The sequence below is a fragment of the Bos grunniens genome, chromosome 14 (genome assembly GCF_055505025.1).
Source record: "Bos grunniens cultivar Pamir isolate PY7600 chromosome 14, Bosgru_T2T1.0, whole genome shotgun sequence".
Classification (NCBI taxonomy): Eukaryota; Metazoa; Chordata; class Mammalia; order Artiodactyla; family Bovidae; genus Bos; species Bos grunniens.
Window position 1 is genome coordinate 62,599,349 of NC_141178.1, and position 71,686 is coordinate 62,671,034.

Sequence of the window (71,686 nt, forward strand, 5' to 3'; positions counted from 1 at the left end):
TAAAACAGAGTCTCTAGTCCTCAGTCCCCAGGATCCACACTGGCCAGGGCCATGGAGAGGACACTCGCCTTGGGTTGCTTACTTTCTGAGGCTCTGGCCTCAGCTGAGACTGAAGGGTTAGTTTTCCCAGTGACCTTCCTTAGGGAGTTCAGTCAGTCTCCTATGCATCCATCAAGCCCTGCTCCTGACAACATTGAATTAGTGGTGACTGCCAAGCCATCTTTCCTTTGATGATATTGACCAGTGTAGAAATGACAGTGACTCTGAGGTGACACTAGCCACAGCCCAACACAACCCATGTCTGAGGACTGAAGGCCATTCCTTAATCTTGGGACTCACCCTTGACCATGCACGGTGACAGCTGGATGCGTGAAAGGAGTCCAGAGCATCCATCCCCAGACACAACCTTCAGCTCATTGTGGTCTGTCTTTCTCATTTTAAATGTTCTCAGCCCTGAGGCCTCTTAAACACTTCTCAGGCTCAGTTAAGCTTCCTGGCCTATTATTATCTGAAGCATCTTTCTTCTCCCTTAACTACTTGGATATCTCTGGTGACAGGCTGTTACTCCAGGGACAGATGTCATGTGTAGCTGGTCAGGAATGCAACAGAATCGGGGAGGATTTAATGACAAAAGAGCAGAAGTCATTGGGACCAGAGGAGCTAACATCACAGGGGAAGGTGGGTCACACCTCACACAGCCCTGGGGGGTCCCAGTGGGTCACCTGCAGGCCCACCCCTAGAGAGGGCCAGCCCTGGCAACAGGCTGAAGCTTTACTAACCATCAACTTTGTCCTGTTTAGGCTGAGACCCATCAAAGACAGCCCATCCATTAAACTGCCCACTTGGTGCTATTAATAAATGAGAGGAAAGCATTTCCGTCCAAAGTGGCTTTGTTAGCCTACAATTGTTTGCAGATTAATTCTGAAAACTCTCTGCTTGTATTTCAATTATCTTCCTGTAACCCCCAGCCAAATTTGCTGATCACTTTTGTTTTGACCGGTCACTTTCTGGATCAAAGAGAAACCTCGAGCTTTCCTCATTGAACGTAGTCTCTTGGGATGGCATCCTTGCTGGTGACGGGCTTGAAGTCACTGGCCTGACAGCACATCCGCTCTCAGACACCAGCCTTAATGCTCAGTGCACTTTCCTACCTGCTTCCCTGTCCAGCGGTGTCTGGACTTACTCTCTGGATCCCAGGCTTCACTTACACCAGCTGAGGAAGCGTTATATGCAGACCAAGCTGCACGCCCTGTACAGGACTGTTGACTGGACTCCCCTTCCCCAGGGATCAGAGCCTCGTCCCTGCCCTGGGGTTCTGCTGGGTCCCCTGGCCTCCCGGCTCCCCAGGGATGCAGATAGTATCTGGCAGAGCAGACGTGCGGCCGTAAGAACCCGGAGGAGACAGCTTTGCTCCCAGTACACCCCGATGCTGAGCTCTATCCTGGAGTCTTCACAGCAGATTTTAAACCCCTGACAACAAATTTATAATGGAAAAACTGCCAGACCACAGAGACGCTGCTGTGATATTTATAAGCACCTTTCTCTCTCCTAACACCCGTGCTCATTGCATGGGCCTCCCTTCTCTGTGTAAACACAGCAGACGGCCTGCTTCTCTCCCAGATGGTGGTTGCCCTCCTCCATCTGCAGAAGAAAGCAGGCCCCAGGAGGCAGTGGGCTCCCCGCACCACCCCCCAGCTCCGGCCCAGACGGCACAGCCTTCTTCCCTTCTGGCTGTGAGGTCAGCCAACCTGCACATCCCTGAGTGTTTCCTTAATTATTTCTTTCAAGGATGCACCTCAGGGGGTGGGGGTGACCAGGGACTGCAGACAACCTGTGAACCACGGGGTCTGACAGAATCTGACCATCGGGCTGGGCTTAAATAAACAGGGGAGAGGCCATGCACATCAGTGAAAGGACCCTCCGAGGCTGACAGCTTATCTGGCCCAACACAAGTGTGTTTCCGAGGAGATGGACCACATAATAGAGATGAGGAGTGACAAGGATTTCCTGAGTCTTCCTGCCTGGCCACCAAATCCCCCGGAGCTGGGACCTGGGAGGTGGCAGGGCAGTCTGCAGGTAAGAAGGAGACGGAGGAAAGGAAACGCCTCCTCCTCCGGGCAGGCGTCCAAGGAACCAGCTCCTCCTCCTGACTCAAGTCACAGGGGGTCACATCTGCAGGTTTGGAGCAGGCAGGCTGAGTCAGGAGCAGCCATGGCCTGGCAGCCCCCCTAACATGGGGTCAGCTTATGCCCAGCCTCTTGGTCTGAGATTTTCATCCAGAAATGGGCCAGGGGTCAGAAGCAAAGACTTGGATGGTCAAGGAAGGAGGGGGGACATTCCCGTCCAGGTGAGACAGTCAGCTACCGCGTCAGAGCCAGAGACACAGCCCCGGGGAGGTCACAGCGGGACCCACAGTCCAGCAACTGCATTCATGCAGGAGCCGGGTCACTTGACCAGACCAGTCCTGTCCCTGGGCCCTGAATCGGCTAATGCAAGCGTGTGTTTTGCAGCTGGTCTATATCCGAGGACTTGATTTCAGATAACCCTGCAAAACAGGAAGCAAAGGCTATAATTTTATAGAACTATTTGGCCATCAACCCATGAAGAATAACAATCCTAAGATTTTTAAGTGGAAGGAAAAAGACTCAGAATTTAATGTTAGAAGTTTTACGTATCTTTTCCCTGTAGTTCATCAGTCTTCACTGGGGCAGACATGAGGGAAGAGGAAAGATCAAAAGTTGCCCAAGCAAATAAGTAACTAAAAAACCCCTCAGACCCCCACCCCCAAGACAAAGGTGACATGGTGAGAAGTCAGTTTACTTCCCTCTGTAACACATCTTCCTTGAAGGAAAACAGAAAGGCTCATTTGGCAAAGTCAAAGTGAAAGCTAGTATAATCGTTGAACATGAAAGAAAAAATTAGAATAGTGGAGGGAAGGTTGGTCCTTTCCCACAGCATCTGGGGCCAAGGGCAGAAGTGCCACGTGACAGGCTGCACCCTCTACACGTGGGGAGGTGGGCTCGGAGGCAGGACCACCCATCCAGCCTGCAGGCCCAGCTCCCCTTCCCTGACACTGCCCAGCCCCCCGAAGATAGCCAAGAACACTGCACATAAAATCCCCCTTATTTCAACACAAACTGAATCTGAACACGTCTCAGCAGCTCTGTCTGTCCTGGAGCAAAACCAGCCATCCAGGGAGCGCCTGACCCCACCCGAGCTCGTGGACGTCGGCTGAGGCCCCCGGAGCCGCCGGCTGTCCTGTCCAGCCACTAAGACGTGCTCTTGGGCCTGGCATGAAGGTGTTGCACGAGAGAAAGAGCCAGAAAACAGCCCTCGTAGACAGATGGCTCAGCACGCCGACTGTACTCTGCACCCCTCCAATTTCTGCCATCATTAATCACCTTCGAAGGTTGTTTCTGAGAGCAGATAGGGGCAGGGCGGGGGGGCGGGCATAACCCCTGGCCCTGACAGTCCTGACCCTCAGAAAACTCCCTCTTCTGTCAAAAGGTTAGAGGTCAAAGGTCAGAGATAGTTGAGATGGACGCTGACTGTGAGCCCAGCCCCGGCAGTCACTCCCACATCCTGAGACGGAACCTGGGCTGGGTCTCGGCAGAAACCCAGGGAGGGCGTCTGGAAGTGCATCTTCTGTGTATCCACAACCTTCGTTTAAGAAGAAACACACCAGGACCACGTGTGGCCCTCCATGCTATGTTGTAGACATGACCATGGACTCGGGGGCACAGCGATGAGGTCCCAGCAGCCCTTGGCCCCCCACCTGCCATATCTGCACCCCAGGGGCCCAAAGACTGGACAGGCAAGATGTCCCCACAACACAACCCCCAACCTCCCCCCTGCTATATGTCACTGCTTCCTTTTCTCAGAACTTCACATTCCCCTCAGTCCCAAATAACTCCATCACCATTTTCACATTTTCAGCTGAAATGTTTCACTCTGGAGAAATCTAAGTGTGAGGCCGGGGGTCACCAGGAGCTGGGCAGGCACCCCATGTGCTCCATGTGTCCTGTTTGTGACACGGGAACGTCCCTCATTCACGGCACAGTGGGCTGCTCTCCTGTCTTCTTGTCCTTAGAAAAACCATCCTTCTGGCCATCAGGGGACAGTGTCTGATGAAGAAACCAGGGGCTCTTCTCATCTGATGGGCAGCCAGCCCGGGACAGTAGGCCGGTCCCCTCTTCCCAGAACCTGACCCACTGTCAGGCAAGGAGCAAGAAAGTGGTTTAAATGTGCCCCACACTAAGGCTTCCGCCCTCCCCCCAGCATAGAACAGCCCCCGAACCAGGTGGGTCTCTACCACTGGACCCCTGTGCCCCCAAACAAAAGAGCAATGGGAAGTCACTGTGCTGATAATGTCCGCATCTAAGTTTTCTCCTTCAAAACACTGCGCATCTCCCAGGACAGTCTGTAGGGGACACTGTGACAGAGAAGCCGACACAAGTGACCTGGACACCGCGTGCAAAGGGGAAGGTCATGGTCACTGTTAAGTGGTGAAAGTTCATGGAAGCAGCAAGCCCCCCCCACCAACTCCTGGACTCAGGGCCTCCCAAAGCATGTGTTAGCTTTAACCAGAAAAGTTGTAATCTTCTAATGCAACTTGAAATCACTTTGTATAATGTTCTAGTATGGTTTTCCTCACACAGAACTGAAACCCCACGCGACCCTTGTAACAGCCAAGGACACGCCCCACAAGCCCATTATCAAAGGACAGCCATCCTCCCAGAGAACCTCATTTGGGTTTGGCGGTGCCTTTGATGTGAATGAAATGCAAACCCGAGGGCCCAGCTGTTGGGTGTTGCACAGACACCCCGGGGTCACCGGCTCCATGTAATCTCCTGCTGGAGTCTCGAGGATGTGAGTCAGCCCTTCTCTCTGATGTCACTTCCACGGCCATCAGCAGCAGCTAGAATGCAGATAAAGTTCTGTAAGCACAAACCTGGCAATGAGACACACTTTCAATTTTGCACGAAAAGACTCAGCTGTCAGACACAGCTGAAACCTCAAGATCAAAATTAAGCAACAACCTGTAGAATGCAAAGGAGCTTCTGTAGTGGTGCAGGTGGTAAAGAATCTGCCTGCCAGGCAGGAGACCCAGGTTTCATCCCTGGGTTGGGAAGATCCCTTGGAAAAGCGAATGGCTACCCACTCCAGTATTCTTGCCTGGAGAATCCCAAGGACAGAGGAGCCTGGCAGGCTACAGTCCATGGGGTCGCAAAGAGTCGGACACAACTCAAGCGACTCAGCACGTAGGATGCAAAAGAGAAAGGGACAATTGAACAAGATGTGGGGAAAGAGGAGGAACAGGGTGCATTTAGATGAAGTGAGTCCAACTTGCTTAGGGAGTCACACGGCACTCTGTTTCTAAGTGTGTGTTGAAAAGTACCCTACTTTTCAGTACCCTACTTGAGACATGATCGCTTTGTAGCTTTAAAATGTCTCTCTGAAACAGAACTTGCTAAAACATTCTGGACTAGCATTTGAAATTCAACTTCAGCCTTAACTACAGTAAATCTTATTGCAAAAAAATAATAATGACACTAGGTCAATGGGTTTTTTGGTTACTTAAATAGACTCCAAGTTTTAAACTGTTCACCAAATGTGATAAGAATTACCTTATCACCAAATGTGATAAAGTAAAGTGTAACAGGTTTATGAAATCCTTTCTAATCATACAACAAATGATTAGGTTCCAAATGTTCTTTTTTTTCAGTAGTTTGTCTACATGTCAGCCTGATTAGGTAGGGAAGCTCCCCACACGCTGACTCTTGTTTAATAGAAGTGGTTGGTGGGTCCCTGCTGGAGATGGATCACAGCAGTCCTGCGCCTTCTGTGGGTGTGGAGGGAGCGTTGTGTCTGAGTGTAAACATGAGAAGTTTCTGCAGGGAAGGGTATGTGCCGGTCTCCAGAGGTGCCCTGACTGAAGGAAGACTGAGAGCCCCTCGACCCTTGCAATGCCAGCACCTCAGTGCATCCTGGCTTATTCTGTCTATGTGCGTATTTATCCTTCAGCTAATGTTTGTTGAGTGTCTGTGTGGGATCCAGTGATGCGCCCCCATCCTCAGAGCTCTTGGGCTAATTTGGAGACAGGGCTGGCAAGAGAGGCCGGAGAAGAAGTTCAGCCACCAAGCCAGCAGGTAGGACTTTCTGTCACAGCCCAGGTGTCGGGAGGAGGTGGGGGCCATACCCGATCTGCTCCGATCTGTCACAGTTACTGTCCCGAGCTGCCCACAAGCCACCATCTTCAGGCTGGGCCAGCCCCAGACACAGTTCCGGGGTGCTTTCTGTCCTTGACTTTCTTAGTGATGAGATGGGCCATTCCTGCCCCAGACCAGGAGTCAGCCAAAGTCCCAGGAAGCTCTGGTCTCCTGTCAGGAAACAGTGTTTACAGATCACAGACAGGATGCCAGGGATTCAAAATTCAGTATTTTTAAAGTGATAAAAGAGACTCCAGTTTTACATGGGATGTTTAGTTTCCATAAGCACACTTATGGAACCACTTATCGATAACACCACTTATCGATAAAGGTGGTGTTCCTCGGGTGACAGGCAGAAGACGCTAAGCTCTGCACCGCACCCGAGCCCAGCAGCCTCACCCAGCCACCCGTGGCTTCTCTCCAGTCCAGGCAGAGCAAGCACGTGCTCCTCCAGACGAAGCAGGGAGACGCTCCTGGTGCTCCCTGCGCACTGCACCATGACTCACTGAGCTGAACAGGATCTCAAGGAGCCCTGGTGATCATGTGGAGCAACAAGACAGTCCTCACAAATGGAGAAGCTTCCTAGAAAATCATCAGTTCATAAATACACAGAGCTGTGGGCTTCCCTGGAGGCTCCATGGTAAAGAATCTGCCTGCCAGTGGAGGAGACACAGGTTCTACTCCACAGGTTCTACTCCTGGTCCAGGAAGATCCCACATGCTGCTAGGCAACTAAGCCCATGAACCCCAACCACTGAGCCTGTGCTCGAGAGCCCAGAACCACAACTACTGAAGCCCACACACCCTAGAGCGCATACTCCACAAGAGAAGCTACCGCAATGAGAAGCCCACAATAGACGGTAGCCCCCACTCTCTGCAACTAGAGAAAAGCCCCCACAGCATCAAAGACCCAGCCAAATAAATAAATAAAAATTATATGTATAAAAGACCACAGAACCATTTCAAGCACCATATATTTTGATGCAACAGCTTCACATACAAGAATCCATTCTGGGTAAGTAAGAAATAAAAAAGCTGTGAGTGTGTTTGTTTCAGCAAAAAAAAACATCAGAAACAGACAGGGGTTTGGAGAAGGGAGAACAAACGAGGCCCATGCAATGCGGTAGACTGAGTGTGGTCCCCTGACTCCGTCACCGTGGCCGGCAGCGTCCAGGGCTTGATCTGAGCCTCTCATGCCATCCACACTGCATCTTCACAACCACCGAGGACAAGGCCCCACGTCACAAGGACGGTGGGACACGGAGCAGCTGGGGGCAGGGTGGGGCCGCAAAGCAGAGTCCTGACCTGCCGGCTTCTTACCCCCCACCACGGATGGGATCCGGTGATCTGGGTGACTCTGTGCCAGGATGTGGTGGAGAAAGCACGTCTCCTATTCTGTGACTAGACACACACACACTTGTTCACACTTGGGCACGGCACTCGTGAAATACTCTTATATGCATGACCACAGTCAAAACTCCCCAGTGTAAATAATGTGCATTTTTCTCAAAATCATTAATGGAATTTGCACTTATTTTTGATGGTTCTTTCCTTAACCTTTCAATAGTATATGTTACTTTCACAGTCAAAAAAATAGCCATCACCAAAAACTGCTACACAAAGGAAGAGAAGTTGATCCATGATTTAATCTTGGTTTCTGGACCCAAGTCTGTCTGTATATTAAAGATTTTTAACTTTTAAGCAGAATGCAAATATTAGCGATTTTATTACTCGCTTTATGCTTTGATTTTAGGGGGTCTACTTGGCCATGGATGTTGTGAAAAGCTTCCTGACCCTCTTTTCTCTCTGGAGGACCTTGTTTCCTGCCTTTGGATATATTTTAAAAGTAGGTACGGAAACCATACATTATTTCAAAACAATGAATTTATTGTTGGGATCCCTGTATACTTATTTCTTTCTGAGAAAAGTTGGTTTATAAAACCAGTTGTTACAGGACTGCTTTATGGCAGCTCTTCTAAAATTCCCAATCATTTTTCCCTTTTAGTAATTTGGCACCAAATCTCAGCTGTTTGGAAGTTGTCTTGTTCCCTCAAACATATTTTGGAATGTGCAAACAGTCCAGATAATAAAATTGTGCCGATAACTTGAGCCACTAAAAAATAGAGCCCTTCATGACTGTCCCAGGTGTCAGCTCCATCATACACCTTTCTGGCGAAGCCTCCACACCTGAGCTTGGCTGAGCCACCAGCCCACTCCAAGGCTGGTCTGGACCCAACCTTCTCCCCAGCAGTGAGTGTGTTCGCAGGGTCTCCGTGACACTCAGCTCTCCTGAATCCGTGGCTGAATCCAGTGTTCAGGGCACCACCCTAGTATGGGCTGCAGTTGTGTCCCTATCGAGGTCTGACCCGCCTAGAGGTCAGCAGGCGACAGCAGGACTTGGAGAGCTGACGGCAGGAGGAAAGGACCCCAGAGAGCATGGGCCCACTCCCCTCAATGCCCCGCTTCCTCTGCTCTAGGTAGCCTGCTGCAGCCACTGTAGACACCAGCTCCTTCATCATCCTGTCCCCCCGGCCCCCTCAAGATGATCAGAGTAAACATTTTCTGACCCAGTTTCCAGAGCTGTTTGAAAGGTGGGGAGTGGGCAGGCACGCGTGCACACACCCATGCACACACATGCACACACGTGCACACAGACCCCACATCTCCTCCCACTGCAAACACCGAATCGCAGGGCTTAGACTCCGTCCGGCTCCTTTCCTTTAACACAACTCAGACTGTTGAGAGAGGGGAAATTTGAGTCAAAACAAATCAAACAGTTGTGCTGCAGGTCGTGAGGCTGTGTGATGAAGTCGGCAGCAAACAGCATGCGGGGACCGGCCGTCAGAGGGCATGGAGCAAACCCGCTTGTCTTTGAAAGTTTCCTTTAAAAAGAAATATTTGGGTTCCAGTATCGACCGGGAAGCGGCCACCTGCTGACCTTGACTCAGGAAGCCGATAACGCCCCACCACCTGCAGCCCCGGGCCTCCCACTCTGGCCAGCCCGCCTGCCAGTCTCCCGGCTCCATCCGTCCACACAAACTGCAGACTCCCCTACACCCTCTACCCCGAGGACACAGAGCAGCTCTCCTCCCTGCCTTAGCAGTCTACATGGCATGCTCGACTCTGCATAAGAGCACAGCAGCACAGCACTCCCTGCTTCCCGGGGTCTGTTCTTGACCTCCCGGCCCCACCCTGCACCCGCACCACCGCCGCTCAAGCAAATGTGAGGAGCAACTCAAACACAGAGGAACAGCTCTAGGCTCCTCTTGGCTCCAAGGCTGTGCCATTGTTTCTGGGAAGCGCCTCCCAGCTTGAACAACTGTCAGTGTAAGTCAGGATTACCCCGTAAGCATCCTTCTTGCGTGACTTTAAACTTTTCATGAATCCTGAAGGCTGAAAGAGCCCTGGAACTGCACTCCTTGCCCACAGTCTTACCATGACCAGCCTGCCATGAAGTGGGCAGTGGGCCTCACAGCTTCTCTTCCTGGCATTTCTGAAGAACTTTAGGTCTGCTTTGACCCCCCGAAACCATCAAGAAAGAGAGGAAGCTGAAAAGAGAGGGACATGAGCTTAGAGTCAATGTGATACCAGCATCTTGTCGGGACAGGAGGAGACCTGCTGAGCTGCTTCCTCAGGACCATGGCTCATGGGTCCCTCTGTCCCCAACCCCGTCTGGAGAACCCACCACCTCCCCCAAGAACGCACCTCCTGACAGCCACGCTGTGGTAGAGGGTCCCGCAAACATGACATCACCTTCTAAATATAATAACAGATGCGAGAGCCACATGCCTACAACATCAGAAAAGCAATTCAAATGCAAAACCGAAGGCTTGCCTTCCAAGTCTTTGTGCGGATTCTCTGTAAATGTGCTCCACATGTCGGCTGTTTACAGAGGAGAGGTCCCTGCTCTCAGGATCACACATGTGGCGGACACGCCAGCCCCACGAGGGAAAGCTGGGGAGCACTCACCCGGCGGGGCCCGGGTTCCCGCACAAGCTGCCCAGCGGGTCAGAGCAGGAGAGGCGGGGAACCGACTGAGCCCGAGGCTCCAGGGCCCACGGTCCCACCCGGGCAAGGGGCATCTGCGCCCAGTGATCACCTTCCCAGAGCCAGAGGACAGTGCAGGAGTCAGAACAGATGTGCAAACTCGCCGGCTTTGAGACTTTCCCATGTTCCCGTGTCGTCACCTCGTGTATACACACCTTCGTGTACACACACATGTCTACACATACATACACAGGCCTGTGCGCACACACACACACCATGGCCCGGGTGTGGTCCTAAGGATGACAGGCTGTCATCAAAGCTCTTGGGGTCTCTTTGTGTGGGAATTCATGGTGGGTCACGGGGCAGGGGATTGGGGAAGGGACACCTGGGATGACTGGCACCTGCCCACCTTGCTCTTCCCACCTCCCCGAGGAAGAGGTGCCAGCTTGCCCCTCCCCCACCACTTCCTACCTGCCCCAAGGTCCCCCACACTCCACCCCGGCTGCCTCATACCCCAACCATGCCGTGCTTTCCTCCCTGTCTTAGGCCCATCGGTCACTTGGCCTGGGCTCACTTCTTCTAGGACTGCTGGTCATCTTCCCCTCCTATCTACCCCTGTCAGGATAAGCAGTGGGCCAGTCACTGTTTCCGGAGAAGGCAATGGCACCCCACTCCAGTACTCTTGCCTGGAAAATCCCATGGATGGAGGAGCCTGGTAGGCTGCAGTCCATGGGGTCACTAAGAGTCAGACACGACTGAGCAACTTCACTCTCACTTTTCTCTTTCATGCATTGGAGAAGGAAATGGCAACCCACTCCAGTGTTCTTGCCTGGAGAATCCCAGGGACGGGGGAGCCTGGTGGGCTGCCGTCTATGGGGTCGCACAGAGTCAGACACAACTGAAGCGACTTAGCAGCAGCAGCAGCAGCAGCAGTCACTGTTTCAAGAGTTGGAGGCTCAGAGCTGCCCTCCCCAAGCTTGGGGCCCAGACAGAGGGTACCTGCCTGACGGGCAGAGGCTGTCATCACTGCCTGTGGGTCTGGGCGCGGTAAGCGCTGAAAGAACTGCTGAATCATCAGCCCAGAAGGTGTCTGCGGCTCTGTGTCCTGTGCTCCTAACCCATGTTTCTCTTTGAATCCTGCTTTTCATCTGTAAAATAAGATTAAAACTACCTACATTATACAGCCCCCATAAGAATTAAGTGAACAACATGTGGAAGTATTCTATAAGGTGAAAATTGTATTTTGCAAACATTATGATCATGACCAGGAGTGAAGTGAGGATGCAGAAGCAATCTGTTGGAAAAAACAAAGAAAAGAAAACCCAGGAGGAACCCAGTATTAAAGTGTAGCAGCAGCCTGCTCTCTGTGGGGTTCCTCTGAGCCACTCTCAGCCCCCAGCCACATCCACCCTCTGATCACTCATTAAAATCAAGGCTTGTTCCTCGGATTTCTCACACTGAAGGTCACTCACCTGAATCAGGTAGAAGAGCTCTCGTCCATTCTCCCCCAAGCTGCTTTCTGTCTCAGAAACCAGGGGCCCACATGTCAGGAGCATACCCTTACTCTCTACTGACCCATCTGAAGAATCTCAAAACTCTGTAATTTTATTCTCACTTTAGTTCTAGACTTTTATTATGAAGTTTGAATGAATTCAGAGCTTGAGCAAATATATTTTCTGTCCCAGCAGTTGCATTTTAAGAAAAAGCTGAAAACAGAATCCGATAAGGTGAATTAACTTTAGCATGAAGTGTATAGAAAGGCAGGGGCTTCCCAGATGGTGCTATAAGAACCCACCTGCCAATTCAGGAGACACAAGAGACACGGATCAGGCCCTGGGTCGGGAAGATCCCCTGGAGGAGGGCATGGCAACCCACTCCAGTATTCTTGCCTGGAGAATCCCCATGGACAGAGAAGCCTGGTGGGTAGTAAGGTAACTTGTGTCCTACACAGAAATACACACGACTGCGCCACCCCAGGGGGCTCCTGCCCAGCTACCCTGTGCTCTCTGCACACATTCCCAAAGGGGAGGAAGATGTACTCCCGTCTGGAAAGTGAGAGATGCTCTAGAAAATGCAACACTGCAGACCCGGGGGAAGTGACCAATGTTGCCTTCTGCTCCTTCTGAAAGCAGCATCTATCCTTTCCCCTCCCACCCACCCCCACCTTCTTTCTGCCTATCAGGAAATGTTCCTAAAGCCTCATGTGCGTAGCAGGCTGGCCCTGCAGCCGGGAGCTGCGTCCAGTGTGCCTGCCTGGGGCCCACCTCAGGGACGTGGGATAAGGAGGTCACAGGAGGCCCCTGCCACGTTATGCAGGTCCAGGCCCAGGGCTGCATGGTGCTGCCATGGCCCCTCAGGGCTGGCGCTCCGGGCCTCTGGGATTAACAACAGAGCCTGCAGTGCTGAACATTATGCCCCATGCCTGGTGGATGGTGAGGGATCCCAGAGCCCAGAGAAACCGAGCTGACGTTTCCCAGGGAGATAAGCAGAGGACAGGCTCCGCAGAACCTTCAGGGAGTAATGCCAGGCACACACTCCAGAAGGTCCCCAGCCACTCCAAAGATAAAGACATGAAACCCTTGAAGATCTGAATTCCTGCCTAACTTTATCAAGACGGAGGACTTAAGACAAAGAGGCCGTTCAGCAACTCTGGGAAGGAGACTGCGGTTTCTCAAACTGAGTGGCTCCCGGGGTTTCTTTCAAGAAGGGGTCGGAGCATCCCCTCTCTGCAGCTGCATGGCTGTGCTCTTCCATGCACGGGCCTGTGGACTCCCCCATGGAAGCCCTGTGAGGCAGTGCTGGGTTACCCCTTGTTTACAGATGGGGAAACTGAGTTTCAGAGGTGAGGAGACTGCCCGAGTTTGCAAGCCTGAGGCTTGACTGCTCTGCTGTCTGCCTGTTGCCGTGTCTCTGTGTTTAAAGCAGACAGAAACCCACTCAAACCAGCAGAAACAGCCAGGACCATGCTGTGGAGGCCCCAGGCTGACCCTCAGAGTCTGCGGCGCCACCTCGGGCCACACTCGGGCCCTGTGCCTGTCCCTGAACTGAACATCATAATGGGAGCGGGGGGTGGCCTGTGGTGCTTGGAAGGTCTGAAGTCGGGTCCCTCCAAGAGGAGGAGGCGGGGGAAGCCGGCCTCCCCACCTGAAAGCTCAGCGCGTCTGAAGGTCAGGCAGGGAGGTCGGGTTTGGGAGAAGCACAGACTCACCCCTAAGACCAGAGCATAGGAGGCCAACCTTGAGCAGACCTCACAGGCCAGGGCTTTCAGCTGGAAGACACCAGCTTGTATTTTTAAATATTTTTCATACTTTTGCACCTTTACCTTATCAAGAATTCCAAATTTTATTACATGATTATTACCTAATGGCAACCAAGCTTTACATAAAAATGGAATTAACATTATCTGAGGGAATAATCCACCCTCACAATCAACTGGAGCTCTAAGTAGAAGGATGTCAAAGTCGGGCAGCGCGCATGTGCAGTGTGGACTCTGGACAAACGCAAGCGCCCGGCTTACTTGTTGAATAAACAATCTGCACCTTAGTCTCTTCACTAGCTCATCAATTCATACCGATTTCTCATGAGTCAGTGCGAACTTACTTACACGTTAGAGATAATATGATTGCAGAGGCCTGTTACATCCGTGTTTAACTTTTACGACCCTCCAAGTGATATCGGTCTGCCCGCTTCTCACGTAAGACGGGCTTTGCTCTGCGGCTCAGTGCAGCATCACGTATCGCCTGCCTGTCAGGGACATACAGCAGGCATTAGGGATAAACCTAAGTAAAATAACACCCATTCTTGTTCTCACAAGAAGAAAGACACATTGTGTGCTGTGATGAAGGGAAGCTCATAGTCTCTGGAAACTCAAACAGAGGTTCTTAACTCTTGAAAGGGGAGAAATTTAGGCCCCAAAAAGGCAAAAAATAAAGGATTGGAGTGAGTTTCAAGCAGAGGGGGCACAGAATGGGAGTGTGGGCAGAGAAGGCGGCTGACATTCCTGGCCTGATGGAGGCAGCCCCATCTAGCAAATTCTCACATGAGTCACAATATAGGCCATGGTGTGACCTAAGCTTTCCAGTAGCCACCCTAAGAGACTAAGAAGAAAAATAGGTGAAACCAGTTTAAAATGCTTTCACCCCATTTTTCTAAAATATTACCAACTCTACACATAACTGATACAAAATTTACTTTGTTGTTCAGTAGCTCAGTCGTGTGGGGACTCTTTGTAACCCCATGGACTGCAGCACACCAGGCTTCCCTGTCCTTCACCATCTCCTATAGTTTGCTCAAATTCACGTCCATTGACTCAGTGATGACATCCAACCATCTCTCGTCTTTTATTACCCCCTTTCCCTCCTGCCTTCAGTCTTTCTCGGCTTCAGGGTATTTTCCAATACTCTTCGCACCAGATGGCCAAAGTATCGGAGCTTCAGCTTCAGCATCAGTCCTTCCAATGAATATTCAGGGTTGATTTCCTTTAGGATTGACTGGTTTGATCTCCTTGCTGTCCAAGGGACAGGGACAAAAATTACTAATGAGGCCCATCTTTACACCCAAGGAGCAACTCTGCTTGGATTGGCCAGGGTCTGCCCTGGATGTAGAGCCCAGGGTCACAGGCTCAGGGCCCGGGAAGGGGAGGATCAGATAGGCTGGAGAAGTGAATAGTCCCATGAACGAGTCACTGGAAGTGGGGGGAACACAGGCGGAGAGAGGGGCTTGCAGGGTCAGTGCAATCTGAAGGAGGATGACACTGGGCCCAGGAGAAGGAGGCAGAGCTGGAAAGGCAAGACCCTGAGGCTGAAGGGTGGGTGGAGTCTGGTGGATCCGTGTGGGGAGCTCAGCCAGGGAGCCCAGCCGCAGACAGACAGTAGGAACCCAGTCCTTGGTGCAGAGCCGGAGGCTGCAGAAGGCTGGCAAGAGCTCCTGCTGTGCTCAGCACAGTGCAGCTGGTCACACACAAGACGCCCGCGTGTCACACAGACAAGTGCATGTCCCTGTGTCACCATACAGCCCTCTCCCTGCTCTGAGTGTGGAAGGGGTAGAAGCAGAGCCACCAGTTTCAAACTCAGGGCCACACTGTCAGCACTTGGCTGCCTTGGGGAAAAAGCTCCAGGGGCAAGTCCCAGCTCTCAAAGAAGATGGGCCGGGGGGATTCTCCTGGGCTCCCTGGACCCCACCATCTGCTTAGGGGACGGAGCAGGCAGACACCATTCCCCACCTAGACCCACTGCTGGCAGTTTGGACCCTGCGGCTCACACCAGCCACACACCATGGGAAGGAACCACCACCCGCAGCTGTGGGCCCTCCCTGAGGAGTGGCATCTGGTCCTGGGAGCCCAGAGCTGGTTCCTCAGAAGCCTTGGGCTCCGGCCGGCTGTCCCCGAGGAGATGCCAACTGCGGCTGCCCCTCCTGCTGGTCATTTGGTGAGTAGGTGGGCATGGGCCTCCAGCAGGTGTTCACCGTTCCTTCTAGAAAGGCCAGGTGCTGTCCATGGCTGTGTTTGTCGTGGATACCACCTGTCTGCTTGCGTGTGAAGATGCTCTTGAAGGGAATAGAGAGTAACAGAGGGGATGGGCGAGAACCTGCCTGACCTGGCGGGTAGAGCGTGGACAGGCGTCCCAAGGCTTCAAGTGGTGCCCTCAGGAGGCAGCTTCCGGGCTGTGTAGAGCTGCACAGAGCCGTGCAGGTGCGTCCTGAGCAGAGCAGGGCACTGGGGCCAAGGAGGAGACAGCTGATGTTTGGGAAAAGGAAGCGGTCTTATGCTTGGGAGGGAGGTCGGGGCTGCCCACAGCTTGGAAAGCCCAGACAGAGGGGACCAGGATGCCGAGAGTTGTCAGGAAACGTGAGCCAGCTGCAGGTCTGTGATTCGGGAAGGCTTTTGGAGGGGCTGTCTGCAGGGTGTGGACATGAGGCTGTGGCCGGCTGGAGGGAAGCAGGGAGACCTGGCGGGGTGGGGTGGGGGGCGGGCATAGGCCATGTGGGGTGAACCGAAGGACAGCAGTGGGAAGGGAGGTGAGGACCCCCAGGGGGGCCGCAGAGAGAGGAAACGGGCAGGAAGAACAGCTGGGCATGCAGGCAGGGGGTGGACGGAAGTGTTCACGGGGCCCCCATTGTCTCACTCAGTGGACAGAGTGGGCAGCAGTCTCATTTCCTGAAATGGGATTTCTGCAGGGGAGGCATAGCCATGCTGCCTCTGAAATTCCCGGCAGGTGTCCTGGAGGGCAGGTGGCCATGAAGCTGGGGCTCTGAGGACAGGCCTACAGCAAATTGGGGCTTCTGAGTGACATGGACCAGATCTGGACAGGACCCTCCACGTGGGGGCAGGTAAGCCAGGCTGGGGAAGCAGGGTGAGCAGGCGGCAGGGTGCTGAGGTTGAGATGCTGACTCCAGGCTCTAGGGAGCTGGCCCCGCACCTGGATGGGGGAGATCGACGGTAGGTGGGTGGACCCCTGAGAGCCAGGTCAGCCCATCAGACTCTGGCATCTTCTGTACCTAGACAAGCACTAAAATCGCTAATGGGCGGTATCTGTTTTCAGTGATCTGCAGACATCTCTTGGGGTTAACTGGATTGTTTTCTCAGCCAGGAGCTCCCATATGTCCTGGCTCCTTTCTGACCTTTTCAGGATGGTCCCTTGAGCTACTGAGAGGCCACCTCTGGACTCTGTAGAGTCCCTGGATGAAACACAAATCACACATTTATGTTGTGCATTCTCATCTGTCCAAACCCGGGAAGCAAACGCTTGTCCACAGTGGTCCAGACCCCTCTCCTCCACTGAAGGGGGCAGGTGACAACTGGATGTTCCTGTGAGAGTCCCTGAAGCTGGGGGGTGTGACAGGGCAGCAGACCTACCAGGTCTACCAGTTGACCAGACACCAGCCCCAGCAGTTGAGCACAGGCAGCAGGTGGACTCCAGTTTCTCATGCCCACGAGTGGGGCTACAGACAAGAACTCCCCGAGCCAGAAGAGGAGACTGATGTGGTTTCTGTATCCCAGGAGAATGATGACAACTATGTGAGGACGGATTGGGTTGGGGCAGCAAGAGCAGTGAAGTCTCACACTGCTCGTTCCCTCACTGTGAAAACCTCATCTTCTGTTTTCTTCTAAAGAGCATTATCCCAAAGGTTAGATTGATTCAGGCTAAACTGTCTCCTAAAAAGTTTGATTATGGAAAAGTCTGGTGACCACTGTCCTCTCCCTCTGAGCCGTTCCCCTCCCCCCAGCCCCGAGGTTACTCTTCAATACAGAAACACCCTCCTCAGTGCTTCGGGATGTCCTCCCCCTCCAGCTTGTCCAAGCCCATGGCCAGGCTCATTCCTGTTCTCAGCAGAGGGGACGGGTGCCTCTGCCAGACTTCCTGCAGCTGCCTTCTCTCAGAGCCTGTGCTCCAGTTTCCCAACTTGAAAGGTGTCCCAGAAAGGCTTGCCTCATCCCGTTACCCGGGGGAGCCTAGCATCCCCAGGGACAACAGGCAACAGCTGGTCCAGGCGCAGGCATCCAAGCTTCTGAGGCCACGACCAGCAGACCGCGAGGATCAACCCGGGGAAGGCGGACCGGCCTTCCCCAGCCACCAAGCAGGGCTGGGCGGACGGCAGAGCTGTGGCTGGGACCCTGGATCCTGGTCCTGTCCGGAACATGGGCCATCCTGTGCCAGCTCCCGTGACGTCCTAATCATTTCCATCTTGGTAACGGCTGCCATATCACACAGCTATGACTTCACAGGAGGCTGGGCCAGATGAGAAGCAGAGCTGCGAGCAAAGAATGCTTGTTAAAGCAGAGCTACTTTCGGTCATGGAAAGAGGAGTTTGAGAAACTCATCTGGCCAAGAGCTTCCTTCTTCATGTTCTCAAAATTAGAGCCATGTCCAGCCCCTGTGCTGACAACACCCAGAACAGTCAGGATAAACGAGCCTCCCAGAAACCTCGTGAACAGCAGCCTGGGGGGTCAGCAGCCACCTGTCCTCCGGGACAGGGTCCTAAATTCCCCAGTCCACAAGCCTTCCTCCACACAGGAGGGACCCACTCTCTTACGATTTGGAAATAAAGAATGTTTATTCTCCTGAGGCCACATCTTGGGGTGCAAAGTGACTGATTTCTAGAGACACTGACAAACCATTTCCTCAACCTGAGCAGAAATCCAGGCTGAATGTCCAGTGTGAAGGGCTGGAGGCAGGACATGGGTGAGTGGCATGAAGAGGCTGTGTGGGTGTACTCTGCAGCCCCCAAACCCCTCCGACCACAAGATGAAAAGAGGGGGGTCCTGGCAGCATGTCTCCGGGCCTGGGGGCAGGAGGGGCCTTCATGAGCACTGGTGTGTAGCTGTCCATGGCCACATGGGTCAGGCAGCCAAAAACCACATCCCAGCTTTCAGAACCCCCCTTGCCTCCTCTCACTGCAGCAGAGCAAGAGGGAAGAGAGAATTGTGGCTGAGACCATTTCCGAGCAGAGCTGTCACTGCAGGGGGTGGAGACTCCCCACCAGAGGAGGACGCGGTGGGCAACCAGGTGGCCGCGGAGATGCTGCGGGCCGTGGTGGGGGTGAGGGGGGTCGCACAGGAAGCACCTCCTGTGAGTGAGAAGGAAAGTGTGCGGTCAGCACGGGGGTGGGCAGCTAGAGGAAGCAACCCTGAACCGTGTCCTGAAACACAATGTGTCCGTGCTGACCAACCGAGAGCTGCAGGAAAAGTGTTTTGACTTGTATATCCTTTCCGCAGACAAAGAGCTCTGTGTATCAGTATCTATTTAATCGGCTGTGCTTTCAGGACAGCTGCTGAGAGATGACCCCGGTCCTCAATCAGGACGGGGCTGATGCTAACAGCGGATAAACACAAACCACCTGGCAGCATCTACACAGAGAACCCCACCATCGGATCCAAGAGGCAAGTCTCTGCTGGCATCACACAGACCTCTCAGACGACCGACAGCTCGGGAGGCTGTTCTGGACTCTTCCTCAAGCCGCCTGGGTCCACTCACCTTCACCTGCCCCAGTTCCGAGACCTTCAGAAGCTGACTCCACCTCACCTGTGAAATGAGAATGGTGCTAATACTCACCTGGTGGTCTGAGAAGCAAAGAGGACCATCTTGTTTGCACAACATCATCAGGAAAGAGAAGGACGCTTTGTTTCAGGTATGACTATGAAATAATCATAAAATAATACTACCTTTCTATTACAAGCACAGCAGAATCCCAAGTCTACATCCCCAATCTTTGCAAAGTAACCAGCTAAAATTTTGAAAGTGATACATTTGAAAATACTGAGCCACAGGAAAGATATGAACAATCTTCTTAGGTGATAATTTGATTCTGTTACACTGAAGGTGTTCTGAAGACAGCGTCTGCTCAGGGCCATCAGAAATAAGCTCTTCTTCGACCGGCGGCCGCCAACCAGGATGGAGCAGGAATGTGAATGCTTTTGGAAGCATTATTTGTAATAGCCAAAAACAAGGGCCAACTCAGGTGTCTTTCAGCCATGAGTGGTTACAGGAAAGGTGTTCCTTCCAGACTGTGGAAGATGCTCAGATGGAAAGGAGTCAGAGACCGGACAAAGAGGACAGGCCTCAAGGAATGACTCTCAGTGAGGACAGCTCCCACACACACTGGACAACACACGAAGGCGGAAAAGAGACCGTGCTCATCAGGGGTAGGGGTGGGGGTGACCCCCGAGGGAAGCACAGGGACCCTGGTGATGGGGATAAATAAACAGATAAACAGACTCTCACCATAGGCAAGTCTGCAGCTGCACAAACTCAGCTTTAGCTTGTGACATGGAGGTGTTGGTCTATAGGCTCATGCGGCGTTACCTAGGGAGACAGGGTGAATGGTCATGGGTGCCTCTGCATCATATCTCACAACTGCACTGATTCTTCATCTCACATAAGAAGTTTAAAGGCATATACACACTACTCTGTGTATGTAGATAACTAACAAGGACCTACTGTATAGCACAGGGAATTCCACTCAATAATGACCTATGAGGGAAAAGAATCTTAAAAAGAGTGGACATATATACATATATATATATATATATATATATATGTCTAACTGAATTCTTTTGCTGTACAGCAGAAACTATTACATCATTGTAAATCAACTATACTACAATACATTTTTTACAAAACATATTCTTTGAGGGAAAATTTGTGACCCAGAACTCAGGTGCACAGCTTCCCACAGAGCTTCCTACAGAGCTGGCTGGCCCCTCCTTTTTGGAGAGAATCGCCTACTGACTTTTATCAGTAAAGAGCCTCCAAGCGCAGGTCAGAGACCCAGGCTGGCCCTGCTCCCCTGGTGCCAGTCACCCTGAGGCAGTGCTCTGAGGCCAGGCCCTCACTCATCCTGGATGTGGCTCCCAGGCCTGAGAGGACACCTCTGTGACTGCAGTGTGAACAGACGGGTCCTCCTCCCTCCCTCCCTGCAGCCCCCATTCCTGCTGTGCTTCCCAGGCTCTGTCGCCTGTAGCCACTGGGGGTGGGGGGTCCACGTGCCTCTCTGCAGGACCAAGGCCCCAGACAGGCTGAGAAGCCTGCTGCAGACCTAAAGCCCGGACTCAAGCACAGAAGAACAGTGAATGGCCATGGGCCCTGCCCGACACGTGTGTGTGAAAGCGTGTGGCCAGCTCTGTGTCCAGCACAGGACTCAGCCTGTCTCGGGTCCTGGCCGCAGTGATGATGGGCTTGCACCGTGGTGATCACACTGACCCAGGTGGTAGAAGGGACAGGCTCTCCAGAGAGGGCGTCCATGTCTCAAGTTCCCTTCTTGTGACTCTGCCCTGTGCTCTCGCTGGGATCATATATACAGACGGGTGGCCAGTGAGGTGGGGCCCAGGCCACTGACTGACAGGGCCGTGGGCAGCCCGAGGGCTGGCCACGCTTCCTCCCCTCTCTGCAGACAGCAGTCAGGCCTCCTCCAGATCCCGTGGGTAGACGGGCACCTCCTGGCCTTCCCTCATGCTCTGTGATATAAAACAGGAGGAAAATGGCCGAATCTGAGCTGCCTCTGAACAGGATGCATGGGGGTGTCGCCCGAGTGGAGTGGAAGGATGGAGCAGGGTCACGACCCTCCCTTGGGAGGTGGGTGTCATTCGGGGGTGGCCCTTCCTGCTGATGCTCGGCTTCCCAAGCCCTCTGCTGTCTGTGACGCACACAGTCATGTTAACACAGAGACACACAAGAGGAATTCAGGTGTAAAAACCAATGACTAGACACCAGAATTCATGTCTGCAGTCACGGGGGTGTTTACTCTGCATGCAGTCACTTTCACCTCCCACCCTGCATCTTCCTGCCACCACCATCGGCCCCCCTGCCCACTGTGAGAAGTGGTCCCCAGAGGAGGCTGAAATACCCACAGGGGCTGGGGGGCTATAGAGGCCGGACTCTATGCACAGAACCCTCCTGAGGGTCAGTGCTGGCTCAGGGGTCACAGCCCATGTGGGCCAGGCACTGGAAGGAAGCCAGCAGGGGGACAGAGGCACTCAAGAGGTTCCTAGAGCCTCCGCACCTCATGCCTGATGGTTCCCCTGGGGATTCTATGGTAATAAGATGGAGACGCAGGACGCCCTAGGTCAGCCTCCTCTGATCTCATCGTCACCGGTGAGGACATAACCCCCTCCAACATGGGAATCCCCGGACGTTCACTGCAGGATCAGAGATCAGTCCAGCAGTGTCCACGCAGGACAGGCTCGAACAGGAAAGCAGGTGCCTGAGCAGGTCCCTTACAGAGTGTGACCCTCTGGGCATGTGTCACCACCAGGCTGATCAGGCTGAGAGAGCAGGGGTCCATCTCCATGCCCAGGAGCATAAGGGATGGGGATGGGGGCCTCCCGGCAAAGAAACCCACTCCTGCTTGCAGACACGGAGTTGGGCCCCAGAGGGGCTGTGTGACCTCCAGTAGAATGCCTGACTCCCCTGAGCGAGCCCGCGGTGGAGAGCAGCCCCATAACAAAGAGCAGACGCCAGCACTCCCCTCCATCTGCAGGAGGGACCCAGACACCGGCATTCCTGCCCTCTGTTTCCTCTGCTTCCACTGAGATGTTTTGGGAACCTCTCCGCTGGCCACAAGTTTATATAACCTCTCATCTGCCAATTCTCGGAGAGAAAAATGCTTGAGGTTTTACAGAGCAGTTACGTTCACATAAAAACAACATCAAATCCTGCACTGTAATATGCGAAATAAATCCAATTTTCATCACTAATGATAATAGAAGGAAACACCATTGGAAAGAAGGCTGTTTCGTGCCTATAACTGTAAAGAGCCTGGTAACCGTCAGAGTCTCTTGATGCAAGTGAAAGAGGAGAGTGAAAGAGCTGGCTTAAAATTCAACATTCAAAAAACAAAGATCATGGCCTCTGGTCCCATCATGGCAAATAGATGGGGAAACAATGGAAACAGTGACAAACTTTATTTTCTTGGGCTCTAAAATCACTGCAGATGGTGACTGCAGCCATGAAGTTAAAAGACATGTGCTCCTTGGAAGAAAAGCTATGACCAACCTAGACAGCATATTAAAAAGCAGAGACATTACCTTGTGGACAAAAGTCCATCTAGTCAAAGCTATTGTTTTTCCAGCAGTCATGTATGGATGTGAGAGTTAGACCATAAAGAAAGCTGAGTGCTGGAAAATTGATGCTTTTGAACTGTAGTGTTGGAGAAAACTCTTGAGAGTCCCTTGGACTGCAAGGAGATCAAACCAGTCAATCCTAAAGGAGATCAATCCTGAATGTTCATTGGAAGGACTGATACTGAAGCTGAAGCTCCAATACTTTGGCCACCTGATGTAAAAAACTGACTCTGATGCTGGGAAAGATTGGAGGTGGGAGGAGAAGGGGACAACAGAGGATGAGATGTTTGGATGGCATCACCAACTCAATTGCTTTGAGTTTGAGCAAGCTGCGGGAGTTGGTGATGGACAGGGAAGCCTGGTGTGCTGCAGTCCATGGGGTCTCAAAGAGTCAAACATGACTGAGTGATTGAACTGAACTGAACCGTCAAAGAACCTCCAGGGAGGACCAAGTAAGATTCTCTTTCCAGTTGCCTTCCCATTAACTACGGTGTTGAACACAAGTTTGACCCTGGACCTCATGCACTCCTGTTCCCTGGGCACCCAGTCCTAGCATGGCTCACATGACTGCAGAGCCAGCGCCCACATGTACAGATGGACAGGGTGAGCACAAGACTGATGCAGCTGAAGCTTGGGGTCAGCTGGTGAAAGCCTGAGGCAGTGACAGCGGGAAGTCTCCTGATGGGGCAAACACAGGAGCCCATGGGCTGCTGGTCACCCAACCTCAGTACCCAGGCTTCTTGAAGCGGGTGAGGGACCCGACCTGAAGTGGTGGGAAGAGTGTTTCAGGCAGAGGCAAATATTAATGCATACATGCCTGTGTGCACGTGCATGGTCAGTCACGTCCAACTCTGTGATCCCATGGACGGTAGCCCACCAGGTTCCTCTGTCCATGGGATCTTCCAGGCAAGAACACTGGAGTGGGTTGCAATTGCCTCCTCCAGGAGATCTTCCTGACCCCTGCATCTCTTGCATTGGTAGATGGATAATTTACCACTAGCATCACCTGGGAAGGCCCGAGAAATGTGAGCACAAAGCATTGGCTGGGAATTGAACCCAGGTCTCCCAAGTAGGAGGCAAGATTTCTACCACTGAACCACCAATGCCACTCATTTCAAGCAGACGGAGCAGCAAACGTAAACCCTCAGAGTGAGGAGAGCATTAGCGGAAATGCACGGTGACCGGGGGCCATGGTGGCTGGAGAGGCGGGCAGTCAGGAGGCACACAACAGCCTCTGGACCCTATCTTCTTGAGAGCAATGGTATCCCATCGACATGTGGCCGAACTACAGCGTGCAGGGTCCAGGAAACAAGGCAGGCAAGGGTCAGCGCCTCCCAAGGCCACCGTAGGTCAGGCAGCAAAGTGAGGGGCTCCGGCCACTCGACAGACGCCGGCGGAGTCACTGGACACGGTCAGGCAGCATCCTGCTCACCCCATGCCTGTGCAGGCGCCCAGAAGCAGCTGCCCTTGCCGTGGTTCTTGAGGAGGAGGGGGCTTGGTGTTCCTCATGACAAGCAGTTTTAAGATGCCTTCGAATTGCTGGGTTTGGAGAAGATTCTGCACAAGGGGGGCCGCAGTGGAGGGGGTTACGGCCGCTGGCCAGGCTTCCAGGCTGGGTGACCAGCTCTCAGGCTGAGAAGCCACATTTATTTCTCTCAAGAGAAAGCAAAATGATTTACAGAAATGTCACTGGTGTTCAAAATCCACCATGAGGGGGTGGAGGGAACAGAAGGAAGCCCCGTGTTGGCTGAGGGCAGCCCACCTCCTCGGGTCTCTGGAAGAAGTTTCTCCCCCAGCATGTGCGGGCGTCACAAAGGACTTACAGGGGTCCTGGGTGAAGTCCGTTAGATCTGGCTTGGTGGGGATTTTATTGTTGCTTTTGTTTGGGGGGTTTTAATCAAGTTGAACAAATAGAAGCACTTAGAGTATAAGTGTATTATTTTAGGAAGAATTGTAACCAAGTCACTTTACATCGCTACAATCCCCAGGTCAGAAGATTGTAAAGATGGGAGATGATTTCCGAAGGACAAAACCAGTAAAATTTCCAATTTATATTGTCTAACTTAAAGATGATGATTATGCTGCATGTTGCAGAGAGGGTCGGGGGGAGGGATAGAAGTGCTTGTGTTTTTTTAATCTAGGTAAAGTTTCAAAAACTAATGTAGATTAAGTGGGTCTGAGTGCAATTAAATTTATGAATACAGAGAAAAATATGAAGTTTTATTAACTGTGGAAGGAATGTGGGTCCTTAGCTGCCCAACCAGTTCATGAAGACCAAGGAGATCAGCTTACAGGGGTTAAATAAACACACTACTTTTTATTATAGCTCAAATGAATCCTCTTGCAGCAAAGCACCGAGTCCACAGTTGGCTTACGAGGTTTTCATCTTCAGGAGCTCTGGATCTGCCCAGAGAGCAGGACCCACTCTGTTTGAGGCCTCAGGCTGGATTTTTCACATCCCTGGATGGTACTTGTCCTATGTCCTAAAAGGAAACCAGTGCATAAGAAGCAGGGAGTATAAAGGACACATGTATGCAAAGAAGAAAGGCGCAGGGGGTGGATGGTGGGACCAGGCTGGGCCTCGAAGTTCTATGCTCAGAGAGTAGAGAGTGCCTGGATATGAGCTGACACATGACGTGTGATCGTGGCTGGAGCAACTTTCAGAAATCTTAGCAAACACACTCGGGCTGATCCTGGAGACCAGGCAGAGTGGGACCAAGGCTGGGGGGAGGCCACCTTCCCAGTGGCTCAGCTGACCCCCACCCCCGGGACCTCCCTTCCTCAAGGCTATGTGGCCAACCAGGAGCTTGTTAATTGTGCCAATGATTGGTTTGCCAGCAGCTCTTACAGATTAATATTTCAGGAGTTAGAGACCCAGCTGAGCGTGAAAAGAGCATCCACTCCAGGTTGGGAATCACATTTCAACTCTGCGGAGAAAGAGAAAAAAGTGTTTCTTGAGTGAAGAGGACGAGACTCATTCACCTCCTGCGGCTGCAGACTCTGGCTTAAATTGGCTCCGGAGCTCAGAGCGGGGCACTCATCTGTCTGCCAGGGCCCAGCGCCACGGGGTCCAACCCCACAGGGCCCAGCACCGGGCCGCCAGGGTTGCCCTGTTTAGAGAACTGCCCCCTGCACTTCAAGTATCTCTTAGTTTTTCTGCGGGAAAATGGCACATTGCTTAAACTTCCTGTGGTTAAAAAGTGCTTTTCAAGAATGTGTTTCCGAAACTAAAAAAAATGAGCTGAGACTGTGTGATGTTTTTCTTACAGGGACCAGAAAGGCCTGGATTCTCTGTGTCCATGACGGACTGGTCCTGAGCTCACAGTGAGGGCAGGCTGGGGGCCAGGGTGGGGGTGCTGCTGGGGGCTGCAAACACCCTACCCAGGGTCCCATCCAGACCTCCCTGGAGTCCAGGCCTCCCAAGGTCTCCCCAACCCTCGTTTCTCCCCATACCCCACTCCCCCACCAGATCTCTGGCCCCCTCACCCACCCTGGCTCCCTACCCCCTCCCTGGGCGCCCTTCCTCTACCCCCCTCCCTCCCAGACCCCAGCTCCTCACACCCGAGGACGGTTCCCGCACCCCCCGCGGGCTCCCCCGGGCACCCCTCCCCTGCAGGCTCCTCCTCCCTGGAGCGTTCTCGGGCCTGCCTATCATCTTCTCTAATTGTTTCCAGATTCGTGTGGGAGGTCAGGCCGCGAGCGCTGCTCCATGCCAAGTTTATAAACAGAGCAGTGTTTCCAGATGTCCGCTGGCTCCAGCCTGGCGAGCAGGTTGATTGGGACCAGAGCAGCAACAGGTGGAGCGCAGACAATGAATTCCTTGACACTTACTTACTCCCTCAACTCTCCTCCCCCCGCCCTCAGCCCCATCTGCCACTGTCCCCACAGATCCCCAAAGGCTCACATGAACGGCAGAGCCTGGAATGCAAGGAAAACAGTCATTTCCCTAATGAGGGCGGGGGTTGGGGAAGGGGGGCAGCGTCCCCATGGACATCAGAGCCTGGCTGGGCCTGCAGGAGGAGGGGTTCGGCGGGCTGCCTGGCCCCTCTCTCGCCCAGGCCTCCCCAGCTCTGTCCCCAGCTCATGGCCGCCCAAGTGGGGCAGCTCCTCACAGCAAGTGCTCTGGGAAATGCCTGGGCTTCTCAGGAAGAGGACAGACAACAGGGTCCAGGCCCGCTGCATGCTCAGGGATCCAAAGGGACAGGGTAGGCTGCAGTCTGGACCTTCGAACTGGACAAGGTGCACCCTGGGGACCCTGGGACCACAGCACAGTGTCCTGTCCACGGTGAAGTGGCTGGGCCAGGGGCTCAGTGAAGGCAGCACGTCAGACGCCTCTACCCAGAGGGCCTAGCTCACAGGCCCTGCAGCGGCTCCCATGAGGGCTGGGCTCCAAGCTGAGGGTCCGGGCCGCGGACCCTGAGGCCAAGAGACTAAGCCTGTGACCGGATGGAATCCAGGCTGGCTCAAGCGGGAACCCTCCCAGGTTTAAGTCCCGACCTATAGAAAGTGCTGTGAAAATACAGCACATAAATATCAAAAGCACGTCTGTGAGTGTCTCTGAGTTAAGATTAGGTTATCTTCTGCCAGTCTTTGAATCTGACTTTCTTCTTATAAAACGTAACCTGACCCTGGGCTTTGAAGAGCCGGGATCTGGGACTGGGTAGTTCATCTGAACTGACAGGACACCGGTGCGGGGGTCCATCCACCCACCCAGGCCCAGCCCACACCCAACACTCTGAAGGCCCTGCAGCGCCACCGCTAACATCCCACGTCACAGCCGAGCACACAGATCTAGAGCAGGGCCTGCAGGACTCAGTCTCCAAAGGAAAGAGCACACACTCGTGTGTCTTTAATTACCTTTGCTCCATTTCCACAGGGCGGCTCTGACTGGTGCTTTATCCACAAAGCTCCAAGTACTATAGAAGGAATTCCTAAGGAAACAAATCATGCCTGAAATGAAAGAGCAAGAAAATGAGTTAGAGAGAATAAACTCCTGAATGGGAGGGTGAGGAGAAGAGGAGGGGGAGGGGAGGAAAGGGGGGGCAGGAGGGGAGGGGAGAGGAGGAGAAGAGGGAAGAGGGAGGGGAGGGGAGGGAGAGGAATATCAGAAGGAACTGGATTTGTCACAACAATCCTGCATGGCACCACCTGCCCACCAGGGAGCAGGTTCTACTCCAAACTCGAAGCACCAGTGGCTGAAGAGGACCCCCAACACGGCCGGGTTCACCCCAGCACCTTGTCCCCAGGGACTACCCCCATGACGGGGAGAACGTCTTCACCTGTGCTCTGAGACCAGGTATGGAGCTGTGTTCCCACCACCAAGCACAGAGCCCATGGCCATGGCACCCCCTGAGCCCATCAGAACAGGGCACACAGCACTTCTTCTGACTGCAAGAACCTGGCTAAACCAAGAGCAACTTCTACAGCTTAAAATCTCAACATCCTCTCTAGGTGGTTAGTGGAGACTGGAACTTGTCCTGTCTACTCGATTATAAATATGCAGCAAAAAAAAAAAAAAGTGAGCTAGTGAGAACATTAGAAAGTGTCACGGCATTTCCTAATTTCACTGATGAATGAAAACCCCTAATGTATCAGATGCAGAGTGCCACACCACGTGGGCAAACTGGCTCTCCACGTGCCCACATGACTGAGCCTCTCTTGAGGCCAAAGTGCAGAACCTACAGGAAAAGAAGCATCTTAGAGAACTTGAGTTTTCAAACTGGAATGTATTACACCTTTTCAAACATAGACCAGGATATTCCAGCAAACACAATGTGTTTGTGATTTTTATAAACTGGTGGTTCTCAGGAGGAACAATGAGCCTACGTGTGCGGAGGGCCCTTAAAGCAGGGTGTTTACTAGGGGTGCAGTCCTGGGGAGCGAGCTTAAATGCTTCCTGAGACGAAACCCAGGCAGAACTGAGCCAGTTAACCAGCCAAGTGCCTCTTTATGTAACGTTTGAAACACTTCTAACCAGAATTAAGGGATTTTTTTTCCCCCCTTCAACTTGGCAAGCAACTGAAAAGACCAGTGTGGAGGAGGTGAGAAATGCCATTTCCAAGCTGAAGCCGAGTCAGCTGCCCGGGTGACTTAACCCCATCCTGGCACAATGGGCTGTTTGTCAGCTCCCAGCTCAGACGCACGGATGCAGTCCATACTGCAAGGGGGGCTGACAAGCACATCCTTCCTTCCTGTTTGGTCCTGAGCGCCTGCCGGCCACGCACTCCTCTCTCTGCTCTGTCCAGAGCCCGAATGGTGCAGTCACACCCGTTGCTGTGTCCTCCCAGACAGAAGTCCCGGCCGCACCCGCCTGGCCGTCCTCCGGTTTCCAGGTGCCAGCCCCGCCCAGAGAGCCACTGGCCACCAACGGGGGACAGCGCTTAGGGCAGCCAGGTTGGCCTCTCTTGGGCTTTCTTCCCCTGTGCAGGGCAAGGCCCAGGAAGTTCAGCCTGTGGTCCCCAGGGTGGGTGGGGGACAGGGGTGCCTCTCGAAGGGAAGAGATCACAGCAGATCCCAGCACCCAGCATTGTCAGACCTCCAACTTTACACTTTTGTGGCTCAGCTGGTTAAGAATCTGCCTGTAATACAGGAGACCTGGGTTCGATCCCTGGGTTGGGAAGATCCCCTGGAGAAGAGAAAGGCAACCCACTCCAGTATTCTGGCCTGGAGAATTCCATGGACTGTAAAGTCCATGGGGTCGCAGAGTCAGACACAACTGAGAGACTTTCACTTTCACTGCCAAGACTGCTCAGTCTCGCTGCGTCTGACCCCACGTGTGCTGATGAACCAACGCTGCTGAAAGAGCCCCTCTGATCCAACGTGTCCACTGATGAACCAGACTCTCCTCTCAGTAGGGCATCTGGGGTGTGAGAGTCATGTTAAGTCCATTAAAATTTGCTGGGATGACCACACACTTGGCGGTTAGTGCAAAGGCCCTGTTGTTCAAGATTTCTAGCCAAGGATTTGGCCAGACACCAAATCTAATCTCCCGGGGGTGGGAGGAAAGCAGACAGGCCTCTGACCCCACCCCAAAGGGGTGACCCCTGGGCACAGCAGGCCTGGGGGTTCTGCATCCTCCAACCCGGCTACGTAACTCAAGGTAGAGAGAATGTGCTTGTGAGGACAAGGGGCTTCCCAGGAGGCTCAGTGGTAAAGAGCCCACCTGCCAATGCAGGAGGTACAAGAGGCGTGGGTTCAATCCCTGGGTGGGGAAGTTCCCCTGGAGTAGGAAATGGCAGCCCATTCCAGTATGCTTTCCTGGAGAATCCCATGAGTAGTAGATTCTTTAAAAGTCTATCAAATGCTGTTTTGTTCTGTAAGAAGGAAACTAGAACTCCTGGATCTGAAATGAAAATTCTTAGAAATTCTGAAATTCTACAGAAATCAGAGCGATGATACCATGACCTGGAAGAAGGGGATCCAGAGAAAACCACTAATTTTAAAATATAAAGTTAATTCCATCACAAAGAACAACCTGAACCAAAATGTTTAGATGATATCATGCAAGATGTTATTTGGAAGAAATATATTTCAATTTAAGATTTTTAAAGAATTTTTATTCTCTTTCAATGTCGCGGGGTTTCTATAACTTAGGATGTTCCCAAAACAGAGATTTGTTTTCGCTGGGTGGACACACCCTCTGTGATATAAGGTCACACCTGGTTTACTCACATGGCCCCAAATCACACCCCCTGGAGCCCAGGGAGGACCACTGGGGGCACCCCATCCCCAAACTCCTGACTCTGCCACCCAGAGTGTGGGAATCACCTCTGTCCTGAAACATGGGGACATTTTCCATACATGACTTAGCAACACGCCCCTGCCAGCCATCACCTGCAAATAAGTGAATTGTAAATAACACAATGCAAGCTTGTCCTGATACTGGAATAAATACTTGCTACACCTGGACAAAGTTATTTTATTTAGAAAAGACCAAAAGTTACCAGTGCCGACTTGCTTCTGATGAAGATTCTTAAATATCCAGAAGGATTAAGAAAGCAGTACTTAGCAGTAATAACTTATTCCCAATAAAAGTGATCTCTGGCCAAGGCCCAACGAAAACTTATGTGACCCAGATGAGGCTCTGGACGGGTGAGAAGGGCCTGCTTTCCTAAGACTCAGATGTCCTTGAGCAGAGCTCCTGATAACTGCCTCCAGGGCACACGGCTCCGGAAGTGCGGAGACAGAGATGAACGGGGAGACAGAGACAGAGAGAGAACAGCAAGACAGAGAGAGGCAGCCAGAGACAAAGCAGAGAAAGACAGTCAGAGAGACAGACAGAGAGGCAGGAAGCGCACGTGGATGCCTTCACGGTTGTAAGAAAGGCCACTTGAGCGGGAGCTGAATGCGTTTCCCAAAACCAGGTCACCTCAGGCGGACACCCAGGATCCCAGTCCCCCCTCCCCGGGGCACCCAGAGGAACCAGCAGAGGTTCTCTGGCACCAAAATGCAGCGTTTCTCTGAGAGAAGCCACAAGGAGAAGGACTGGACGACCTCGCTGAGGACCTCCTGAGGGAAACTTCCTGACTCCAGGCAGGGGACACGGGACACCTGCATACCCTGCCCGAGGCCACTGGCCCAAGAAGGGGCCGCAGCCACAGAGCTTCCTGAGAAAGCCTCGCGAAGCCTGAGAACGCTGGCAAAGAGGAGACGGTGCCCTCCCTCCCTTCGGGGGCTGAGGCTCACAGCCTCTCACCGCCACCAGGAAGATGGGGTGCAAGCAAGGGGGCCGTTGGAGGCCAGGAGAGGAGACCCTGACCGGCCCATAGAGCTTCTGACTGCCCAGGGCTGGCAGCCCACGGCCCCTGGAGACCCGGGCCCAGGACGTGTCTGTGGAGGAGGCAAAGGAGACGGGAGGGCTGGCCCGTCCTGTCCAGGGAGGCCTTTGTCCAGAGGGCAGGGTCTCCAGGTGCGACTGAAGACAACACCCCGTCAGGGGCTGTGAGGACTACAGACCATGAGGGATTCATCCATCAGTGGCCAGTCAACGGCTAGAGGCTACTTCTTAAAAAACAGAATAGGTGTATGTTGAACTTTGAAAAAAATGCTGCACTTACTTTAGAAGGAGCTCAAGAAGCTGAAATATTTTCAAATATATAAATCTTAATCCAGAACTGCAACAATAGTTTAAGATGTAAAATGCAAAATCCAGACGTTTTTCAAATTCTAGATCTTGCAACTTCTCTGAACCATCCAGCATGTGGAGAGGACATCAAACCTGCTCCAAATGCCACAGACTCAACCGGCTGACAGGCCAGAGCTGAGGTTGGGGGAGCAGGGCCGGTGAGGACCCTGACTGCACAGCCCAGAGAACCAGAATTTTCAGTGAGCGATGCTTGACTCTCGGTGTGAGTGTGGATGCGTCCACAGAAGTACCCGGGAAGAACAGTCAGGCCATTTGCTTGAGAAAGACATTCCTGGAAAAATAAAACCATGCTCTGCAATCAGGAGGAGCACAAAGTCGTGCCGGTTCCAGCTCTGTGTCTCGGCAGAGCGCAGGCAGAGGTTCTCAAGGAAGAACTGGTTGTTAGTAATTTACAAATAATATGATAGGTGAGATGGCTGGATGGCATCACCGATGCAATGGACATGAACTTGAGCAAACTCCAGGACAGAGTAGGGGACAGGGAAGTCTGGCATGCTGCAGTCCACGGGATTGCAGAGTTGGACACAACTGGGCAACTGGACAATACAACAGATAAAGATGATAAACGTCCTATTTATTAGGAATTCAGAACTGAATTTCTAGAAGAACTCACATCAACACTGGGCATTGGCAAAGTCAAAAAAATTAATTCACTTCCATTGGGCACTTGCTCAGTGCCAGATAATTTCACAAATTTCCCCCCTAATTCCTTGTTTCGGTGGGGTCAGGCAGTGAGGGGCTCGGTCCACACCCAGGACTCGCATGCTTACCGGGCTCGGTTCACTGTCTCAGCTGTTGTTGTTGCTCAGTCACAAAATCATGTCCAACCCTTTGCAACCCCATGGACTGCAGCATGCTAGGCTCCTCTCTCCCCCACTGTCTCTTAGAGTTTGTTCAAATTCATGTTCATTGAGTTAGTGATGCTATCTAAACATCTCATGCTCTGCCACCCGCTTCTCCTTTTGCCTTCAATCTTTCCCAATGTCAATCCCCTCCACACACAAGGAAACCACAGAGAGAATGGCCAAGCATGCAGGGCAGGGTTCACTAGAAAGGACACTCAAGCAGGTGGCCACAGCTGGACCTTGGTCCCCGAGTTTAAATCCAGGGTTGCCTCGCTGGGACAGCCCTCCTTCTGGATAGACACGGGGCTCTGCCTGCCCCGCCAGCCCAGGCACCCCTACTCTCCCATCAGCCCTCAGCCCAAGGCCACCAGGTCCAGAAACCACGGCTGTGTGTCCTTCACACCAGGAGCAGCATCTCTGACCACAGGCTGGGCTGCAGCCCAAAGGGGAGAAGCACTTCCTCCTCAGGTTTGGCCCCAAGCCTTGGGGGTACACATGGAAAGAGGGGTGTTGCCAGCTCCCCAGGGACACACCAAGGACCAGCTGCCCTTCTGCCTCCCCCCGAGCTCGCCGAGCCAGGCCGGGATGAGCAGGAGGCTTGTTCTCGGCCGCCCGGGGCTTCTCCGTGCTTGGCCACGAGACTCTACCCTGAGTCCTATGGATGCAGGGAAGCCAGGGTTGCCCCAGTCACCTTTCCACCAGCCTGCAGGCCCTGAATGTTTGGCTCAGTCTCCTTCAGAAGAGTCTGAAATGAAACCGACATGTCATCTCATCGTGACAACAGGGAGGCTCCAGGAGTCACACGTTCCCCCATCTCTCGGGCTGCAGGAGTGTTTACAAGGCTTCGGTCATCAACAGGCGGGCCACATCTTCCTCCAGTAAATGGTCCCGAACAGACCCCCAAGGGCCCTTACCCGTCCCCTGCTCAGGTGCAGCGGGGCACCCACGGGAGGGGTGGGATGAGCATCCTCTCTCCTCCTGGCCGCAGGCCCTGTGGGAAGCTGCTGAGTCACCAGTAACAACAGTAACCAGGAGGCCCTGACATCATCTACCGGGCATCTCATGTCCAAGCTTTACATCTGTGGCCTTGTTCAGTTTTCACTGGTGCTTAGGAAAGACATTCTGAATCCTCACCAGAGGGCCAGAACACGCCCCCTTTCAGAGATGACCCGTCTGACCTGCCTTTAGCAAGCCGCCAGTTGCCCAGACTCGTGGCTTGTTGGCAGCAAAGCCAGGGTGTGAAGTCCCTTCCTCCACTGCGGGCGTCTACCTCCCCCACCATCCACAGGGGCCAGCGGGACGTGGTTCTGAGACGAGATAGGAAAACTCTGCAATCAGAAGGCGAGTGAAAAGATGCTGCGGTCCATACTCTTCTTCTGCAGGATGTGACGTTGTGACTCTTATCTATTTCTGTTACTGTATTTTCAGTTCAGTCCCTCACTTTCTTTTATCTACTTCTTTGTTACTTTCTGATTGGTGGATTCTATCTTCCTGCACCAGGCAGGATTCATTCAGTAACTCACTGGGCTTGAAAGAGTCTCGCTGGCAGAGCAATAAAATGGCATAACTGAGAATGGAATGCCCACTCCACTGTAACTCACATTCCAATGTAATATGTATATTCACTTGTTTGGTTTGTTCCCAGGGAGCAGAAGGATTGTCTTGTGCTCCCTTCTCTGGTTCAATTCACTTTTTTTGGGGGGGGGTGGCGGTGGTGATGAGTATAGAGCAGCAGAATGAACCCAGACACGAGATGAAAAAATGTTCTTTGATGACAACGCTGCAAGTCCACAGCACACTCCTCCAAACAGCCTGACTTTTCACCTGGCTTGCTGTCAGCCAGCTATTTTACATCTCTTCAAAAACTGCGGAGAAGGATGGGTATGCAAACTGCAGCTGTCCTGTGGAATTTCAGTAGAGTTCACTGTTCCTGCAGAAAAAATCAGTTTTGCCTACACAAACTTACTCCAAATAAACTTGGGCTTTTCACCTTTCCTTTGGACCATTTTTAACACCTGCCTGGTTTCCTCAGTGGTTAAAGAGTAAGACAAAATCTTCAACACGGGTTGATGTTTACATCACCACGAGAATCTCGCTTTCACCTTTTCATGAAAAATATCTTTTGACAGAGATACACCCAGAAATTGACCCATGGGACGGCTTCCTCATTGTCTGGGGCCTCAAGGCCAAGTTAATACACATCTTCCGTCTCTAATCTGACCTCAGGCCTCTTGTCTGGCCGGCTAAGCCTCTCACAACAGCCGCCGTCCAGTATCATTAGACAGCCAGCTCTAAATCACTTCTCTTGGTTCTCCTGCGTCCCTCTGAAATTCACGGCGGTGCGTCGGCACCACCGGGATGGAATGTCCAGGTTATGGGCGTGTCCCACCTGGACGAAAGAACCACGAGTGCACTTTTTTTGTGCCTCGAAGGAGATGCTATGTTTTTTCCAAATTGAAGATTTACAGCCACTCTGTACTGTCAGCTCATGGTGAGCATTTTTTACCAAGAAGGTATGTTTAAATTAAGCTACACACATTGTTCTTTCAGATGTACTAGTGTTGCACACTTAATAGACTACAATATAGAATAAACAACTTTTATGTTCACTGGGAAACCAAAACACGTGAGTGTCTCATTGTATCGTGGTATTTGCTTCATTGGGATGCCTAGAACCAAACCCATGAGATCTCTGAGGTGTCTCTCTGTAGGATCAATGGCCTTGATTTTGCTAGTAGGAAAAAAAGGCAGGTAAAGAAATATTGTAAAATATTTTGAGTTATTTGGGAAGTTATCTAGATCACTAATACAGTTCCAGCATTAGTTTTCCAAGAAATGCCTTACTCTGAATTTTCTTTCAGTAACAACGTGGAAACAACTCCATAAGTGAAAAAGTCTCCAGCTTTTTTAAAATAAAACACATTTACAGAGACACTGTCTGGAGTCTTGTGCACGCGAGCAGGACATCACGTGGTGGATACCAGTTGAGGGTTTTAAGGCAGGTTCCATTCATATGAGTAAAAAGCAACATTCATTTACAGCAATTTTAAGTCTGATAGTTCAGAGAAAAACTAACTGGTTTAAATAGCCTTCTCAGAATAGGCAGAAATGTTACTGAAGTAACTGAAGATTCAGAGACAAATTACTTAACAGGTCACTGACCCATGAATTGCTTAACCAAAAGCATCATCTGCTTCAAGACTCTTGTATAACTGAAAATTAATACTAAAGTAAAAACTGGGGAGGCAAAATGAATTCTATCCTAACAGCTGTTCAGTAGACACCGCAACGGGTAATTCTTAACACAATGCACTAATTTTTCTTCAGGTCTTTCCCTGAATGGCAAAGAGGAGTTTCATCAGTGACTTTTTAAAAGCAATTTGCTGTAAACATGAATTCCTTTTGAAACAACAGATTGAAACTCACAGCAAATTTCCAGTTAATCTTCTCTGAACATCGACATTGTTGGGAAGTGCAGGTAACACAACCATCATAGCCCCGGGGTGTCAGGCCATTAAATTAAAACAGAGCTATAATATGAAAGTGAAGGCACCTGCCCAGAAGCATGTTTTTGCCTCTATGAAAAAAGCCTGGATGCTAAACAGGCAAGCATGGTACCAAGTTCAAACAAACTTCGCAGAAAGGGAAACATTCATGAATCAGTTAATAGTAGTCCAGGGGGTCGAAAACAGTCAGACCTGACTTAGCAACTGAACAACAGGCCTACCCTTACAGATCTACTAAACAAGCTCCTTCAAGCAGACAGGGAATGATAGAAGGAAGAACTGGGAAGGAAGAAGGAGCAACAGAAAGATTAGAAATGGGCACACACAACAGACTATCCTGCTCTCAAGTTTTATCAGTTACATTCAATGATAAACCAGAAATCATAACACGTTCTAATTCATAAGAGCAAATTATTTAAAAGCAAGGAAGGAAAAAGCAACTAAATGAATGTGAAGTTTTCACTCCTGAAAATAGTAAAATATTGATACCAGTTAAGTGTTACAAGTCACATATGTATATCTGGGTACCCAGAGCAGCCACTACAAAACCTTTAGACACACACTAAAATAATGATAAATCACTTTGGGAATCCTAAAATAGTGCTAATGTACCAGGAAAAATGCAAAGAAATACAGGATCAAGAGCTGGAGAAAACAAATAATAAAACAGTCCTTTTAAGCACTAATATACCTGGAAACCACCTTAAATGCAAATTGTCCAAATACACTAATCAAAAGATACAGATTAACAGACTGGAAAAATAAACATGCTCCAAATGTACATTGCTTTTACCAAAACAATCTCTCTTCTTATGTAATGACACAGGCATGTTGAAAGCAAAAAATACGGAAATAAATATATAAACATTATTTTTTTTTAAAAATAAGGAGTAATAACTCTATTAATAGCTAATAATGTAGACTTCAGATCAAAGAAAATTACAAGAGAAAAGTTTAAAACTAATCTTATATAATCTCTTCCAGATAATGAAAAAGGAAGAAACACTTCCAACTCATTTTCTGATGTCAGTACTATCTTGAAACCAAAACTAGACAAAGACAGTGATATAAGACTATCAATCAATATAACTAACGAACCTAGACACAAAATCCTCAGAAAATATCAGCAAATTAAATCCAATAGTGTATAGAAAGAACAATACAAAGTGACCAACTGGGATTATTCCAAATATGCAAGGCTAGTCAGTATTTGAAAATCAATCAATATATTCTACCATCAGTTCAGTTCAGTTCAGTCACTCAGTCATGTCCGACTCTTTGCAACCCCATGAATTGCAGCACGCCAGGCCTCCCTGTCCATCACCAACTCCCGGAGTTCACCCAGACTCATGTCCATCGAGTCGGTGATGCCATCCAGCCATCTCATCCTCTGTCGGCCCCTTCTCCTACCACCCCCAATCCCTCCCAGCATCAGACTCTTTTCCAATGAGTCAACTCTTCGCATCAGGTGGCCAAAGGACTGGAGTTTCAGCTTTAGCATCATTCCTTCCAAAGAAATCCCAGGGCTGATCTCCTTCAGAATGGACTGGTTGGATCTCCTTGCAGTCCAAGGGACTCAAAAGAGTTGTCTCCAACACCACAGTTCAAAAGCATCAATTCTTCGGCACTCAGCCTTCTTCACAGTCCAACTCTCACATCCATACATGACCACTGGAAAAACCATAGCCTTGACTAGATGGACCTTTGTTGGCAAAGCAATGTCTCTGCTTTTGAACATGCTGTCTAGGTTGGTCATAACTTTCCTTCCAAGGAGTAAGCGTCTTTTATTTTCATGGCTGAAATCACCATCTGCAGTGATTTTGGAGCCCAAAAAAATAAAGTCTGACACTGTTTCCACTGTTTCCCCATCTATTTCCCATGAAGTGATGGGACCAGATGCCATGATCTTAGTTTTCTGAATGTTGAGCTTTAAGCCAACTTTTTCACTCTCCTCTTTCACTTTCATGAAGAGGCTTTTTAGTTCCTCTATATCAAAAAGCAAAAGAAAACAATCCTATTATTTGATGCAGAGAAAGCATTTGATAAAACATTACACTCATTTAGGGCTTCCCTGGTGGCTCAGATGGTAAAAAATCTGCCTGCAATGCAGGAGACCCACTTTTGATCCCTGGCTCAGGAAGATCCCCTGGAGAAGGGAATGGCAACCCACTCCAGTATCTTTGCCTGGAGAATCCCATGGACAGAGGAGTTTGGTACGCTACAGTCTGTGGCATCACAAAGAGCTAGACACAACAGAGCAACTAACACACTACACTCATTTATGATAAAAAAATAATAATAATAAAGGGAAATCAGCAAGAGAGGGAAATGATCTCAACTTGACAAACAGCATCTAGCATCTACAGCTACGATCATTCTTCATGGTGAAAGGATGTGTGCTTTCCCACTAAAATCAAGAACAAGGCAAGGCTCTACCTCTGTCATTCAATATGGCACTGGAAGTTCTGCCACTGCAGTGGCAAGAAAAATAAAAGATATTAGGAAGAAGTTAAACTATATTTGTAGATGACATGATTGTCTGTTGTAAAAGTCCAAAAGAATCTACAAAAAAAGATCCTAGAAGCAAAAAGTAAGTATAGCAAGGTCACAAGATACAAGATCAGCTCACAAAAATCAATAATATTTCTACATACTAACAATGAACATTAAATTACTAAATTCAAAACAAATAACCATTTGTAATAACTACAAAGAAAACATAATACTTTTATATACATGTAACAAAACATGTACAGAAAGTGTACGCTAAAAATTACAACGTGTATGCTAATGAAACAAAGTGCTAATGAAAGAAGACAAACAAACATTGAGGCATACCACATTCATGGACTGGAAAATTCAACATCATAAAAATGTCAAGTCCCAAAGGAATCTATAGGTTTAACTCAATTCCTATCCAAATTTAGCAACACTTTTTGTAGATAGACAAGTTAATTCTAAACTTGTTATGGAAAGGCACAAACGTAAAATCACTTGAAAAAGAAGAGTAAGGTGGGAGGAAACAGTTAATCTGACGTCAAGTCATATAACACAGCTACAGTAATCACAAAGAGTCCTATTGGGAGACAGTGAGACAGATACATGGATCTAAGGAACACAAGAGCCCAGAAACACAGCCAGATAAATATTCTCAGCTGAGGTTTGACAAAGGTGCAGAAGTGACTCAGAGAAGGAAAGCAAGCCTTCTCAAGAAGTGGTTCTGATGAAACTGGACAGGAGGGGAGGGAACTCACCCCACACGTCTTATATATAAGTTAATTCAAACTAGGTCATAGACTTGAGTGTAAAATGTACAACTACAAACCTTTCATAAAAAGGACGCAGAAGAAATCCTCAGTCTCTAAGGTTAAACAACGAGTTCTTAGACTTGACACCAAAAGCACTCCCATACAAGGAAAATCCGATACATTGGACCCCATCAAAATTAAAACCTTTTGCTCTGTGAAAGTCTACGTGAAGAGAATGAAAAGATGAGCTACAGATGGAGAAGAGGTGTTGGCAAATCCAGCATGTGACAAAGGACCAGTATCTAGAATATGGAAAGAACTTTCAAAACTTAACAGTAAAAAAAATAACAATGCGATCGGAAAATGAGCATGAAGCATAGTGATATTTCACTGAAGAACATACATACACGGCAAACAAGCATGAGGGAAAAATAGTCAACATCATTGAGCATTAAGGAAATGAACATTTAAGCCTCAATGAGGCCACTATACACTTACGAGAACACTCAACGGTTGGCCAGGATGTGGAGAAACTGGGTCATTCATACATCGCTGGCTGGAAGGTAAAATGGCACAGTCTTGAGGACAATTCGGCAGTTTCTTTGAAACTAAGCATTAAACTACCATACAAATCATCAGTGGTCCTTTTGAACATTTATAGCAGAGAAATGAAAACTAACATTCACACAGAAACCTGTACACAAATAATATGGCAGGTTTACTTGTAATAGCCTAAAACTAGAATCAGCCCAGATGTCATTCAGCAGGTGAATGGATAAAAACTGCAGAAAAGTCATACCACGGAATACTTTTCAGCAATAAAAAGGAACAAACTACTAATATGTGTAACAATTTGGATGAATCTCCAAAGAATTATGCTAAGCAAGAAAAACAGTCCCCAAAGGACCATGCAGAGGGTAGAATTTTAGAAACAGAGGACAGATTGGTGGTTGCCAAGAACTGGGACGGGAGGAGGGGGGCATGTGGCCACAAAAGGCCACAGAGGGACCCTGTGTTGGTGGAACTGTTTTAGTGTCTGGACTGCGGTGGTGTCCACACGACCCACACATGGATACAGCTATGTGTGGAACAAATAGGCACACACTGAGTGCAAGTCACCAGATTGAGGTGAGTGAGTTGTGTCAATATCAATGTCCTGGCTGAGCATCCTTCTGTGGCTTTGCAAACTGTTACCGTTGGGGGAAACTGGTAAAGAGTACACAGCCCTCTCAACCACATGTGAATCTGCAGCCTCCTTAATAAAAGTTTCAATTAAAGTAAAACAGCTGTGATAGGACCAGTGTTGAGCACACACACGTGCACACACACACACACAGGTTCTTGCTGGTCCCTGAGCACAGAAGGAAAATGTGGTGCGCTCCTGATTTCAAATGCTTTGTTCCATCATTAAATCAAGGAGCTCCTGGAAAACACAAGGTGAGTGTGTGGAATGGAGGACGTAAGGTCAGAAAGTCTTCCCAAGTCTTCGTGTCTATAATAGATAGGAACTAACAAAAATTCAGAACCACTAAACCCAACTGCAACATAAAAGCCTTTCTTACAAACCCCTGTGTAGTAACCCTGGTTAACAGGCAGAGACCTCACACCCATCACCTACCGTAACACCCGCTAACCTGGAGAAGGAGATTTCCTTATCCGTTAGAGATGAGCAAACTGAGGCTGGAATAAGTAAGCAAGAGAGGGGCCACGCTGGTCTCTTCTCTCTGGAACCTCCTGCCTGTCCCCTGAAACTTCGGTAAAAATCTAATGTGTGAAAAGGGAGAAGCAACTGTTTTATGAATAAACTGAGAAGTCCCGCACTCGCAGCCAGACCTCTGAAAGGCCGGACCCCTCCATCACAGGAAGCCACTGCAGAATCCTGCCATCAACGTTTCAACAGGTAAAGAGAGCACAGGGTGGGGCGAATCAGACGAACCTTGAACCTTACGTCTGCCTTTGGCGGCTCTAAAGGAACCTCATTCTCACTCTGGGTTTTGGCTCCATCTTCTTAACCAAACCACCAAGCAGAGCCACTAACAGCCAACTCGCCAAATTGGACCTCGGTCTTCTCTGTGAGTCTTGGCCCAATTTCTGGCAAATTCATCAAGATACAGTCTGTGGGAGGAAACAGTGCCCTGGTAGCCTATTCAAAGCACTGTGATGCATCCGAGGCTCCTCAACATTCCAGCGCCCTGACGTCCAGCCACCGCCTGGGCCCATTGACCTCAAACGTTTAGACAAAATTCCCCCGGAAGCTGCTCCGCGGAAACGCTACCGGCCCCAGCCAGCCTGCCCCATCCCCACCGCCAAGCCTGCCCTGAGACAAGCGCAGCTCCTTCTCAGTTCCACTTAAGGACTTAAAAAAAAAAAAGTCCCGGCTTCGGGGCCAGGGAACCCTGGCCAGGACAACGCCCCCGGCCAGATCTCCAGACCCGGCGGTGAAACAGTTTGGGACTGAGGTGGAAACCGCCTACACTTCGTGTTAATTGTTGGTGAAGACAACACAAGCTCCGCCATCATTTTCTATTTTCCTTCTTTACCATCTTTTCAAAATGACTTTGTCATGGTTTATAGCTGGCTGGTTTCTAGCTAATGAATATTCAGAACCCCAAATCCTTAAGCCCTTATTCCCTGCCAGAGGAGAGAAGGAACCACCAGCTCCAGGCAAAGACGAGGGCCAGCCAGGCACCCGGGCGCAGACCACGGGGCCAGAACCGGCCAAGGAAGCACGTCCACCCGCCGAGCGGGGTCGGAAGTCTACCCTCCAGCCCCGGCCTGGGCCCTTCTGGGAACCCAGGAAGGAAAGGCGCTCCTGGCCGGCGCTCCGTGACAGAGAGCGATGCGGCCCTCTCAGAAACAGGGCAGGAGGCTTCCGGCTGCGAGAATCAGCGTCACAACGCGCTTTGAGAGCGGCGGGGGCGGCTGGGGGCGGCGGGGTGGAAGGTTCTACCCACTGCACAGAAAGTCATACACGCCTTCAGCACCATTAGCAGAAACAGCATCTTGTTTCCAATTCGGCTGTAGATAATGAAATTAGCCCCCAAATTACCATAAAGTGGAACAAGTAGGCACAAAAGCGGGAGGTGGGTCTGGAGGCCTTCGCCCTCCCCCCTGCAGACCAGTCTCGGCTCTGGCTCTTAGCTGTTTAAATTCAAAGCAACGCTTCTGTTTTTCTAAGTCGCCGTCTTGACCCCAAGCAGATAAAGAGCGCCGCGTGACACATTCAGCAGAGTTGCTGTGTTCTTGCTCTGTTTACATCAGGAAATCCAGCGGGTGGGGACTGGCTGGGCGCCGGCCCGGGCGCTGGGCCTGACTCCATCCAGATGTGCGCCGGCTCCAGAGTGGCTGCCGCGCGCAGTAAACGGGCACCGAGGCGGCCCCGCGGGCGCACAGAGGCGGCGAGAGGAGGAGGGACCGCGGCGCGCGGAGGAGGGACCGCGGGGGCGCACGGGGAGGGGGCGCGCGGGGAGGGGTCGCAGGGAGGGGGCGCTAGGAGGTGGTTGCATGGGGAAGGAGTGCGCGCGGGGAGGGGCCATGTGGGAAGAGGTCTCAGGAGAGGGGGTGAGCGGAAAGGGGGAGCTGGGGGAGGCGAAGGGAGGGGCTGTGAGGGGAGGGGGCGCACCCACAGGGCGTAGAGCAGGGACCTCGAGCGCAACGCCAGTGACCCTGGGAGTGGGCCCCCGCGCCGTGTGCATTTCCCTGTAAATGTGCTACACTTTAAAGAACAGGGAGCGCAGTATATCACTGGGAATGTTGGCTGTCTATTGGTCCCTGTGGATACTGCTGGGTTAGTACGACTTGTAACCAGAGCAAGAGAAACATAAAAAAAGCCGGGAAACACTGCCAATTAGTCATTACAAGGAGATTGTAAAAACAAGAGAAAGAAAGAGGGGAAGCAGAAGGAATAAAAGAAGAAAATGCCCCAGGAAAAAAAAAGAAACTAGATGCGCTTTTGTTCTGGAATACAGTGAACAGGCAGCAAGAGGGGCTGCTGGCTAACCAGGGGTCCTGCAAACCAACAGGTTCCCAGGGCAGCCCTGGAGGGACCCCATAGCCATCTCCGGTCGGCACCCCTCTGCTGTGCTTGCAGGACTCGGGCTAGCCAGTGGGCAGGCAGTGTGCTGTGGAGCAGGGCCCAACTGTGCAAAATCCAAGTTAGACATTTATTTCTGATCGCCGGCAGCCTACACGGTCCTCACTGCTGAGTTATAAGAAAAAGAAAACAGGAATCAGTTTCTTTTTCTCACAAGTTCCTACCAGCCACCGACTTCAAGCACACTGTGGCCATACTTTCTGAACATTGTTTTTAACCTGATGGTGATTCTGATTAAAATATCTTCCCCCACCCCGACTTTTGCTGGATTCACGGCTCCAAGAATGTGGGACATCACAAGCTGAGATGGGTCTGCGGGCGCCTCCTTGGCCTCCGTCAGTCCCTTTGTCCCTTTTCCAGATTGAAGCCCCAGTGTTTTCTGCAGCAGAAGCCCAGGGTAGACAGCGCTTCTTCCAGGAAACAGCCTTCAAGCAACGGGGCAGGAGGAGGGGGGCCGCTGGAGAGGAAGCTGGGCCCCCTCCCCGGGGACTAGGGACACATGTTGCCAGCCAGAGAGGAACTGCTTATCTCAGCAGCGGAGAGTCGGCACCCCGCCAGCCCCTCCGCCCACAAGCGTCGAGTCCCACCTCCTCTGAGTCATGAGGATGGCCACATGGCCTGAAATCCAGGCCCTGGCAAGGGTGCAACTTTGCTCATCAGCTGGGGTCCTTCTTGATACCTGGCCACAAGTCAGCAGATACACAGCTCAGCTTCACCAGCACAAAATGTCTTGCATAAGATCTGTTTCAAAAACAATTACATGAGCAAATTATCTTGGCTCGTAGCAGCAGATTTTTTAAATCTGGTAGCAAGATCTCAAGAAAAAGAATGATTAAACCACAAGCACTATTTTAAAATAACATGAAACTAGACAAGAAATGAAGAATTCTCATAGAATCATGAAGAACATGTTCTTCCCCCGCTCAGTTCAGAGCATCTCCCATGTGTGTGTCCCTGGGCACCCAGACAGACTTCCCCAGAAGTTAAAGTAAGAAACTTGCTTCTATCTGTGCCTTGATGGAAACCAAAGGAGTAAAGATCCTTCATTCAGCAGGACTTTCCCTTCCTATCTCAGAGCTCTGACATCCATCAGCGGGAAGGTTACAGGAGAGCCTGTGGGAGAATCCGTGAGCTGGGCTCCACCTGCCCCGCCAGCTCGGCTGGCTTTGCCCATAGCCTGTGGTCCCCAAGGGATGACTGCGTCCCTTTTGATCTCAGGACTCAAACGTGACACCCACTGTGGCTGGAAGCCCGTGCCAGCTCCTATTGTGTCTCCCTGTGTGTGTCTGTGTGTGGAACTCACTGTCACCCCACCTTTGTCTCCACCCCACACCCCTTCCCGGAGGGCTCAGCCCTTCATTTAAAGTATTGCGCTCCCCTCTTTGCGGATGTCGGTGAGACGGAGTCTGCAACCTTGGCCTCTGCCCCCTCACACTGTCCTATTCCACGTCATCATGTGTAATGGCTCACACTGAAGATTTTAAACATGAAGCTGTGCTCTTGACGTTTTTTCCGGCCCGCGTGCTTTATTCCAGCTGCAGAGACATGCTCATCATCATGGAAACGCAGGGCCTCGACAGCCCTCTCCCTGGACTCAGGCCCGAGGCTCAGAGCCACTCGCCTCCCTCCTGTTCTCAGGGGTCTGCCCTGACTTCCAGCACAGACCTCTGGGCGGCAGCCCTGCCCACACTTGAGACACGGCCACCGCAGCCCCAAAACCATGCTGACCCGCAGCCTAATGCCCGTCCAGGGGAGTCTCTGTCAGGGGGCAGTGGGGGGCTGTGTGCCCTAGGAGGGACTCTGTGTCCTGGGGGACTCTGGGTTCTGGGAAGACTCTGTGTCCTGGGCGGACTCTGTGTCCTGGGTGGGAACTGTGTCCTGGGGGACTCTGAGTCCTGGTGGGGGGACTCTGTGATCTGGGAGAAGGACTCTGTGATCTGGGGGGACTCTGTGTCCTGGGGGTGGACTCTGTGATCTAGAGGGGAACTCCGTGGGGGACTCTGTGTCCTGGGGGAGGGGACTCTGTGATCTGGGAGAAGGACTGTGTGATCTAGGGGGATTATGTGTCCTGAGGGTGGACTCTGTGATCTAGGCAGGAACTCTGTGGGGGCCTTTGTGTCCTGGGGGGGGCCTCTGTGTCCTGGGGGTGGACTCTGACATCTGGGGGGGGACCTCTGTGTCGTGTACAGATTCCCCCCCAGTACACAGGAGTCCTCTGTGCTCTGGGGACAGCCTCTCTGAGGTTTATCCTGCATGGTGATCCTTCTATGGATGCTGACTCCCAGATGGAAGCTTAAGCTCCTCCTTGGTCTCTGGTGGATAAATTCTAGGCAAGCCTTAAAAATCCAAGCAAATCTATTACTCTTCCCAGGGACCCCTGCCCCCACCGCCAGCCTCTCCAGGGACGCCTAGCTTCCAGAGACCGCTAGCCTCCCTAGAGGTCCCCAGCCCACTCCCAGTCATTGGTGAGCAGCTGGTCTTCATTCTAAGGACCCCAGCCTCATCCTGCTGCCGGGGCTCTTGTGTCTTGGGGACTCTGCATACTCCAAACCTGCCCTCAGGCTCTCTGCCCTTGTCTCTCCCATCACTTTTGGTCTCTTCTCAGCCTAGTGAAACCCATGGACACGCCTGCAGACTCTTCTCCTTCCCCTCCCACCTCCTCTGCCTCCAGGGTCACCAGGGCAGGACCACACCAGCCAGTGTGCATCTCCAGGATGGTCACCCCACTTCCCTGAACAGAGTGTGTTCCGAAGGCATCCCCCCCCAACTCCCAGAGCCGGGCCTTGTCTTCCCACTGGCAGGGGAGCTGCAGATGAGGGTCATCTGCCTCTACTCCCCTGGCCCCCATCATTGCTTGCTGCTCTCACAACAGGCCCAACCCTGCAAATAGCCCTTGCTGGACGCTCCTTGGCCTCCTAGATGGAGAGAGAGGGCTTTCTGCTTGGAAAACAAACGGACAGTTTCCCAGAGCCCCGGGTCTTGACACTGTGTGTCCTCAGGGCTGTGACTACCAACTCCTGGCCTGGGGGCAGCTGACGCCGGCATCAGATATGTGAGGGGCCACACAATGTCAGGCGTGGGCTAGTCCACACATGACTTTGTCACAGACTACACGGTATTCAGGGAGGGCCTCTCAGGGAACGTGGTGTGCTCCTTACAGGAGCCCGGCAGCTGTCCCTTAAACAAAGCTGAGCTCTCGGCAGGCTGAGCATCATCTCTTCTGCTGGATGAGGCTGGAAAACAGGAATGGTGAAGAAAGAGGAGACAGAGGATGCGCTCCAATTGGATTACGTGCTGTCATCCGGAGTGTGGTCTTGTGTTTTGAAGTCCTCCGCACCCCACCCCGGGTGCACCATGCCCGGGACTCTGGCCAGTCTCAATGGCTCTTCAAACAGACAATCAGGACGGCTCTCTCTCCGGAGGGACTCATCCTCGTTTGTTTCTTCACTCTCTTCTCAACAGAACTTCACAAGCACATCTTCCAGTCCATCATCAGTCTTGAGAACTGTGTGTGGAGGCACAGCCCAGGGAGTCAGCCATCCAGTTGGTCATGGGGAGGGGAGGACGTGACAGGACCTCGTAGTGCAGACGGCCGGCGCTGGAGCAGGAGCTCAGAAACAGCGACGACCTGGGATGTCTGGCCAGGGGTCCAGGCAGCAAGGCCCAGTGGGCGCAGCTGGGCCTCCTGGGAACTCAGCTCACTGGTGTCTACTCTGAGGTCCAGGTGAAGTGGGTCCAACTCCTAAGTCACTTCTCTGTTGCTGCTTTAATGGGATCATGAGTTTCTACCCGGGGGTCTGGTGGTTGAGCTCACACACCCACATGAGAGGTTTCACCAACAAGCCTGATGGTTTGAGTTCACACACACACACACACACGTCGGTGTCCTTTAGAGTCACACCAGGGAAGGCAGGTCCAGGTTTTCTCTAGACAGGAAATACTGGACATCAGCTATGCCCCCAGTCCTGAGGCAAGCCTGAGACAGGGTGACCTGTCTGCAGAGGGCAGAGTGGACTCAGATGGAGTTGCACACTCGGGGGTACGGGGTGCACGCCCTCCCATCCCCAGGGTTCAACATGCCCTTCCTGTAGCAAAACAGCCTGAGACCCAGAGGGCCCCCCAGACAAACTTCCCTTACATCCTTGCTTTAGCCGCCTCCGATGCCGATGCTGGGCCACTAAAATCAAGCCCCATCCGTGGTGATGGGAAGAGGCCTGTCATCCGTGGAGGGGACCAGGCTGGGACGGGAGTGGGAGGAGGCTCTCACAGTTGACAGAGACCTTCTGCACCCTACCCCCGCCACATCCCCGTGGGCTAAGAAAGCCTTTAGAACCATAGCAATGAGCCAGGTCATCAGGTTCCTGCTCTACCCGAACCACCCCCCACCACTGCCCCCAGACAACGTGGGTGTGTCTGCAATCGGAAGGAGACATTCCCTTTTTAGTGTGAAAATAAATTTGTGTTATCAGTGTGAGAAGCAGTCATGAAGGGCTGCCTTGGGTGCAAGGGCTGCTAAATAAAGAAGAACTGTCCAGGGAGTTGAAGCTCAATGCAGAGCCCCAGCCCAGGCCGAGAGCAGAGCCAGGAAGCTGGTGGGAGGGGTTTCCTGGAGCCAGAAGTGCGTCTGGCAGAAAGTGTACCCACAGCCCTTTTTTGGTTTCAATTCGCATGACATCACAATCTATGAATTTGCTGTGATTGGATTTGAATGAACTTGTAGATTCAAAACAACCCATTTGAAATGAGCTTCACAAGGCAGCTCCATCTCTCTCCAGCGGCCGTTACATTATGTGTGGTTCCCTAATGCTCTTCTCTGTTCTGGATCCAGAGCACCTGGGAGGGCCCACCCAGGACCAACACAACCAAGTCCAAACCATGCACACGCATATGCACACATGGACACACACATGGACACAAACACACAGAACCACAGACACACATGGACACACAGATACATGCAACCACACACACACACACGGACACACAGACACACACATGGACACAGGCACACAGAACCCTGTACACACACATGGACACACAGACGCATGGAACCACACACACACGGGGACACAGACACACAGAACCATAGACACACACATGGACACGCTCATGGACACGAACACACAGAACCACAGACACACGGAACCACAGACACACACATGGACACACAGACACACACATGGACACAGACACACAGAACCATGTACACACACATGAGCACACAGACACACGGAGCCACAGACACACACGGACACACAGACACACAGGGACACGGACACACAGAACCGTGGACACACAGACACATAGAACCACAGACACGCACATGGACACAGACACACACATGGACACAGACACACGGAATCACAGACACACACGTGGACACACAGGCATATGCATGGATGCGTCATCCTCCTCTTTCTTTCTGGGGGTTGGGGGTGACTCAGGAAAGGGTTTACCCACGTTTGTACACATCAGGGAAAACAGCGTCCCGCAGGCCTGTGTGAAGCACGGGGTTAGCTGTCTTCCAGACGTGGACAGCTGTACAGTCAGCACAGGGCCACGGGTCCTGTTTATGATAAAATACAGGCCTGCGCCCTCCCCACCCCTGCACACCCAAACCAGCCCCCACACCAAACCTGGAGAGGCCGAGGACCCCAGACTCTGGACACAAGCTCTCGAATGTGGGTGACTTGGCCCTGGGCATGTTAGCAAAGTGTGGGGATGTCTGTGGTCCCACCAGGGCTGGGGTGCGGCCAGCACCTGGCAGGCCGAGACCAGGGTGCCCCCAGCACAGGGACGGGCCGCCCCTCCCACCTGACCTTCCCTGGCCTCATAGCTCCTGGAGCGGGACCAGCATGGTGGCCAAGACTGCGAGGCCCAGAAGCAGCTGCTGGGCCGGCTGACCGAGACGGAAGCCTGGTGCACCCTCGGTAGGGGGCTAGGCCCTCCAGACAGGAGCCCAGGAAACTGTGAACTCACCTTCAGACCACGGTCACTTCTGCCAGTGCTCACTGAGAGTTACAGGCGTGTGATTTTCATAGATGTGTTTTATCTTGATGGGGGGTGTGGTTTATGTGGGGGAGGAAAGGAAGTGTTTCTTCTGTCACCGCGTCCATCTGTGTCTGCACCTGCACTTGCAGGGCGAGGTCGGGGGGCCCAGGGCTGCGTCTGCCTCTGAGCTCAAGGTTACAGACCAGAGCGCAGCCCCCAAGCCCTTCGGGCACCAAGAAGGAAAGCTGGACCATCCTCCTCCCCACCCCAACCCCCAATCCTGGGCCCCCTTAGGCTCCCAGGGAGGGTCCCAGCTCTGCTGTCAGCATTGACCGCACAGCCATGCTCTCCCCAAGCAGAGCCTCCACATGGGTCTCAGGTCCATGGCTGGCCTTGCAGGGTTAGCGAGGAGATCAATGCTGGAAGGGCCACTGGGGGGCACAGTGGCCCAGCCCTGCTGGACTTTGATCTCTCCCAAAGCTGAGAGCCTCACCAAGCATGGTCAGACCCCAACCCCCACCATCTGGCCTCCTCTACAGGACTCCCACCCAACCTGCCCAGTCCTCGGGTCACGCAGCAGCCTCTCTGAGGCCGGGGTTGCCCCCTCCCATCATCTCTAACCCTCCTTCTGCTCACAAGGGGATGAAGGCTGGGACCAGAGCAGGGTGGGCCAGCACCCCCTGGGACACGAGGGCTCCTGAGCCAGCCCTTGGGCAGAAGCACGTGTGCCCTGCCCAGCCCCTCCCCCACTGTGTCCATGATGCCCGATCCTCCAGGGTCCCCCGCGGACACACTGCTGTCACCCACGTCATTGGACAGCCTCTCAGCATGAACCATGGGCATGGAGGTGTGGACGTCCATGCCTCGCTATAAGCTGGCCCTGATCCTCTGAGCCAGGCAGAGTGACCAGTCCTGGCCACGCCCCAGTACGTGCAGGGCAGCCTCACAGGATTGGAATCAGCCTTCTGGTCACCAATACTTTCTATCTGCTGACCGCTGTGTTGTTTGGCAGCAAAAACACAGAAACTCAAAACTGAGAGGAACATTCTAAAGGTTGTATTTATAGATGAAACTTCCTCTGTACATATCGTGTGTGTGCTCGGGGGTTGGGGCTCCCCTTGGGATTGAAGTATGTGAGATGAAGCAGGAAATTCTAGTGCAAAGCTCCTGCTATGTGACTTCAGGAACATTCTTTAGCCTTTCCCTTACTCACTGCCCCATTTATAATAGTTTCAGAGGAATGCAGTTTGCTACCCACACTTCAGGGGGCTTGAGATGGTCAGTTGGAATGAGGTTGCATCACATATAAAAACCTTTCAAAGAAACAATATTGTTGGTTTTTTTTTCTTTTGGTTCAACATAGCACTTCTGAGCACTTTACAATCGTGGTAAATAAGACAGCTCAGTGAATTCCTGGGAGCAATGCTTTAATTGCCACCCTTCGAGAGAAAGAAGTCGTACTTTTTACATTGTTTACAAGCAGCTTGACAGAGAATCAAATCCCTTCATTGTTGATTGAGAACATATCTGTTGAATTTGAGGCCTGGAATTATATTAAAACATACTTCATTTTCAAGGACCACGAAATGAAAATATTGAACATGGAAGAAATTGCTTCACGAGCTGTGAATGAAGGCTGTGCCAGGTAGGGCTCAGGCATCAGATGGCCTCAGCCATGAATGGGGGTCCCCAGTTTCCCCCAGTCTCTGCAGAGACGAGGGCTGGTGTCCGGCCAAGATAAATATGGGAGGAAGCAGGCTCAGAACTCTCATGAACTGGGCTGTTTTCCTGCAATGGGACTTGGGAACAGGGCTTTGTGCTAGAAACTCCTCTTCATTTTCCTTTCATCTCAGCCTCTCCCAGCCCCATGTCAACCATGCTCATCCCATGAAGCCTGCACTCTGTACCTCCCAAGAGTTGAGGAACTGAGGGTGCAAGTCATTTTCACTGAAATGTAGTTGATGTACAATATTATGCAAGTTACAGGTGGACAAGATGGTGATTCACAGTGTTTAATGATTTTACTCCATTTATAGTTATTATAAAATACTGGCTATATTCCCCACGTTGTACATGTCCGTGTAGCTTGTTTATGGTATTCACAGTTGTTTGTACTTCTTAATCCCCCACCCCTAGATCACCCACCCCCAAACTCCCTGCTGAGAACCACGAGTTTATTCCCTGCATCTGAGAGTCTGCTTGTTTTGTTATGTTCTCTTGTTTGCTGTATGTTTTAGATTCCACATACACGTGAGATCACACAGTGCCTGTTTTTCTCTGATTGACTTTTCACGTGCAGAGTCAGCGCTCACGGCCAGCAGGGATCTCAGGGCTGTCATCCATGGGAGGGGGACCTTAGCAGAGACGCCCCTTGGTTTTCCAGGAAATCATGAGAGTTCTAAGCATCACCATCTCACATATGTGATGGATCCACAGGGATGAGGGGAGTGAGAAGGATTCAGGACTCAGCTATTTTCTGAATCTGGAAGCTTCCTCCCTACGTTCTCCCTTTCTTTTTCTTCTTCTTCCTCTCTCTCTCTCTGACTCTAAGATGCTCCCCCATCTGCACAATACAAAGCAGCGAGGATGCACGCTGAGTGACCTAGAGATCCTTCTGGTGAAGGAAACCAGAGTGAGTAACAACAACCCAAGAGGGCACCAGGGAACAGCTGCTTTGTTTTTAAGTCATTCAGGACAGAAAGATAAATTCTGTAGATATTATGTGTAAACACTAAAAGAAAAAGATTGTGTATCTCCTTTCTGTTAAAAAAAAAATAGAAAGAAAGAAAGAAACTGAGCAGATGTCCAGGATGAAGGTGGGTGGGGGCTAAGGAAGCCGAGGTGGGGGGAGCAGCCAGGTGTCACCCCCGCAAAGGGCGCTGTGACAGTCAAGGCCCCTCCTGGGCCCCCCAGTCCTCCGCCTGCAGGAGTCCTAGTCAGGTCGACCCAGTGTGTGTTCACACCAACAGGTGCCTCGGACTCGGGGACAGTCAGAGGGCAGAGGCAGGGACCATCAGGGACCGTCTTGGCCTCAGAGGGACAGGGGAGTCACAGGGAAGGAACATTGCTCGTTTTAATTCTGGGTGTAAATCCTTACTTGTGCTTCCCTGAGGCGTCTTCCTGCCCGAGACGCTGCCAGAGACGGTTCAGGGACCTGGTCCCAAGTTTAGGGTCCAAACAAGCGGGTGTCCTGACATCCTTGGGTTTGCACCTTCTTGTCCCTTGTCGTTGCTTTGTTCCCCAGAACACCCCTACTGGATCCACGTTCTCAGACATGTTCTCTCCCAGAGAACTTCCCAGCATCTATGCCCCAGTCGACTCAGTTACTCACAGGCCGCAGGTGGGTGGGAGACCACGAGGGGAGGGGGTACTCCCAAACAGGGGCCAAAATGAGCTGCAAGCCCACCCGGTCCCACACTATGGCTTGAGCTCTGGTTGTTCCTCAATACCTCGTGACAGGCCCCTTGTGGCCTGGAGTCCACACGTCCAGGAACCCGAGGTCTGGAGAGGCATAAGGCAGACACGAGGGACTCTCCATCATCCTTCCAGCAGATACCTGACTCAGTCACCCTACAGCCGTCTGTCTGTCTCCAGGTGTTTCTCTAAGAATCAGATCATAAAGTCAGAATACCAACCACAGGGGGGACGTCAGGCCTGAGGGGGTCTCTCCATGATTGCTAAGCTAGAAATCTTTGACAACTAACATGATTTCAGTTCACAGATTTAGTCCGGGGAGAAATAGTTGTCATTGACACCGTCTAGCAGTTGGATCAAATACACACCTGAAAAAATGAAGCCTATGCCATCTGTGAACTTCAGAGACCACTCCTCTTGAAACTATTCTTCTTCCCCCATCCTCTCAAACTCGCCCAGGTGCACTGATGGAGGTAAATGAGAACAAGCCAGAGTCAGAGGCTCTCCCACCCAGCCCCTCCTCCTGGGAGGTGGGCACCATGGAGACCCACTTTCCTGCATTATTTAAAGCAAACAAACTCATTTACCAGCAATCATAGAATATTCAAAATCCCTCCTTGTTTCTCAAAGACTATTCTTTTTCTCCCTCTTCTATTTTAAAACATGAAGTCATCACCTCACTCTTCTCAGTTCTTTGCTTTGGTCTGGCCATCTCCAAAAGTGACAGGAGAGTCCTGTGGGTTTTTCTGACCCTTGTCAAGTGCCCCTCCCCTAAAACCCAGGCTGACTCCAGCCACTGTGAGAGCTGAGTCATCCTCAGTCCAGGCCCTCATCCCCAGATTAGACAGTTCGAATCCTTTGATTCATTGGAGAGTCTGTATCTTTCGAGATAGGCTGGGCCTGACATGCTACTCTCAGCAAAAGAAACCCTCCCTGCAGCCCAGCCTGGATGGGAGCCCCAGCCAGCAAGCTAACCCTCCTGGTCACATTCCGTTCCCAGGCTGCTGATGAGGTGGTCTGGGAAGCCTGGCTGGGCGAGCTCACATTGCTCAGCGGGACTGAAAAGGAATGTGGTTTCCGGAAGGTTTCCAGCAAGGACATGGGAACGGGCTCTGAAGCCGGGCTGGAAGCACTTCCCTTCTGAGAAGCACTTCCAATCCCCCATGGAGCCCCGTGTAATAACAGGCTGACGTTTCCATCACAGAAGAATTGGTCACTCAGACGTGGCTGTCACTGGGGTGTTAATAAGCCACACCCACTTTGCAACCTTGAAGCTGCGTGGTTTAAAACAGGGAGCCCCCCGGGAAAGAGGGGTCTCCGCCAAAGCCACAGGCGATTTCTGCTCAGTCTCTCCAAGGGTCAGGAACAGCTAGAGATTCATTAAGTGAATTGAGACGCTTCTTAAAAATTGGCCTCTCTCTCCCTATGTTCAATCTCTATCCTCAAAGATTTAACAAAATTTTCCCCCTTTGACCACAAGACAGAGTTCCAGACGTGGGCAAAGGACTCTCGTAATAGGAGCTCAGAGTTCGGGGGAATTTAATACAATAATCGTGTGTTCAGGAAAATTTTCTGCCATTGCAGCTCATTTTTTCCCCTGAGTGAATCTGCTTTATTTAGAACGGCCGGCGGTTCCAAAAGCCTGGGGCCTCCCCCAGCCCGAGTGCCCAGCTCCATGTGGACCCACTTCCCAGCAGTCCTGCAGTTCCCATGCAGGGACAAGATGATTGCTTTCTAATTGTGGTGAAACACACATCACATCAGATATACACTTTCTAAGTGCACAGTTCGGTGGCATCAGGCATATTCACACTGGTGCAGCCATCCCTGCCATCCTTGGCAGAACTTCCTCAGCTTCCCAAACTGAAGCTCCTTCCCCATTAAACACAAGCTCCCCGCTTCCTTCTCTAGCCTCGGGCACTCACCCTCCACTTTCTCTTTGTGAGTTTGTCTTTCCTACATATCTCCTGTGTGTGTGTGTGTGTGTGTGTGTGTGTGTGTGTTAGTCGTGTCCAACTCTTGTGAGCCCATGGATGTAGCCTGCCAGGCTTCTCTGTCCATGGAATTCTCCAAGCAAGAATACTGGAGTGGGTTTTCATTCCCTCCTCACATATCTCCTATAAATGAAGTCATATAATACTTGTGCTTTTGTACAAATATCAGCTTATTTCATCCAGCAAAATGTCTTCAAGCTTCATCTATGCCGTAGTACATGTCAGGATTTCATTCTTTTTATGGCTGTATTATAGTTCAGCAAATATATAAACCACATTTTGTTTCTTCATTCTGCAAAGTTATTAAGAGTTTGAAGAGATTGCATTACATAGTTTGGATAGAATAGACATATTTTATTCAACTTGTTAATAATAAATTGCTACTGTAATAATATTGTCTCCTGATTCATGAACATAGAATCTTTCCATTTATTTCCAACTCCTTTAACTTCTACCAGCAGTATTTTGTAGTTTTCAGTGGACAAGTCTTTCATCCCCTTGGTTAAGGTTTTCCATAGGTAATTGTATTCTTGCTGATGCTTTTATACATGGAACTTTCTTAATTTCGTTTGCAAATTGTTTATTGTTAGTGTACAGAGACACAGTTGAATTTTGTGTGGTGGGAATGCTTTTTAGCATGTGTTGAGAGGTTAGGAAATACCCATAAAAAGAGAGGGTTACAAAGCCTTGTTGTATTCATCTTTTTTGCAGTTTTAGGACTGATAAGCAACACTCAATTAACTAAGGTTAAGGTACACAGTGTAATGACATGAGGAACATATATTATGAAACAATTAACAATTGTTTAATATCTGTCATTTCATACAGATACAAAGAGAAAGAAGAAATACTTTCTCCTTGGGAGGAGCACCCCCAGGATGTACTCTTACCTTTCCTGTAAACCCCAGAGCAGCGTTAACTGCAGTCTCTAGATCACACGCCTAGTCCTTATTCTTCCTGTAACTGGAAGCTTGTACATTTTGACCACTTTCCTCCACCTCCCCCCACCCCCGCCCCCACCACCATCTCTGATAACCACAAATCTCAGCTCTTTTTCCATTAGCTTGGTTTTTTGGGTTTTTTATTTATTTAGGGGCGGTTGGGGTTTGTTTTTGGTTTCTTTTAGATTCCATATGTAAGTGAGGTCATAGCATAATGCCTTCCTAGTTCAACCATGTTGTTGCAAATGGCAAGATTTCACAATTTTTTGTGGCTGAGTACTATTCCACTGCTCACATAACCACATTTTCTGCAGTGACACATCACCGACGACACATCTACGATACTTAGGTTGTTTCCCGGTCTTGACTTTTAAACGATGCTACAATGGCCATGAGGTACTGATACATTTTCAAGTGAGTGTTTTCATTTCCTTTGGGTAAATACTCAGGAGTGGAATTGCTGGGTCGCATGGTAGCTCTAGTTTTAGTTTTGGAGGACCCTCCACAGTCTCCACAGGGACTGTAACTTGCATCCTCACCAGCTGTGCACAGGGCTCCCCTCCCATGCATCCTCTCCAGCTCACTGACTCTTATCTCTGAGATAACAGCACTCTGACTCCTGGGCTCCCCTTCTTTGCTGGTGAACTGAGATCAAAGGCCTACTAAAAGCCAAAGAAAGAAGAGAAAAAGACTGTCCTACATAGGAAGCTAATCTCTAGGGGAAAAGCCTGGGGTTTCGGTTTTTTTAAAAAAAAGCAAAAAACAGAGGCTTTGGTCTCTGGTTTAGAGGAATTGCTGTTGCAGATAATTCATTTAATTGTGGACACTTCGTAAATAAGTACCGGGCACTGCCTACAGACTGGGGATAGAGCAGTGAACAGGACAAGAATCCTACCCTTGGATGGCAACACATGCTGTGAAACTGAGGAAGCAAAGAGAGGAAGGAGGAGACCCCAGAGGGTAGGGGTGCAGTCAGAGCCTGCCGGGGACAGGTGACCTTGTGGGGCCAGAGCCCAGGAGGCGCCTAGCACAGCACAGCCACTGCGGGTGACCCAGAGGGCCCATGGCTGCAGAGCGTTGTAAAACAGCAGACTGAGTAACGTCAGAGTCTGTAGGCGTAAGCACTAAGCACCTCCGGGTTCCTTGTGCCCAAAGCACAGCTTTTAGCACACCCTCCTCAGGGCCAAATTTGAGTCTGAAATGTTAATGAAATAAGACAAAGAGGAAATTGCCTCCAATTTAGTTTCATAGCTCAGAAAATGTTCACTTTGTGTGGGCAGGGTAACCAAAAGCAGCATGGTTAAATTAAATCACGACTTTTGCGAAGTTGCTGACTCAGAGAGACACCCTGTGTTTCCAGAGAACATGTGACTTCCAGGGGAAGCAGCCTGCTTCTGACAAGGAAGACTCTGCTGGTCCCAACAAATGCACCTCTAGGCCCATCACAGTGCTTTTCCACAAAGTCCAGGGTTCTGTGAATGGCCAGCAAGTTTCAGAAGACCTGGGGTGAAAGTTCTCCAGGAGAAATAATTCATGGCCTCATATTCCTCAGGGGCCCTTCCGCTTTCAAATTCCAGTTACACATTCAAATAGCTGTTACCTGAGATCAGGGGCCAGACATGCTGAGGGCCTGCCCACGTGGGCATAGCCAGCCTGTCCTAACCAGGGCCCCGCAGTGTGGGGCGAGCACACAGGGGCTCAGCAGAGATCTCGTCACCACGTCCCAGGAATTTTCTCAGCCCCCAGACGCAGGAGGTGAGGTCAAGAATCCAGAATTGGACATCGAGCTAGTCATCTTATCATTCAATAAGGAAAATTCCCCATAAACAAAGAAGACATAGAATAAGTGGCTCATGTTAAGGACAATTATTTATATGTTATGAAATGTCTGAACTCCGTCCCCTGAGAACAAACTATCTTGATGTATTTCTTCAGCTTCGCTGAGAAAAATTCCACAATAATAAACATGAGATGTCGGCCCTTTTTATTCTCCAGCAAAAAAGAAGTGAGACTCTGCTCTGGCTGCCTCAGCACAGACCCATGTGTGAAACTAAACAAAAGGCTTCAGAAAGCGAGGGGGTTTGGGCAGTGCCATCCCAACCCAGCCACCCCCAACCCGTGGACCCCAGCAACATGGGAAAGACAAGCAGGTCCAGGCTCACCCATTTAACCACAGACTCAAAATGAGACAGGCCGTAAGTCCACGCCAACAAGACTCAGATGTCGTTACTCTAACAGTTATCGATCAACACCTATAGAGGGCCATCCCTGGTGCCTCAACAGGAAAGAATCCGCCTACCAAGGCAGGAGACTCAGGTTCGATCCCTAGGTCGGGAAGATCCCCTGGAGAAGGAAATGGCAATCCACTCCAGTATTCTGGCCTGGACAATCCCATGGACAGAGGAGCCTGGCAGGGCTACAGTCCATGGGGTCACAGAGACGGACACAAGGGAGCCACTAAACAACAAGAACCAAACCACCACCTCCAGTGTGCCACAGTCCTGGCTCCAGACGTTGTGACCTGTCCTCAGGTAGGAAATGCTTCTCAGATCCACTGTCTATTCACAGCCAGGAACCCAGGACTGTGGGAAAGGCAGTGTCCCCCAGGAGGCAGTGAAGACCCTTGTCTCTGGTCCCCTCCAGGACCTCCACATGCCGGGGGGAGGTGCCACCTGCCCTCCGCGGCAGCGCCATGCCTTCTACAGGGCCAGCAGGCCCCTCCGCAGACGCCTGAGAAGGACTGGACCAGGCAGGGAAGACTCCAGGGAAATCTTTCCAAATTGCTTTATTCGATGCTGTATTCGAGTGAGTAATATAAAGGCAGCTCCGAGGACACCCAGGAAACGGCCAGAGGGCCTGCTGACCAATTCTTGTCGACCTTGAAAATCAGGGGAAGGTGAGGACAGGAAACAGGCAGGTACCACCCCAGGGCGTAGAGCACACTCATGGCAGAGAAAGCAGGACATGGGCCAGTTCACCCGGAGCCCTCCCCGCCTCGGGTCTCAGGGGCAGGAGGCCGAGCCCAGTGGAGCTGCTCTTCCTGGGGTCACTCGCTCCCCTTCTGTAATCCCCAGTCCCGTGCATGGAACCAGGATCTGGGACAGGACCCCGGGCAGTGCTGGTTGGGCCTGCACTCAGTGGCCAGATGCGCGTCCTCTCTAGCTGTCCAGAGGTTCTGGGCCTCCAGGAAATCTACCTGGTTCCCGAGCCAGCCCCGTCACCCCTCACCTCCTAGAGAAGGGCCCCCAGCACCAATCTGGGGGCCACAACCAGCCGGCGCTTTCCCTTTCTCAGAATGAAAATAATCACTCGGAGGTAGGAAGCAAAGGCACCCCCCATACCAGCCAAGCCAGGATCTTCAGGCCTGAGCTCCGACTTCCTCTCCAGAGCACCCCAGCTTCTGCAGGGAGTACAGCCTCAGGACACAAGACAATAGAAAGTGAGCTTCGAGACTTTTGCATCTTGGGCTCAGACTTGGAAACGCTAATCTGCACTGACTCTTCCAGGAAGCGCCGAAAGCCTCCGGAGACAGGGAGCTGCTCGAGATTCCCTGCCCAACCTAACAGGCCGTTTGAGACGTTTTAGGCAGGTTTCAACCAAAGAGGCAAACGTGTGGGTGCTTATCTGAACCGAACCCAAACCTTTGGAATTTTACACCTCACTCTGGAAACCCTCGCTGCGTGCTGTGACCTGCAGGTCCCGGGCGGGTGCTGTCTGCTGGGAGGCGGAGCCACCTTTACATACACCTGTTCGCTCAGCGCGTCAGGCAGCCGACACAGCCAGGCAGCCCTCCTCCGACTTGGCCTATGATCCTCTGAGCCCCTCTGTATGGTCTGTGCAACCACCAAGCTTAAAGGCAAGGCCCGTGGAATGCCTCGCAGTTGGAGAATCACAGGACGGCTTTATCCTAAATCCACCTGGAGCGACTCAGAACAGGTATCAGCTAGAAGGACAATTAGGGGGCGTGTGATGCCAGGAACTTCTGCCAGTTTTTACCTGTTGGAGCTGTTGGGAAATAGACCTGTCTCTGCTGAAAACTGCACTTGTACCTGCACGCAGGATGTGGGAGGGCGAGCAGGTGTTTGTAAGCCTAGTTATGCTCCTGACAATGCTCCTGTCTCACTCACAAAGAATGCTTGCTGCTCAGACGCTTCCAGCAGGGGACACACCCGGGGCTCGGAAGCCTGAGGAGTGATCCGTGATGGGGGACGGGGACAGTGCCCACTCGTAAGCGTGGATTTCCACAGCCGACATGATCTGAATTCTCTTCATTAGGAAGCGAGCAGTTTTGGGTTTTCACGCCTAACTGCTCTGTGCTGTCAAACAGTAGAAAAGGAAGTGGACCTGGGAGCCAAAATCAGGGACCCCCTCACCACCTTCTCCTCCTCCAGGGGCTGGCGTCTCCACCCTTCCTAGGGCAGCATTCTCAATGCTGGGAAAGGACCACCCCGCAACAGGAGCAGAGGCTGCTAAGAAGTGAGGCCCGTCTCCAGTGAACCTGAGGGCTCAGAGCCTCCAGTCAGTGCTCCCAGGACTCAGGGCAGGAGCACTCTGGTTCTGCTGCGCTTGAGGGCGCCCTTCTCCAGGTGTGCCAGGCACGCAGCAGACACTGGCAGGCAGCAGGGCACAGCTCCTGTGTCGTGACAAAGGAACAATCACTGGAGGTTTCTTTACATGCACCCAGGCTGCCTCCTTCTTCACTGGGATGGGAGCTGCACAGTGTGGGTGAGAAAGGATTAGTAGCTCAGTCGTATCCAATTCTTTGCGACCCCCGTGGTCTGCAGCCTGCCAGGCTCCTCTGTCCACGGGATTTCCCAGGCAAGAATACTGGACTGGGTAGCCATTCCCTCTTCCAGGAAATCTACCCAACCCAAGGGTCGAATGAGTTGGGTCGAATGAGACCCAATGAGTCTCCTGCATTGACAGGTGGATTCTTTACCATCTGAGCCATCAGGTGGGTGAGAAGGGGCCCTGGAATCTTCCTTCCTGCTGTGTGTGCAGAAATCTGAAACCCAGGTGTCAGCAAGTGTCCTGTGCAGGCTGAGGCCTGGGCGGATCCAGTCCTCTGTCTACAGCTGCCCCCTGCTTGGCCCCAGCAGTCAAACCACCCTGTCAGGAAGTGGTCAGCGCTCTATTCTCAGTCTGCGGTCCGCGGCCACCGGTGCGATCAGTGCTGTGGTTTCCCCGGAGGTTCAGTTCACAAAGTGCCAGAACAGTGCCAGTGCCACCTACTCCCTCTACCCGCCATCCAAAAGACCTTTCCAGACCCCTGAGACGACTTGTAAAGACCTTTCTGGACCCCTGAGAAGACTCATAAACACAGAGCAGCCAACTTTCCCTCTGAAACTGGAACACAGAGGCCCAAAGCCCACTTCCTGCAAAGAAAGGAGTGAAAATGTTGGAACTAAGTCAGGTGCAGGAAGGTCTCCCTTGCCCTTCCCAAGGATGCTCAGGGTTGTAGGAGCAAGTGGCAGGAAGATGGGAGGTCAAGAGCCTGAGACAGACCGGGCTCACAGAGCACCTGGGGAAGCACAGGTGTGGGCGCTGTGTGCGTGGACACATGTTCCCCCGCCACAGGACTTCTGCCGCCTGCCTGCAGTCCCCAGTGCTGTGAGCTGCTCCACGGAGCCTCCCTCACATCCTCCGCCCTCGTGGATGGACCCCGCGAGTAGGTGAGGGGTGGAGGTTTGAAGCCAAGAAACCAAGTCTGAACCAAGACTGGGTTTACCTGCAGACAGCACTTTATCCCAGAGCTGCAGGGTCAGATGCGTTACCCTTAATTAGGGCCTTGAGATGGTGACAGCACTGGGACTGGGAGATGGGTGCGCAGGGATTCTAGCCCCCCACCCCCAGCAGCCACGCCACCTGCCACAGGGGCGCAGGACCAGGCAAGCAAGAACATCAGTTTCACTGTTCCCAGGCCTCCCCTCCACGCCCCCACCCACTGCCAGTTGCAGATACCCCAGAGACTGGTGTTCATGGTCCTCAGGGACCCCCATGGGCGGGCTTGCTCTCCACGAGCAGTGAGCAGATGTGGCCCCGGGGTGGGGCTTCCATCAGCATCTCTAACCGACCAAGTGGCACCCAGGCAGTGATGCTCCACCTTCCTCATGGTCCTCTGCTGTGTTTCAGGACACATCCCCAGTCCTGAGCCCTCCAAGGCATCCCCAGTAGGCCATTTGCAAGAGGCCTTGACCCATCAGTGGGTCTTAAATGGCCTCAAGGTGCCCTGGGTGGGTGGGTAGGTCCACTCCCTCCCCTCGGCTGGGCCGAGCTGCTCCAGGACCACAGCCCGCTGGCACATCACTGGTACCTGTGGCTGGATTCATGGTGTCTAGGGTGGTTTGTCGGCATCACCTTCTTAAGCCCATAGGGACCTTATGGAGCAGAGGACGCTGTCACTCCCGACATCAGGTGAGGACAGAGCATCGAAGTCACGCACAGGTCACACAGAAAGGAAATGGCCGATCTGATGGCCAGGTCAGCAGGGGCAAAGACAGCAGGGCCTGAAAGTGTGAGGCTCCTCTCTGTCACTGCATCGGCAGCCCTGCCTGGCAGGCCTCACAGGGACATCAGGCACTAGATCAGTGCAGACCATCCCAAGTGGTCACAGGACAATTAGAAAGTGCAAGTTGCCATGGAAGCGTGACGGGATGGTGGCACCTGGCGACCCAAGTGACCTCCATACACAGGACACACACAGACCCTCCTCCCATCTGGACCATGACCCCTGACCAGAACACATTACATTTTTAATAAGGAGCTGAACAAATACATCTAACACCTAAAATGTTTCATTGTCAATTTGCTCTCATCTAAAACCTAAGAAAATGCTCACACAAAATTTCAATCTTTTGAGAAATTCTGCAAGTGACCATCATTTAAAATTTTTTCCAAGACAGTATACATTTCTATGAGTTAGGGAAAAAAAATTTTTGCCCAGGATTTAGAAACTAGAGTGGAAATGAATAAATACTGCTTCTGTGTCCTGTGTACATTTTTCATTAGAACTTGACTTGCAGAGGAAACTGAGCTTTCAGCAAATATTTTCTGTCCTATGAAGTGGGGCTAGAGTGAGGAGGTGTCGATGGCGAAGCAGAAGAGGACACTTGGCTCATTTGCTCTTTTACAGTGATTTTTTAAAATGATTTAGTGAAGCTACTGATCACACTGAAGTACTTTAATTCTTCTGTGAGTTTCACTTCCTGAGCTTTGCTCATCGTTACATCAGCATGTACGCCCGTGTGCTGAACCGGGTTACGTGATAGTTGGGTATTTGCCATCGTGACCGCTTCCAGGAACCTGGGCCTGAGTCTTCATGATGATGCTGCGTCCAGGGAGATCCCACTGGTGTTACCTTGCATGCCGAGGGGCCTAGTGGATGTCTTCCTCTGATTGGCAGCTCGACATCTGGATCTTGCCCTGGTTCTGGGATAAGTCCCACGTCCCCTGACACACGCCGGCACCGGGTGTTCTCCACCCCAGCCAGGCCATGGGGTCCACTTCCCTGATTCTGGTCCCCCTGCCCCATTTAGACCTGCTGCCTGGCAAGCACGTCCCCTTCTCTGCAGCCAGAGGCCAGTCTGCGGCGTCTGCTGGCCAGAGCTGTAGCTCACACTTGCATCTCCTCTCATTTCATCCTCAGGGCCACTGTCACCGCTGCTCGCGCCAACGGCGAGTTTTGGATGCTTCACAGCTGTTCAAATGTGCCTTGATGGGAGCCGGCTGCCCTTCACCCAAGACACCAGCAGCCCCCACAAGACCCGGGATTGCGAGTGGGGGGGCTACACCCACAGCCCCGGACACCAGAGTCCATTGTTCATGCATACAAGCTGCTGACTCTGTGAGAAAATCCCGTTTTTACTTTACTGACAGTGGAATTGCTTGCATTTGGGAGAAACAGAAGATATTAACTCCTGTGGGAATAGGTTTATATGGAAAACTGAGTTAGGGAATGGGCTTTGAGAGAGTAAACTGTTGAGTAAATTTATAGGACCGATTTCCTTCAAACTGCTCAGAATACTCAAAGGCCCTGTCTCCGTTAACGGATGGCCTAGAAGAATCTCCATTTTGAGGACAAAGGCATTTCTGAGCCACAGGGATTTCAAACAGCCTGTCCGGCTTTCCCATACTTTGGTTTGAGTTGTTACCCATGTAAGATTTAATAGCAAAAGTGAAATCCGAACGAGAAAGTTCTCACAGGATTTCAGTTGAGTCTCCAACGTTAAGGACTGAATGGGCGTCCCTCCCTGAAGTCCACTGTTGAAGCCTCCCACGGTGTGCTGCGTCTGGAGGGACCATCTGCAGGGGGTAGTTATGTCCACACACCATCACCCGGGAGTTAGGGTTTGAATGTGTGGGTTTGGTGCAGGGCGGGTAGGGGAAGGGGCAGGTGGAACACCGGGGGGCTTCACAGTTCTGCCCCTGCAGCACCCCAGAACAATGCTGCTGCACCCACTCCTGGGAGAACCAATCCGAGGCTTCAGGAGCAGCTGCAGGGGGGCAGGGCTCTTTTCCCTCCAGGAACTAGCCTCCTCAATCAGGGCCCCAGGAAGAAATAAAGATCAATACAAAGGGGAACAAAATGTGCATCAAATACATCCAAAATGTACTTGTTGGAAATTTGTTTTATTTAATAGAGAAGGAGGCACCAGTCAGACAAGTCACCCCTTGGCTGCCTGCAGGCCCCCCTGCCCCGTTTACTGCCTGGCCCAGGCTCAGCACGCGGAGCCCAGCCAGACGCGGTTCAGCCCCGACGAGCCGGCTCTGCGGCCTCGGGCCATCCCATCCCTCAGCATTGGTTTCTTCATCTGCAGAACAGTGAAATTAAAAAGTACTTATTCCAGGGGTTTCCTTACAAGATTTTAACAAGATAATTTGTTTAATGGCACTTTGTAGAAGTCCAGGATCTCAGTAAGTATCAGCCTTTCTCACAAGAGCACAGCCATTAAAACCAGAACACAGCGTAACCAAAACAAAACAGGACAAGGCCCCAAGCCCCAGAATGCTTAGTTTGTTTGAGGCAGAGCACCATTCCGGCTATTTTTCCACTAGCTTGTCGGGACTCAGTCAGCTCACACAGATACTGAAGGCATCACAGGTAATCAGGGAACCAAGGAATTCACATGCTACAAATCAAAAGAGCTTCAGCCCATGTTAACCTGAAAAAGCATCACATTGTCTCACTTGGGTCCTTTTCCCAAATCCAGTTCAAACATAATAACCAAATGCACCAGCACCTGAGTTCCGGCATCCCGCAGGGCCCAGTGAGGTCCCTCCATCCCCCCCTACAACCCTTAGCCCAGGGCCCCCACATGGCCGAGGCCCAGTGTGCCCGGGATGGGACATTCTGGCTGATGCTGGTGTTACTGTCTTTCTCAGAGACATCCCAAAGCCCCAAAATTGTGGATTCTTGAGGCAAAGTCGTGTCCTCCCCAACACGTCAGCTCAGAGGGCCCCACAACTCAGAGCTGACCCATCGTCCCAGCGACACGAGTTTGGAAGAGAGGAAAAGCATTCCCCTAAATGGGCATTTTGCAAACACGCTTCTGCATTTTGACAACGGACGCCCCACAGGGCACATGCACAGCTGGGATCACCTGGGCCGGGGTGGGGGAGTCTCATCTCAGCCTTGCTCCGTCCTCCACATAATGGCCTCGGAAGGTGTGAAACACGCTGCTCAGATCTGTGAGTTTATTAAACAGTCATGCGGCACAGAGCCTCCATGGCATCCAATTCCAGGTCAAGAGGTCCCGGCCTCCCCGGTGATGGCACAGCCCTCGGGAAGCGAGAGTTCACAGCTTGGCAGGTGCAGGAGCCAAATTCAACTCTGTGAAATAGTTATCCACCTGCACAGACTGGCCAGCCTCCTGGGAAACGCACGGTCCACACCTGCTCACAGGCTCACCCGATGAACAGGTTCCCCCACCTCTGGAGCTGCCGTCCAGGTGACGTGCACAGGGCAGGTGATGCTCCTGCCCGCCCGACACCCTGCGAGATGTTCTCACGCTGTCAACAGGCTGGAAGTTGGCATAGCCTCGCGCTCTGAGTCTGTCCTGGGAAATGACATTTATTGGGGTTCCTGCCTGATTAATTGTAGTGCATAAAAGCAATACATGTTTAATACTCTTTTGTAAAACGAAAAAAATACGTAGAAGCACAAGAAAAAACTTGACGTTGAGACCATTCTATTTTCTTTAGAACTTTTTTGTCTTTTTGAAAAGTAGGAACTTAGGAGCAGGGGCCTAAGCCTTGATATGTTTCTGAAGTAGCCAAGTCATATGCTTAGATCTTTTAATGAGCCTCAACTGCAGAGTCCATGGCCTGAAAGAAGCAGGTCGTGGCCACTGGGACCACCTGACTTCTCTTGTACCCCTCGCGGGGGGCTTTTCCAGGAGGAGATATGTCAATATGAAGTATTATTTCACTACATACATTTTATATACATACACATATATGTATATGCTATTTAAAGAGAAAGAAACTAAGGTTGGCTTGCTTAGTGCCTTGAAATCCTCCCCTAGTGCAGCGCCCAGGGGTAGGGGTGGAGGGGGCTGAGGACAGAGACCACCGAGGCCTGAGCACCCCCCACCCCTGCCTGCTCCCTAAGCCTCTTTTCCCAAATTTTCCAACTTCTTCATTGACAGAATGAAGTCATCACATGTTACATCTAGTCATTCTACAAATATCTCTGGGTGCCTGCTGGGAAGTGGGAGTGCTGGTTGGGGGGTGGACAATGGGGGAGCCAAGTAGGAGCCCTGAGTCCACACATTCCACAAAACTTTAGCATAGAAAATACTCTGTGCTTTAAATATACATGAAGAGTGTGTGTGTGTGTGTGTGTGTGTGTGTGTGTTAGTTGCTCAGTCATGTCCAGCTCTTTTCAACCCCATGGACTGAAGCTGTCCAGGCTCCTTTTTCCATGGGATTTCCCAGACAAGAATACTGGAGTGAGTTGCCATTCCTTTCTCCAGGGGATTTTCCTGACCCAGGGATTGAACCCACATCTCCTGCATTGCAGGCAGATTCTTTACCATCTGAGCCACCAGGGAAGAGTCTGTTGCCACAAAGAAGATGTAAACAGACCTGGACATGAATTGGAATATTCATCCTTGGAACCAGGCTGAGACAAGACAAGATGGGAGATTCTGTGGCCACTTTGACACGTCAGTTCCACTGGGACGGGCCCACCAGTCAGTGTTATTTATGGGGTGTCAGCAAGTTGGATTCAGAACAGTAGACAGAGGAAAAATTTTAGATATTTCCTACATACCTCACCATCAAACTTAATTTGAAACAAAAGACAGCCGTACACGAAAGATCCAAGATGTGATCTCCACTGACGATGAAGTATTATTATTTAAGTGCAGAGGACTTTAAGTCACATTTTAATATCATTCTAAGCCTTTTAGAGGAAAGCAAAACGAGTTTAACTTCTTTTATAAAAATTAATTAATCAACATCTATTATTTCTGCCAACACATCATCCCAAATCTGAAACTAGGGACTCACAAAATCATCTTTATTCAAAGAACTACCATCTAGGTTTCCAAATTTCACATTAAAGACTAAATAGTTAAAATTTAAACTTAAACATATTTTTAAGTATAAAAGTGGGTAATACAAAAGAAGACAAATTTCCAACACCGTCAGTTTTCTGGCACGTGCTGATGGCCAATTTAGAAACTTATTTTTAAAGCACACATGCATGGGTGCATACTAAGTTCCTTTAGTCGTTTCTGACTCTTTGTGACCACGTGGACCACGAGGACCCTCGAGGCTCCTCTGTCCATGGGATTCGCCAGGCAAGAATACTGGAGTGGGTTGCCATGCCATCCTCCAGGGGATCATCCCAACCCAGGTTCAAACCCATGTCTCTTACTCTTCTGCATTGGCAGGTTGATTCTTTACCACTAATGTCACCAGGGAAGCCCTTTAAAGTGTTTGGTTGTCTCTAAGAGATGAACTGCCGCAAAGCTCTCAAAGCCCATCCGTTTGTCTGTCTTAAAACATATTGAAGGTGTGATAAAAAACTGGACACACCCAGACTGGCCAGCCCCACCTTTCTGATGATAAACTTGAGGACTGCAGAGGGTGGGTCTGGCCTCTTACTCTCCCCACCAGCCCCACGCCTACACTTTCCCATGCGGCTTGGGAGTCCCACGGGAACCAGCCTGTGGGATCGTTTTTTATGAATCATTCTCGCATCTCACCTCTGCCACACCCCGAGATACTGGATGTCAGCATAGTGTTACTGCAAGAAAAAGAGGGGCAGGCATGCCCGCCCCCCACCCCTCACTGCCATCACTAGGCTGATTCGGTCCAAACAAGGCCCAGGAACACCTGTGTTTGACAAAGTCCTCCAACTTTGATCGAGCCTTCAAGAAGGGAACAGATTAAATTGCTCCACCAAAGGCACATTTTCAGCTTTCTAACAATGATGACTAACTTCTGATTTAAAATCTTATCCGAATGACATCTTTACCCAGTATGGTAATTATTTATATTTTATTCTATCTTGTTCTCTGGTACTAAAAATGATTTTGGGAATTAAAACCAAGTGAGGAGGGGAAAACGTCATTTCAGAACATAAAGGATACAAGCCTGGCCCAGGTCAGGCAGGGTGTTGCCCCATCAGTGGTGGCACCTCACAGCTGCCAGTGCTCTGGCAACAAGCCTGCCTCTGGGTTGGGGCGGGGTGGGGGCGAGGGTGCCCCCCATGCCCTGTGCACCCAATCAGGTCAGGATGCAGCCTGCGAGGGACCCCAAGACTGCCCTGGAGCAGGTGGGGGACAGTCCCCCGACCCCATCTCTCCAGCCAACCTTCAAGGAGTCAGTGCAGACCTTGAATCAACACATTGGAGTTAACGTTTGTTTTCTTTGCAAATTTATCAGCTTGGCAGCTTCCTTCAAATTCTACTTTAAGCCTCTTCTCTTCAAAACATAAACCAGAAGGAGTCTTCCTGGGTCTGGATGAAACAGTGGGCAGCATCCAGGTCTGAGGATGGACTGTGGCCCTCACTATGGCCCAGCCTCCCGGCCCGCAGCCCCATCCATGTAATGTGAGTGTCAGGTGAGGCCACAGGCTTCTGGCTCCTCCCTGGGTGGCTCCGGACCGCCTGGGACACAAGCCTGGGACACTTGCTCAAAGATGAATCCCAGAGCATCTCAGCAGATGGTGGGGTCTGGGACCATGTTTCCAACAAGGCTCCCTGTGGGTCTTGTGCACTGATGTCTGGGGACAGAGGAGGGTCCCTTAAGCCCTTCCCACACCCCAGGTGTTGGCTCTGCTCTTCAGAAGAACTAAGGTTCCCCACCCACACACACATCCCAGAACGTCCTCGTCCTGAGTCAGGGACTCGCCCTCTGACTGCAGTCTGCCTTGGTGTCAGTAACTCTACAGGGTGTTAGAACTAGGGGTAGGTCACCTCTTGCACCGTCTTTATCCTCAATTGCTGTGAAATGATTGGGGTGGTGGTTGGAATAGGGAAACCAAAGTCCTTGTGTTTGAGGTCAGAGGTCACAGGAGAGGGGTGATTTTCTTCCTTCCCAGTGTCACCCTTCCCCTATGACCTCTGACCCCAAAGACATGGACAAGAGGAGCCTGGCAGGCTACAGTCCATGGGGTTACAAAGAGTCAGACACGACTGAGCATGCACACAGGCACATACTCAGAAATCCACCCAGATATTATCACCTGAACAGAATGGCTAGATGTATAGATACCATAACTGATGTCACATTATTTCTATGCACTTATATATTACTTTTTCTAGCAGAAACTCGGAGAAGGCAATGGCAACCCACTCCAGTACTCTTGCCTGGAAAATCGCATAGACAGAGGAGCCTGGTAGGTTGCAGTCCATGGGATCGCGAAGAGTCAGACACAACTGAGCGAATTCACTTTCACTTTTCACTTTCATGCATTGGAAAAGGAAATGGCAACCCACTTCAGTGTTCTTGCCTGGAGAATCCTAGGGACGGGGCAGCCTGGTGGGCTGTTGTCTATGGGGTCTCACAGAGTCGGACACGACTGAAGCCACTTAGCAGCAGCAGCAGAAACTAGTTTTCATGGTTGGATTTTTGCCCAAAACCTCATCCAACAGGGAAAGGAAGCCGAGCTTTACATGTATTATCCCACTGCTCCTAAGAGACAAGGATAGCTTTCCTTTGAGAACAGTGAAGCAAGCCTCAGAGATGTTACACTATGATGCCCCAAGGTCACACAGCTAGTGATCAGAAATGGAATTTAAATATGTCTGAGGGTGAAACTGGTAGATCACAATGTCACAATCCTGTATTTCTCACACTCACAGACATCTGCTTCCAGGATGGACAGTGCCTTTAGCCTTCCTGCCCAAGATCCCTTCCCAGCGGGTTCTCCACCGCACCATGGACTCTGCCCTGGTCCTTATGGAGCTGTGTTAAGCCACCACTAAGTACAGAACTTAAAACCAGAGAGCTGACTCTGAAACCGCGGGATGGACCATGTGACAACCTCTGTGGACCCATATGACCTCTGTGGATGCATCAGCTCTAACATTCCACATGTGCCCCTGTTCACTCGAGAACTTCATAGAATGTGACCATTGCTTCTGACATCTTGGGTTGTTATTTTTCTCATGTTATCATCTTGCCTCTTCAAGTCAGATCAATATTCTTCACCCTCCCACGTCCTAGTTTAGTCTCAGGGCATAGATGACAGCAGCTCCCAGGGACAACCTGCTTGTGTGCGTGTTCCATACCTGGAACCAGTTATTAGCATCTCTGCTCAGAACAACACGATGACTCAGGGTGAGCAAGCACAGCCCCCACAGAGGAGGTATCCATCCTGCAATTTGCTAACAGATCTCATTTGTAGTTATAAGAACTGGGTGAGAAGATGGTGCAGGAGAACAGAGCAGAGTTTTCAGATTTGTTTATTTTCAATACGTAAAAAACTTCTGCAACAAAATTTAAATGGAAGCCCAGTTCATTAAACAGATAAAAACCGGATTGCTTTAAGTCAAACGCTTTGGATGAAGGCCTGGAGGCTTCCTTGGCCATCCTACCTCCTGAAAGAAAAGTCCTTTGTAAACTTCCTGCAGACCTCCCAGCCCTTCAGCAAACCCCAGTTAAACTGTCGTCCTGGTGGAAGCAACCCTAGAAAGGCAGGCAGGAATCTCCCAGACTCGCTTTTTCATAAAATCCACAGGAACACTGGTGGAAAGTGCAAACTAAGCCTTTTCAGAACTCTGAAGGTTGTCCAGAGGATCCAGCAACCCCAGGCCTGTTTATTTAAGAAAGACGGCTGAATTTTAGGGTCAACAGTGAGCTCTGTGGCGTTCTACCTTGGCCCGTTCCAGTCTCCCGTGTATCAGTTTCTTATTGCTGCTGTAACACGTTACCATATACCTGGTGCCTTAAAACTGCACAGATTTATCGTCGTGTTTCTGCAGGTCAGAGATCTGACATGGATCTCACCGGCTGACATCCAGATGGTGGCAGAGCTGAATGCACTTGTCTCTAGATCTGGGACCACCTGTGTCCTCCCTGCTGAAGCCTCTGCAGGCTGTCCTCCTCCTCCACTCACAGCCCCTCACCCTCACAGGCAGCAAGCAGTGTAGGGCTGGGTCCTTCCTACATCACATCACACAACCTTCTCCTTAGCCCTCATCCACCTTTAAGGAGCCCTCTGACTACACGAGGCTCACACAGACATTCCTGGGTCAGGAAGATCCCCTGGAGATGGGGATGGCTACCAATCCCCGTATTCTGGC

General features: G+C 51.3%; 2 long non-coding RNA genes across 3 annotated transcripts; both read right to left on the reverse strand.

Annotated features, from left to right (window-relative positions):
* Positions 1-25,048: 25,048 nt before the first annotated feature.
* LOC147359533 (uncharacterized) lies at positions 25,049-43,188 on the reverse strand. The gene is made up of 4 exons (XR_015140871.1): positions 42,545-43,188; positions 27,609-27,701; positions 25,600-25,678; positions 25,049-25,234 (listed from the first exon to the last, which is right to left on the reverse strand). It is a non-coding gene; the product is annotated as an uncharacterized LOC147359533 (long non-coding RNA).
* Positions 36,581-41,663, reverse strand: LOC147359534 (uncharacterized). Of its 2 annotated transcripts, none has more exons than XR_015140873.1 (3): positions 41,432-41,649; positions 39,994-40,051; positions 36,581-38,233 (listed from the first exon to the last, which is right to left on the reverse strand). It is a non-coding gene; the product is annotated as an uncharacterized LOC147359534 (long non-coding RNA). The 2 variants fall into 2 exon arrangements; XR_015140872.1 differs by lacking the exon at positions 36,581-38,233 and adding an exon at positions 41,130-41,259 and having other exon boundaries at positions 39,979-40,051; positions 41,432-41,663.
* Positions 43,189-71,686: the final 28,498 nt, after the last annotated feature.